We start from the raw sequence: 71,861 nt of genomic DNA, 5'->3' as shown, positions 1-71,861 counted from the left end.
CAAAAGCATCAATTCTTCAGCACTCAGCCTTTTTCACAGTCCAACTCTCACATCCATACATGACCACAGGGAAAACCATAGCCTTGACTAGAGGGACCTTAGTCGGCAAAGTAAGTCTCTGGTTTTGAATATACTATCTAGGTTGGTCATAACTTTTCTTCCAAGGAGTAAGCGTCTTTTAATTTCATGGCTACAGTCACCATCTGCAGTGATTTTGGAGCCCCCCAAAATAGTCTGATACTGTTTCTACTGTTTCCTGATCTATTTCCCATGAAGTGATGGGACCAGATGCCATGACCTTAGTTTTCTGAATGTTGAGCTGTAAGCCAACTTTTTCACTCTCCTCTTTCACTTTCATCAAGAGGCTTTTAACTCCTCTTCACTTTCTGCCATAAGGGTGGTGTCATCTGCATTATCTGAGGTTATTGAGATTTCTCCCAGCAATCTTGATTCCAGCTTGTGTTTCCTCCAGTTCAGCGTTTCTCATGATGTACTCTGCATATAAGTTAAATAAGCAGGGTGACAATATACAGCCTTGACGTACTCCTTTTCCTATTTGGAACCAGTCTGTTCCATGTTCAATTCTAATTGTTGCTTCCTGACCTGCATATGGGTTTCTCAAGAGGCAGGTCAGGTGGTCTGGTATTCCCATCTCTCTCAGAATTTCCCACAGTTTATTGTGATCCACACAGTCAAAGGCTTTGGCATAGTCAATAAAGGAGAAGTAGATGTTTTTCTGGAACTCTCTTGCTTTTTCCATGATCCAGCGGATGTTGGCAATTTGATCTCTGGTTCCTCTGCCTTTCTAAAACCAGCTTGAACATCAGGGAGTTCACCAGGGATGTCTGATTTTTTATGTGATAAAATACACATGACATAAAATTTACCATTCATTTATAAGTGTATAGTTATGTACATTTACACTGCTGTGCTACCGTCTTCAGAATTCAACTATAGGAATCTGGAATTCTTTACCCTTTAAACAGCCCTGCCCTATCCTGCCCCAGCCTCTGGCAACCACTCTTTTACTCTCTCTATAAATTTGACTGTTCAGGTTCCTCATGTAATTGGAATCGTTCCTTTTGTGACTGACTTATTACACTATTTCACTGAGCATAATATCCTGCTTTCATGTTGAAGCAGGTGTCAGAATTTCCCTGCCTCGCCTTTTTTGCCACATTATTCATTGTAATAATCTGTAAATTCTTTGGGGTTCTTTTTTGACCACACCCCACAGCATTCAGGATCTTAACCAACCAGGAATGGAACCTCCTACAGTGGAAGCACTGAGTCTTAACCACTGGACTGTCAGAGACATCCCAGAATTTCCTTGCTTTTTAAAATTAAATAATATTCCATTGTATGTATGATATATATATATGTATATATATATTCCCAAAATAAACCCGTGGGTTAGTTATACCTTTTGGCTACTGTGAATAATGCTTCTGTGAACAAAAGTGTACAAATATCTCTTTGAACTCTGCTTTCAATAGGATAGGGAATATTTTGAAATCGGGTAGAGAGATCTCCATTGTTTTAGGTCCTCAACTAGGGGTAATAACATAATGGAAGTACTGTTTTAGAAAGTGACCCTGAGTGTGGCAGCTCAATACAGTCTCCATTTATAGGAAGCATTTCAGAAGCTTTAATATATGCTAGGCATTGTACTACTGCTTTATGTAAATTATTGATATGTCATTAAATCCATAAAATAAACAGCCAGTTATTAACATCATTTTACAAGTGAGGAACCAAGGTTCTGGGATACAGATGGGCTGAGGGGAAGCTCACCAACCATACATACACACAAGTGATCAGAAAACAAACTTCTACAGGAGCTGGGCACCCATGGGCAATGACTATTCACTTCTTTGGACAAGAATGCTAAAAAACAATAGTTTACATGTGAGAGGGAGGTTTCACAGGAGAAGGAATATGCTAACAGCAAGAGCTTCCACTCTCAAATTACTGATGTGTAAAAAAGCTTAACACAGCAAACCTGCATCTTCCAAGCTTCCTAAAAGAACACTCGAGTTTTAGTCCAGGCCTACACATTGCTCTTAAAAATTATAAAATTCCAGGTAAGTAGATCTTTGTCTATAATAGAGAAAATAATGAGACACACCATTTCCTACTCAACACTTCATCTTTAACTTTTGCTTTCTCAAAAATCCTGTAAGGTCATTTGAAGCAATGAGCTCCATTTAGCAGATGAGTAAACAGAAGACCAGAAAGAGAAAATGATTTGCCCAACGCCTAATGGCTGATTGGTACCAAGGCTGCAACTGAAACCTGAACCTGTAGAATTCCCACTCTGTGCTTTGACCGCTCTTACAGCAGTCTGAGTGGCCAGTCTGTTCAATTAGTTTCACCTTCCTCAGGGACACGGCCAAACTCCCAAGAAGCTAGTGTCAGTTAAACAAGGAGTCAGAGAATGTAAGTGCATTATAAACAGCATTAACACATCAAAAATACTCTGTACTGAGTGTGCGCCAACCACTGAGCAAAGTAGGAGAAAAATTTTGTTTTTGCAAAGAGGAGATAGAAAGCAGAGTAGCAATAAATAAAATATGTACTGAGCCAGGTAGAATAAATATGGAAAAACTGAAGCAGGAAATTAATTAAGGAGTGCTGAGGATAAGGAAAAGAATTTCTGTTTAAATAGCACAAGGGGGAGGGGCACTGAGAAGTATACAGCAAATGTGTGAAGCATTTGAGAGAGCAAGCAATGTCCTTTCCCTGGGAGAAGGGCGTTCCAGGTAGAGGCCAGTGCAGCAATCCTTCTGAGACAGATGCCTACTATGTTCTAAGAACTGAAAGGCCAGAGTGGCAGAAGCAGTGTGTGCGAGGGGAAAGTAGGAAATGAGGTCAGAGGTAAGAGAATGCCAAATTGTGACATTCAGGGGCTTCAGTCCAAATCGTGGATTTCAAGGGCAATGTAAGAATTTTGGCTTTAAGTAAGATGGGGAGCCACTGTCAGGCTTTTAAGCAGAGGAGAAGCATGATTTGACTTCTATTTTTTTATTTATTTACTTGAAGTACAGTTGATTTACAATTGTGTTACTTTCTGCTGTGTAGCAAAGTAAATCAGTTATGCATATATATACATTCTCTTTCATATTTACCATTATGATTTATCACAGGATATTGAATTAGTTCCCTGTGCTATACAACAGGACCTTGTTTATTGATTTCTGTTTTTATAGACTCACTTTAGCTTCTATTTTGAGAATAGATTGTAGGGGAGCAAGAGGGGGACAACTTAGGAGACTAGTAAAATACTACAAGTGAGAGACGAGGTGACTTGGGAAAAGTACAAGTAGTGGAAGGGCGAGTTGTCTGTGTACACTCAGGCACATGGATTTGATGGCTCAGTTCTTGTAGGGAATGAGAGAGAGTCCAGAATGATTCCCAAGATTTTGGGCCTGAGCAGTTTGAAGTTGCTATTTATTGAAATAGGGAAACTTACTGAAGTTGGGAATGAGAAGAGACAAGAAATTCAACTTTGGAGATGCATATCAAATTAACACATGGAAATATCAAGGAGAAAGTTAGGCATATGAATCTGGAATTCCCGAAAAAGGTGCAGGCTTTGGGCATGTCGTGGGAGATGCCAGCATTTAGAGAACATTAGAGCCATGAGATCATCTAGATAAGTAGAAATCTAAAAAAATTATCTAAGAACTGAGCCCTGGGGCACTGTAGCATTTAGGGATCAAGATGGTCATGAAACTAGGAAAGGAAATAGAAAGCAGCAACTGAAATAAGAGGAAAAGCAACCAAGTCAGTTAAGTCACCCTTGGAGAGGGAATTGGTGCCAGGATCCTTCTGGATGCTCAAGTCTCTTATTTTAATAACAACCTAGTATTTATATATAACCTATGTACATATCCTCCCATATACTTTAAACCATCTCTGGATGACTTATATTACCTAATGCAATGTAAATGCTATGTAAATAGTTGCCAGAACATGGAAAAATCAGGTTTTGGTTTCTAGAACATTCTATAATTTTTTAAAAAAATATTTCTGATCCCTGGTTGGTTGAATCTGTGAATGCAAAACTTGAGAATACAAAAGGATCTCTGTACTCACAGCTGTAATTGACTGTTGGCTACAGCTCTGCAATGCTGAGGATGAAAGCCTGCTTGGAACTGGTTCAAAGACAGTTGTAGGGACAGAAGTGGGGATAGGGGGTCAATAGGTAATTTGGAGAAGGAGTTTAAGGTGGGGGGCAGAAAAACCAGGTGATAAAGTGATAGGTAGGCTCAAAAGAGTTGTTTCTAATTATTTACACCCACAAATATTTCAGTATTGTAAAAAGACAATTTTTTAATAAACATAACCTCAATGCCATTATCACACTTGAAAAATTAACGGTATAGTACATCCCTCAGTGTCCATGGGAGATTGGTTCCAGAACCTGCAGCACATAATAAAATCCATAGATGCTTAAGTCTCACAGTCGGCCCTCCAAATCCAGGGTTCCATATCCATGGATTTAACCAACTTCAGATCCATGCGTAAATGGACCCATGCAGTTCAACTGTAATAACTGGTATTATCACTACCCTGTTAATCTTCAAATTTCCCTAACTATCCCATAATTTTTCTTGCTACCATGTGTATTGACATATAATTCATATTACATAAATTCATCCACTTAAAGTACACAGTTCGATAGTCTTCAGTACATTTAAAAAGATATATAATCATCACCCACCCCCCGAAATCCCTATACTCATTGGCAGTCACTACCCAGTCGTAGGCAACCACCAATCTACTTTTTATCTATAGATTTGCCTATTCTGAACATTTTATGTAAATGGAATTGTGCAATATATGACTGGCTTCTTTTACTTAGCATGTTTTGAAAATTCATCTGTATTGTAACATGTCATATTACTTCATTCCTTTTTATTGTCAAAATTCCATTATGTATGTATGCCACATTTTGCTTATCCATTCATTAGCTGATAGACATTAGGTTGTTTCAAACCACTTTTTGGTTATTATACACAATGGCATTCTGAACATTCTATTACAAGATTTTATTTGGACATGATATAAATCGTAACAATGTTCTTAAGTCAGTATCCCAAGGCAACAGAAATAAAAGCAAAAATAAGCAAATGGAACTTTATCTAACTTAAAAGCTTTTGCACAGCAAAGGAAACTAGAAACAAAACGAAAAGGCAACCTACAGAATGAGAGAAACTATTTGCAAACCATGTGACCGACAAGGCCTTAGTTTCCAAAACATACAAATAGCTCATACAACTCAGTAACAAACAACCCAACCATAAAATGAGCAGAAGTCCTAAATAGACAATTCTCGAAAAAAAGGCATACAGATGGCCAACATGCACATGAAAAGATGCTCAGTATTGCTAACTGTTACAGAAATACAAATCAAAGCTACAATGAGGTACCACCTCACACTGGTCAGAATGACCACCATTAAACAGTCTACAAATAACAAATGCTGGAGAGGGTATGGAGAAAAATGAAACTTCCTACACTATTGGTGGGAATGTAAGTTGGTACACTATGAAAAACAGTATTGAGATCCCTCAAAAAACAAAAAAGTGCCACCATATGATCCAACAATCCCACTCCTGAGAATATACCTGAAGAAAACTATAATTCAAAGAGATACATGCACCCCTATGTCCGTAGAAGCACTGTCCACAATAGCCAAGACCTGGGAACAATCTAAACATCCATCAGTTCAGTTCAGTCACTCTGTTGTGTCCGACTCTTTGTGACCCCATGAACCGCAGCACGCCAGGCCTCCCTGTCCGTCACCAACTCCCAGAGTACACCCAAACTCACATCCATCAAGTCGATGATGCCATCCAACGATCTCACCCTCTGTTGTCCCCTTCTCCTCCTGCCTTCAATCTTTCCCAGCATCAAGATCTTTTCCAATGAGTCAGCTGTTCGCATCAGGTGGCCAAAGTATTGGAGTTTCATCTTCAGCATCAGTCCTTCCAATGAACACCCAGGACTGATCTTTCGGATGGACTGGTTGGATCTCCTTGCAGTCCAGGGAACTCTCAAGAGTCTTCTCCAACACCACAGTTCAAAAGCATCAATTCTTTGGTGCTCAGCTTCCTTTATAGTCCAACTCTCACATCCATACATGACCACTGGAAAAACCATAGCCTTGACTAGATGGACCTTAGTCGGCAAAGTAATGTCTCTGCTTTTCAATATGCTATCTAGTTTGGTCATAACTTTCCTTCCAAGGAGTAAGTGCCTTTTAATTTCATGGCTGCAATCACCATCTGCAGTGATTTTGGAGCCCAGAAAAATAAAGTCAGCCACTGTTTTCACTGTTTCCCCATCTATCTGCCATGAGGTGATGGGACCAGATGCCATGATCTTCGTTTTCTGAATGTTGAGCTTTAAGCCAACTTTTTCACTCTCCTCTTTCACTTTCATCAAGAGGCTTTTGAGTTCCTCTTCACTTTCTGCCATAAGGGTGGTGTCATCTGCATATCTGAGGTTATTGATATTTCTCCCGGCAATCTTGATTCCAGCTTGTGCTTCTTCCAGCCCAGTGTTTCTCATGATGTACTCTGCATATAAGTTAAATAAGCAGAGTGACAACATACAGCCTTGACGTACTCCTTTTCCTATTTGGAACCAGTCTGTTATTCCATGTCCAGTTCTAACTGTTGCTTCCTGACCTGCATACAGGTTTCTCAAGAGGCAGGTCAGGTGGTCTGGTATCCCCATCTCTCTCAGAATTTTTCACAGTTTATTGTGATCCACATAGTCAAAGGCTTTGGCATAGTCAATAAAGCAGAAATAGATGTTTTTCTGGAACTCTTGCTTTTTCAATGATCCAGCGGATGTTGGCAATTTGATCTCTGGTTCCTCTGCCATTTCTAAAGCCAGCTTGAACATCTGGAAGCTCACGATTCACGTATTGCTGAAGCCTGACTTGGAGAACTTTAAGCATTACTTTACTAGTGTGTGAGATGAGTGCAATTGTGCGGTATCCATAGACAGATAAATAGATAAAGATGTAGTGTGTGTGTGTATATATATATAATGGAATACCATTCAGCCATAAAAAATAATGAAATTATGCCATTTGTAGCAATGTGGATGCAACTAGAGATTATTATCCTAAGTGAAGTCAGAAAGAGAAATACCGTCCGATATCACTTACATGTATAATCCAAATTATGGCATGGGGTGTCACTGGTGGCTAAGTAGTGAAGAATCTGCTTGCCAATGCAGGAAACATCAGTTCAATCCTTGGTCTGGGGAGATGCTATATGCCTCGGAACAACTAAGCCTGAGCACAACTATTAAGTCTGTGCACCAAAGGCTGGGAACTGCAGCTATTGAGCCCACTCACTGCAACACTGACGCTGAATCTCTCTAGAGCCCATGATCCACAAGAGAAGCCACCACAGTGAGAAGCCCGTGCACCATAGCTAGAGAGTAGCCCCCAGTCACCATGACTACAGAAAATCCCACACAGCAATGAAGACTCAGCATGGCCAAAAAGTATATGTGGCACAAATGAACTTGTTTATAAACCTGAAACAGACGCATAGCTGTAGAGAAGAGACTTGTGGTTGCCAAGAGCTTGGGGGAGAGGGGTGGACTGGGAGTTTGAGGTTGGTAGATGCAAACTATTACATTTAGAGTAGATTAACAACAGGGTCCTAATATAAGAGAAGAATGTATACATGTGTATAACTGAGTCACTGCTATATAACACAGACTGGCACAGCATTGTAAATCAACTATACTTCAATAAAAAGAAAACAATTGGCCATAAATACACGGGTTTATTTCTGAACTGCAAATTCTATTCCATTGATATGTGTTCTTACATATGTGCTAGTACTATACCATTTTGATTACTGCAGTTTTGTATTAAGTTTTTAAAATCAAGCAATGTGAGTCCTTCAACTTTATTTTTCTTTTTGGATTGTTTTGGTATTTGGAGTTTCTTGAGTTTCCATATAAATTTTGCTATCAGCCTATCCATTTCTGCAAAAAAGGCAGTTGTAGTTTTGATAAGAATTGCTTTGGCTCTGTAGAGCAGTTTGGAGAGTTTTGCCACTTGATATTAAGTCTTCCGATTCATGAATGTGGAATATCTTTCCATTTATCTGAATTATCTTCATTACTTTTAACCATGTGTAGTTTTTATAGTATAACTTCTGCAATTCATTTGCATAATATCTATTCCTATATATTTTCTTTTTTGGTGCTATTATAAATGGAATTGTCTTCTTTTTATATATAATTTTATTTTTTATTTATTTGGCTGTTCTGGATCTTCACTGCTTTAGGTGCGGGGGTGGGGGCAGGTGTGGAACGTCTCTCTGGTTGCGGTGCAAGGGCTTCTCATTGTAGTGGCTTCCCTTTCCGTGGAGCACAGGCTCTAGGGCATGCGAACTTCAGTAGTTATGACACACGGGCTCTGTAGTTGTGGCTCCCAGGCTCTAGAGCACAGGTCAGTAGTTGTGGCGCATAGACTTAGTTGCTCCTCGGCATGTGGGATCTTCCCGGCCCAGGAATTGTACTCATGTCTCCCCTGGGGCTGCTTTCTTGTACGCATGGTGGGACCATGGCAGTGACATTTCCCAAATGGGATGCAGACAGCAGAGGTAAGCACTGGTTCACCCCCCAGCAGCCATGACTGCAGCAGTGGCGGCAACGCCAAGGAGGGAGGCTGAGTCTAGGGTTGTGGCTCAGCTCTGGGCCACTGCCGATGTAGCCGCCTCCCTAGAATTGTTTTCTTAATTTCATTTTCAGAATGTTCATTGTGAGTGAACATAGAAATATAATTAATTTGTGCATATTAATCATGTATCCTGCAACCTTGCTGGACTCACTTATTAGATTCTTAGGGGCATCTTTGGCATTTTCTATATACAAAGTCATGTCATCTGATTATTGATTTCTTTTTTTTTGGTCATGCTACACAGCCTCCAGGATCTCAGTTCCCTGACTAGCGGTTGAACCTGGGCCACAGCAGTGAAAGCCCAGAATTCTAACCACTAGGCAACTAGGGAACTCTTAGTTCAGTTCAGTTGCCTCAGTCATGTCCAGCTCTTTGCAACCCCATGAATCGCAGCACGCCAGGCCTCCCTGTCCATCACCAGCTCCCAGAGTTCACTCAGACTCGCGTCCATCGAGTCTGTGATGCCATCCAGCCATCTCATCCTCTGTCGTCCCCTTCTCCTCCTGCCCCCAATCCCCCCCAGCATCAAAGTCTTTTCCAATGAGTCAGCTCTTCGCATGATGTGGCCAAAGTACTGGGGTTTCAGCTTTAGCATCATTCCTTCCAAAGAAATCCCAGGGTTGATCTCCTTCAGAATGGACTGGTTGGATCTCCTTGCAGTCCAAGGGACTCTCAAGAGTCTTCTCCAATACCACAGTTCAAAAGCATCAGTTCTTCGCACTCAGCCTTCTTCACAGTCCAACTCTCACATCCATACATGACTACTGGAAAAACCATAGCCTTGACTAGACAGAACTTAGTTGGCAAAGTAATGTCTCTGCTTTTGAATATGCTTCTAGGTTGGTCATAACTTTCCTTCCAAGGAGTAAGCGTCTTTTAATTTCATGGCTGCAGTCACCATCTGCAGTGATTTTGGAGCCCCCCAAAATAAAGTCTGACACTTTTCCACTGTTTCTCCATCTATTTTGATATTCTTTTTCATTCTTCCTTTGCAATCTGGATCCCTTTTATTTCATTTTCTTGTCTAATTTTCCCAACTAGGACCTCTGGTACAAAGTTGAATAGAAGTGTTGAGAATGGATGTCCTTGTCTTGTTCATGATCTTAGGGAGAGAACATTCAGTCTTTTACTATTACATGATGTTAGCTGTGGGTGTTTCATGTATGGCCATTATCAGATTGAGGATAGTCTCTTCTTAGTTTGTCTAGAATGTATTGATATTGTGTATTACATTGATTTCAAAATGTCAGACCAAGCTTGGATAAATCCCACTTGGTCATGTATATAAACCTTTTAATATGTTGCTTAATTTTTTATTTGCTAGTATGTTGTTGAAGACTTTTGCATCTATATTCACAAGATATATTGATCTCTAATTTTCTCAAAATGTCTTTGTTTTGTACCAGAATAATAATGGCCATACAGAATGAGTTGAGTTGAGTTGAAAAGTATTCCCTCCTCTCTTTTTTTGGAAGAGTTTTAAAAATATTGCTATTTATTGTCTTAAATGTTTCAATTGTGTGCTGTACTGTGCTTAGTCGTTCAGTCATGTCCGACTCTTACGACTGCATAGACTGTAACCCGCCAGGCTCCTTTGTCCATGGGATTCTCCAGGCAAGAATACTGGAGTGGGTTGCCAGTTCCTTCTCTAGATGTTTCAGTTATTCAATCATTAAAAGGAATAAAATAATGCCTGCAGCAACATGGACAGACCTGGAGATTATTATGCTAAGTGAAGTCAGTCAGGCAGAAAAAGATCAATATCATATGATACCGCTTATATGTAGGATCTAACAAAAGAATGGGCTTCCCTGGTGGCTCAGAGGTTAAAGCATCTGCCTGCAATGCGGGAGACTCGGGTTCAATCCCTGGGTTGGGAAGATCCTCTGGAGAAGGAAATGGTAACCCACTCCAGTATTGTTGCCTGGAGAATCCCATGGACGGAGAAGCCTAGTAGGCTACAGTCCACGGGGTCGCAAAGAGTCGGACACGACTGAGCGACTTCACCTTCAACAAAAGAATGATACAAAAAAAATGAAATCAATTTAAATAACAACAACAACAACAAAAAGTTTTGGACTTCCCTTGTGGCTCAGTGGTTAAGAATCTGCCTGTAAACGCAGGGAACACAGGTTCGATCCCTCATCCAGGAAGATCCACATGTCATCGGTCAACTAAGCTCATGCACCACAACTACTGAAGCCCACAGGTCCTAGAGCCTGTGCTCTGCAACAAGAGAAGCCACCGCAGTGAGAAGCCCGTGCACCGCAGTGAAGAGTAGCCTGGCTCACCGCGATTACAGAAAGCTTGCATGAAGCAAGGAAGACCCAGCACAGCCAAAAACAAAAAATAAATAAATAACAGTTTCATAAAATTCACTAGTGAAACTGTCTGGACTTACCTTTTCTACATTGGCAGGTGGATTCTTTACCACTGAACCACTCTAGCTTTGCTTTGTGGGTAGTTTTGTTTTGTTAGTTTATTACTAATTCAATCTCTTGTTATAAGTCTATTCGGATTTTCTATTTCCTCTTAAGTCAGTTTCAATAGTTTGTACCCTTCTAGGAATGTATCCATTTCATCTAAGTTATAAAATGTGTTGGCATTCAGTTGTTCATAAAGTTCTCTTATGATCATTTTTATTCTGTAAGGTTGGTATTAATGTATCTGTTTTCTTTTTTTTTTTAAAGCAGTTTGTTCAAATCAGGATCTAAACAATGCCAATATATGTCATTTGACTTACTTGTCTCGTAGATATTTTTTAATGTGTATATTTCTACCCTAAATCTCATTTTTCTTGGTACTTATTTATTGAAGAAGCCAAGTTATTTGTCCTGTAAGTTTCCCACATTCTAGATTTTTCTGATTATATTCCTGAGAGCCTCTAACATATTCTTCTACCTCCTAGACACTTGATAGTTATGTATGCTCTATTCTGACTCAGATTTGAATTTTCTGGCAAAACTACTTCACATATCCATCAGGAGTCACATCACTGCCTATAGTCTCTTTTTGTGAAGTTGACAGTCATCGCTGAGTACTGCCTAGATTCTTTATCACAATCGGAATTAGTCCAGTTGAAGGTAGACTAAGGAAGGCAAAGTAACTGGGAGACCACTGATCCATAGTACGTGAGATTTTTTTTGAAGTTCTCTTTTGGTGATCATGACATCCTACATTATTTTTAGAGCCTTCAAGTCAGGAGATGAGATCTTCTCACAATTCTGCCATGGACTGGCTGAGCATCCTTAGCAAACCATCTTCCCTTTTGGGCCTCAGTTTTCCTATGCATATAATGGGGACATAAACTATGGAGGACTGCTTTTAGTGAACTTAACTTCTACCAAAAATCATTTGGCTGGGTTAAAAAGGATATACTTACAATATATTATCCTTCCCCTCACAGGTTCATTTCAAAGGCAGTTTATTGATCATTAAATCCTGTCCTGTATGTAACAAAGTCAGTTAAAAAAGCATTGTGAGAGCAGGGAGATCGTGCCAAAAGCCTTGGTTTCCGGATTCTAGTTCTGGTTGTGCTTTCTCTCCACTGGTCATACTCTCTCTCCAGATCCTGCTGCTGCTGCTGCTGCTGCTAAGTCGCTTCAGTCGTGTCCGACTCTGTGCGACCCCATAGACGGCAGCCCACCAGGCTCCCCCATCCCTGGGATTCTCCAGGCAAGAACACTGGAGTGGGTTGCCATTTCCTTCTCCAGTGCATGAAAGTAAAAAGTGAAAGTGAAGTCGGTCAGTCGTGTCCTATGCATAGAATAAAAGATTGTACTAGTGATCTCTATAGCTCTACAACAGGGACTTCCCTAGTGGTTCAGTGGCTAAGACTCCAAGCTCCCAATTCCGGGGGCCCGGGTTCAATGCCTGACCGAGGAACTAGATCCCACATGCTGCAACTAAGAGTTGACATGCTACAACTAAAGATCCTGCATGCTGTCACTAAGACCTGATGCAGCCAAATAATTTTTTTTTTAAGCCCTACAAGGAGCTTTATAATTTTAAGTATTTTCTTGATTTTTTCACAGTTTTAAGGATGACATTTTAATTAACATCTTCAACTCTACCTTTTTTTTCCTCCTTTTTAAAAATTGAAGTATAAGTTGATTGACAATATCATTTTAGTTTCAGATGTACAGCATAGTGATTCACTTATACATGTAATGTATATATTGTCAAATTCTTTTCCCTATAGGTTATTACAGAATATAGAGTATAGTTCTTTGTGCTATACAGTAGGTCCTTGTTATTTGTTTTATATATGTGTGTCACTTCACTCATGTCCGACTCTTTGCAACATTATGGACTGTATGTAGTCCACTGGGGTCCTCTGTCCATGGGATTCTCCAGGCAAGAATACTGCAGTGGGTTGCCATTTCCTCCTCCAGGGGATTTTCCGAACCCTCTCATGCCTCCTACATTGGCAAGCAGGTTCTTTATCACTACTGCCATCTGGGAAGCCCTGTTTTATAGTGTGCATATGTTGATCCCAACCTCTTAATTTATCCAGCTCCCACTCCCCTTTCCCTTTGGGTAACCATGAGTTTGTTTTCTACCTCTCTGAGTCTCTTTCTGTTTTGTATGTTAGTTCATTTGTATCAGTTTTTTAGATTCCACATATAAGCAATGTCATATATTTGCCTTTGTATGGCTCAATTCATTCAGTGTGACAAGCTCTACATCCATTCATGTTGCTGCAAATGGTATTATTTCATTCTTTTTTATCAGCTCTACCTGTTTTTACCTGCTTTCTGTTTATGTTTTACTTAACAACTGGTTGATGGGTACCTAGGCACCAGCTCACATAGGCAGTTCAGCTTGGTCATAGAAAATGTTCTGGAAGCAAACACATCAAAATATCACTAACTGATTATGTCTGGGTGGTAAAATTATTTGTCATTTTTAAAAAATAAATGTCGGTATTCTTCATTTTATTTTATTAACATATATTTTGGTAATTTTTTATGTTATTCTGAAGGATTTGATAGCATATGTCTGATTGCATGACCTAACAAACAGAAATCACTAAATGCTGAGTGGAAAGATTTCTTTGTCTTCCTATGACTCAGTTAGGCAGTATATTCCAGTCTAGGTTAACCTAAATACTTTAGTAATAGGTAGTTACTTCTAACTAGATAGCTTTTCTTAATCTTCTTCAGTAATCTCAGTGAAAAAGAAAACACTGTGTGCCACCAGAAATTAAAATTCAGCAAGAACAGCAGCAATATATACTTTGCACATTGGTGTCATAGCCCCTTGAAATCTGGATTTGTAAATTGGGGGAACAGTATTCTCTTTGCTACAGAAGTGCTGTGTGTTACAGAAATGTGTAGGCAAAGGTGGGGTGTGTCTTTTGCATGTGATGAAAACAGGAGATTGGAAACTAGTTTGCTTAATCATGTTGGTAACCACTCCCTGGAGAGCAATTACGCTTATTACTTGACTTTCTGGTAAGCGTCACCTATCTGAGCAGACAATACAGGCCTGCCTCTCCTGGGTTTCCTCAACTGTCAAAGTGCTCTGCTGCCGAGTGCCCCTCTCAAAACGCCATGGTAGCAGTTACTGGAGCCCTGGTAGGGGGGGGGTGCCCTCATAGCTGGCCACACGGACAAGCCGCTCAGTCCCAAGCACCAGAGTCACTTCACTCTTAATGGAGAGGACAGTTCTGGTTTCCAATGTTGTCACAACTAGTGCAATTGATGTTACAAAAACCCACTTCTCAGTAACAAAGGCTGTATAAAATTCAGTGTTCTTACCCTGAGAAGCTTGACAAATCCAGGTGGTTCGATGGGTAACTCTGATACAAAACAAATGATCAAATAATCCTTTGAAGCTTCCCTGTCATCCAGTGTGTCAAAATCTGGATGTGCTCAGGCTTTTTGAAGGTCATTCCTCACACCTTCATAGGGTCAAATGGCATATTCCAAAACATAACCAGACATAGAATTCTAGTTTTAGGATTTCTTTCTGAACTTCCATTTGTGAGGTCTCTCGAGCAACACTGGATCATGAGAGCCTACAGATGGACTCATGCCACGGCCCGATCTACCCACCCAAATGCAAAGAGCTGTTTAGAGCATCCTCTGTCAAGTGCAGGGGCGATCTGCTTGCCTTTATGCAGGCGCGCATCTTCAGTTGCTTCAGCCATATCTGATTCTTTGCCACTTGATGGACTGTAGCCTGCTAGGCTCCTCTGTCCATGGGATTCTTTAGGCAAGAGTACTGTGGTGGGTTGTTGTGCCCTCCTCCAGGGGATCTTCCTGACCCAAGAATTGAACCCATGTCTCTTGCATCTCCTGCATTGCAGGCAGATTCTTTATTGATGAGCCACTTTATCAAAGTCCACTTGCATTTATACATCATCCAATAGCCTCTCTTTAGATAGAACCTGATGTGCCCCTGGGTAAACTGGAAAGACACAGTTTTTACACTCAAGGAAGTCAGTTTGGTATGGAAAACATCACTAGTCTATACAGTTACTGTAATGATGGAACAGAAACCAGGGTTCTTCGTGGGTGTGGGTGGGTCAACAAAAGCTGAGGAGGGGTAAAAGAGAATGTTCCTGAGCCTAAACCAAATAAACAAAACGCTAGAAACTTACCATTATGACATCAGATTCTCAGAACTAGAATGATGATTTAGACAGGTTCCTATTTTGGATAGGGTTTATTTATTCTCACACTTTTAAGCAACTCTAAATATTTTCATTTTAACAAGTCATTTGGATTTTTACATAATATTTTAAAATTGGACACATTTTGCTAGATGGACCATCTCACACACACACATACACACACACACACACACACACATAAACACACTTCACAGTCAGATAGCAAAGTGAGAAAAGAACACATTAGATAGATCAGAATGTATAAATGAAACTGCTCTACCATATTCACTTTGGTAAAAATAACAGACCCTTATCTTATTTTGTTCACATATATTAAGAATAAAATAATTCCAACTATCTGTTGTAAATTTCAGGTGGCATTCATGGGGAACTTTGACTTGAATGACACAACTGTGTTCCTTCTATTCTTGTTTTTGCCACCTTAATTATACCAAGTAGTACTTGAAAGAGAGGTAGAGTGTGTCACTCTGCCAACTTACAGTTTAAAAAGTTAAACAATGCCTTAAGAAATCAGCAACTTTTAAAATTATTTGTAAGGTTTCTATTGGTATTTCCTACCTAGTCTTACTCATTTAGAGTTCCCTATTCTTGGATAAAATTCTCTTGCCTTCAGGGGCCTGTAGTAACTCAAGTCCTTTCTCTTTTCAAATAATCTATTTATATTCATGCCATATTTTTGTTTTCCTTATTACTTCATCTAATTCTTTTTTTTTGTTTTTTGGCCATGCCCCACAGCTTGCAGGATCTTAATTCCCTGACCAAGGACTGAACCCAGCCCCTAGCTGTGAAAGTGCTGTGTCCTAACCACTGGATCACAGGGGATTTCCCTTGCTTCATCTAATTTTTAAATAAATGATAGCATACACAATACTAGTCTGTTCACTGTCACTAACTGTTACTAATCTGCAAATGTGTTTTTATTTTCAAATTCTCTGAATTTGCCTTTGTTTGGCATGGTGTAGCTACCTACCATCTCTAGCATCTCCTTCTCTCATGCACTTGGCTACCCTGCCTTTCTCTACATGTACCACGCTGCACTGTCATTTTGAGTCATCCGGGATTAGGCATCCTCCCTGCTCTTAACTATGTGACAAGTAAACTCCACTTGCCCATCTCATTTCTTGTGAATTCAAACACCACGTGAATTCAACTGATCTCAGTTGCTTTCAACCTGTAATTCCTGATGGCAGCAGTTTGCTGCCAACTCTTGAAACTAACAGGTCTGGCTAGAATCTGACAGTTCCATGAACATAATATTTTACATTTATAATAGTCAAAGACAAGATGATACCTTTCTTAACAATGGTTCTTCTTGGTCCATTGATAACACAATATCTCAGTTTAAACATAAAGTGTGTGTACAATACCTCAGAATATAAATTAGATTCCTTTTAGTGCCAAACAGGAAAAAAGCAGAAAATTTTTACTGCAAAGACACTACCAACCATGTCAGGGGTTTTACCAGAAAATTGCTGGTGTATAAGTTACAGAAACAATGCTACTCCAAACCTAGGTGAACAGCCAAGATGTTTGTCTTGTGGCAGGTAGAGTAACTTTTTTCCTCTTTGTACTTTCAGCTTGAATATATAAAAAATACAGCATTCCCTAAATGTTGTCCAGAGATTGGCGAGCACCAGTATTTATCCAACTGGCCTGGTGGAAATGACAGAAGAGGGAAATTTCAGAGCCAAGGCATTTTTTGACAGTGCCTCAGATTCTGCCTTAGACTCACGGAAAGTTGGTACTCAAGAAGGTACCTTAGGAATAATTTAATCCACCACCCCTCTTTGTGAGAAAACGGAAAAGCAGTGAAGCAGTGAAGAGATTCACCTTAGGTCTTGCACAGATGGGTAGACAGAGGTTCAGAACTGGGACTGGATGATCCTGACTCTGTTTCAGTCGTGTTAAAGCTGGCCAACATGTACATTTGACAAGCCACACTCTGAACTGATGTTCATAAAAGTATTCTATATCCAGCACATTAATACCCATTTCTCTGAAAATTAGGCAAACAAGTTGGAGAATTTTGAATGGAAGATAGTAGCTGTAAAAGTGGGGAGAAATTCCTGTACAGACTTGCTCACTGGAAGCAAGTCCTTGGCTTCCCCAAGACAAAGGACAGTATTAGTCACGAGGTTAAAGTTAAAAACTGATTGTGCCTGGCTGAGAACAGACAACCTTTTGGGAAAGCTGTAGGCTGAAATGAATATTCACTGGAAGGACTGATGCTAAAGCTGAAGCTCCAGTATTTTGGTCATCTGATGCGAATAGACGACTCATTGGAAAAGTCCCTGATGATGGGAAAGATTGAGGGCAAAAAGAAAAGAGGGTGTCAGAGGATGAGATGGCTGGACAGCATCACCGATGCAATGAACATGAACTTGGGGGCAAATATCGGGAGATGGTGAGAGACAGGGAAGCCTGCCATGCTTCAGTCCATGGGGACTCAAGGAGTTGGACACAACTGGGTGACTGAACAACAACAGGCTGAAATGAGAATGGAATAAAGGAGTTGGTGGAAAATTTAATTTGGGGCTGTCTCACAACACTGAGAGTTACTATGTTTTGGTTTGCTGGCTTTGAGTGAAGTATTTCAGGCAGACAAAAAAGAAGAGAAACTATGATGAATTCTGTGTAGCCCACCTGACCCCATTTCATTCTACGGAATTTGGTGCCTATATTTCCAAACCTGTTCTTGTGTTTATGCATACATTTATAAATGTATCTGTAAGTGATAGTATTTTAAAAATTTGTTCATATTTTAAGTTTTATATGAATGCTATCATATTGTATATATCTTTCTGCAACTTACTCTAATTTTTTTTTTCCACTCAGTACTGTATTTTTAAGATTTTTTTTTTTCCTGTGGATAAAGAGCATAGCTTCAGGTCATCTGTTTCCCTGTTTTTAAAAGGTCAACATTAGCATTCCTTTTTTAAAAAATGTATTTATTTATTGGGGCTTCCTTGTGTCATGCTGGATCTTTCCTTGCGGTACATAGATTCTCTGATTATGGTTCATAGGCTCAGTAGTTGTGGCACACAGGCTAAGTTGTTTTGCAAAATGTGGGATCTTAGTTCCCCAACCAGGGATTGAACCTCCATCCCCTGCATTGCAAGGAAGATTCTTAACCATTGGACCACCAGGAAAGTCCCCAGCATTCCTTTATTGTTTTAATTATTATTTTTGACCATGCTGCGGGGCATGTGGGATCTTAGTGCTCCCACTAGGGATGAACCTGGGCCCTCAGCAGTGAAATCACAGAGTTCCTAACTACTGGACCATCAGGCAATTCCCCTAGGTCATCTATTTAACTACTTTGTGGTGTTCCATGTTTTCGTATTTATCTAATCTCCTATTAACAGACAACAAGTTACTTTGGGGGCTTCCCTGGTAGCTCAGCTGGTAAAGAATCCTCCTGCAATGCAGGAGACCCCGTTTCAATTCCTGGGTCAGGAAGATTCCCTGGAGAAGGGATAGGTTCAGTTCAGTTGCTCAGTCTAGTCTGACTCTTTGCAACCCCATGGACTGCAGCACACTAGGCTTCCCTGTCCATCACCAACTTCTGGAGCTTGCTCAGACTCATGTCCATCAAGTTGGTGATGCCATCCAAACATTTCACCCTCTGTCATCTCCTTCTCCTCCTGCCTTCAGCATCAGGGTCTTTTCTAATGAATCAGTTCTTCGCATTAGGTGGCCAAAGTATTGGAGCTTCAGCTTCAGCATCAGTACGTCCAGTGAATATGCAAGACTGATTTCCTTTAGGATGGACTGGTTGGATCTCCTTGCAACCCAAGGGACTCTCCAGAGTCTTCTCCAACACCACAGTTCAAAAGCATCAATTCTTTGGCACTCAGCTTTCTTTATAGTCCAACATTCACATCCATACATGACTCCTGGAAAAACCATAGCTTTGACTAGATAGGCCTTTGTGGGCAAAGTAATGTCTCTGCTTATTTAATACGTTGTCTAGGTTGGCCATAGGAGTTCTTCCAAGGACTAAGTGTCATTTAATTTCGTGGCTGCAGTCACCATCTACAGTGATTTTGGAGCCCAAGAAAATAAAGTCTGACACTGTTTCCACTGTTTCCCCATCTATTTGCCATGAAGTGATGGGACAAGATGCCATGATGTTAGTTTTTTTGGATGTTGAGTTTTAAGCCAGCTTTTTCACTTTCCTCTTTCACTTTCATCAAGAGGCTCTTTAGTTCCTCTTCACTTTCTGCCATAAGGGTGGTGTCATCTGCATATCTGAGGCTATTGATATTTCTCCCAGCAATCTTGATTCCAGCTTGTGCTTCATCCAGCACAGTATTTCACATGATGTACTCTGCATATAAGTTAAATAAACAGGGTGACAATATACAGCCTTGATGTACTCCTTTCCCAATTTGGAACCAGTCCACTGTTCCAAAACTGGTTCTAACTGTTGCTTATTGACCTACCCACTCCAGTATTCTTGGGCATCCCTGGTAGCTCAGATGGTAAAGAATCTGACTGCAATGTGGGAGACCTGAGTTGGATCCCTGGGTTGGGGAGATTCCCTGGAGGAGGGCATGGCAACCCATTCCAGGATTCTTGCAGTAGAATCCCCATGGACAGAGGAGCCTGGTGGGCTATAGTCCACGGGGTCACAAAGTGTCAGACATGACTGAACAACTAAGCACAGCATAGCACAGTGAGTTTTGAGGGGTTTAGTTTTGTCTGTGGTTGTTGTTTAACCTCACTACTATAAACATTTTTATAAAACTCCCTTCTGATCCCTGAGTGCAAGTTTCTTAGTGATGTTTACAAAGTATTAGGGTGTGTACATCCTCAACTTGACAAGAAAAGCTCAAAGATAACCAGCAGACTATCAGCATGTCCAGCACTAGCACTGTAAATTTTCACTAATCACTTTTTTTTTAAACTGATCTGAAGAATGTAAATGGTATTTCTTCATGGTGTTAATTTGCATTTCCCTGGTTCCTCATACAGTTGAATATCTCTCTATGTGGCCACTGGCGATCTGGATCTCCTTTTCTGCCTGGACTACTTTTTCAGATGTGCTACTTGTCTTTTTATTATTGATGTTTAGAAATTTTTTGTAGATATCAGTCCTTCATTAGTCATATACAGCCAGTATCTTCTCCCAGTCTGGAACTTGACTGATTTTTTTCACTATTGTAACAGTGTTTTTCCTGATCAGACTAATTAATCTTTTCTTTTTGTAAATGCTTGTTTCTTTTTAAATTTATTTTGTTTTGTGGGGTTTTTTTTGGCCACACCATGTGGCAGGTGGGATCTTAGCTTCCCGACATCTTATCTCCCTGACCAAAGATCGAACCCATGCCCTCTGTAGTGGAGCACAGAGTCTTAAACACTGGGCCACGGGGGAAATTTTGTTTTGTTTTGTTTTTTAAAAAAAAAAAAACCTTTCCTTGATTTAATTTAGTGTCATAAAGATATTCTCCAGTATTTCCCTCTAGCTTTTGTAAGCTTTGTTGCTGTTGCTTTTTTTTTTTTTAAACAAACTTTGTACCTAGAATTTACTTTTGTGGGCAGTGAGAACCAAAACTAATTTTTTTTCCAAATAGACAACCAATTGCTCTATAACCTTTTCTTGAAAGTGCCATCCTTTTCCCGAAGGAGGGTAATGCTATTTTTGCCATATATTCTAGATTCTCTACTGGTTCTATGAAGTTATTCTTCCTTCCCTGTGCCTTGGTGCACTACAATTATTATTTCTTATAGTAAGTTACAAGATCTGGAAAGTCAGCCTCTACCTGTCAACTTAACTGAGTGGGAGCTAAATGCATTTGAGCTATCACTCTTGAATCCTACCCAAATGGATGCACAGCGAAGGGAAGAAAACCCAGAAAGAGGGTATGGGGGATGCCATTAGGAGCTGAGTTGGAGGGAGGTTGGAACCGTTAAACTGGAAATCAGTATCCCACATCAGGAATGTGCTCTGTGGAGACTTGCAGCTTCTTCAAGGAACTTACACGTGTCCCACAGAGATCCATGCCTTGGACACTTGCCTTCGCAAGGCTCCTGTCATCACTCAGTGCCACTAAGTGAAACAGCGTCCATCAGGAGAGGATTCCAACTTATCCCAGTGAAGCAAAAAGACATTTACTTTGAAAATGAAGAAAACAATTCCACTTTTTCTTTTTTCTGCCAGCCTCAGGAGTTGCGGGATCTCAGTTCCCTGACATATTTAACTTATATGCAGAGTACATCATGAGAAATGCTGGGCTGGATGAAGCACAAGCTGGAATCAAGATTGCCAGGAGAAGTATCAATAATCTCAGATATGCAAATGACACCACCCTTACAGCAGAAAGCGAAGAACTAAAGAGCCTCTTGATGAAAGTGAAAAAAGAGAGTGAAAAAGTTGGCTTAAAGCTCAACATTCAGAAAACTAAGGTCATGGCATCTGGTCCCATCACTTCGTGGCAAATAGATGGGGAAACAGTGGAAACAGTGACAGATTTAATTTTTTTGGGCTCCAAAATCACTGCAGATGGTGATTGCAGCCATGAAATTAAAAGACGCTTACTCCTTGGAAGAAAAGCTGTGACCAACCTAGACAGCATATTAAAAAGCAGAGACATTACTTTGCAACAAAGGTCCATCTAGTCGAGGCTATGGTTTTTCCAGTCGTCATGTATGGATGTGATAGTTGGACTATAAAGAAAGCTGAGTGCTGAAGAATTGATGCTTTTGAACTGTGGTGTTGGAGAAGATTCTTGAGAATCCCTTGGACTGTAAGGAGATCCAACCAGTCAGTCATAAAGGAATCAGTCCTGAATATTCATAGGAAGGACTTATGCTGAAGCTGAAACCCCAATACTTTGGCCACCTGATGCAAAGAACTGACTCATTTGAAAAGACCCTGATACTTGGAAAGATTGAAAGCAGGAGAAGGGGATGACAGAGGATGAGATGGTTGGATGGCATCACCGACTCAATGGACATGAGTTTAAGTTAACTCCAGGAGTTGACGATGGACAGGGGGCCTGGCTTGCTGCAGTCCATGGGGTTACAAAGAGTCAGACACAACTGAGCGACAGAACTGAACTGAACTGAACTGAGTTCCCTGACTAGGGATCAAACCCACACCACCTGCAGGGAAACTCCAGTTCCCAACCACTGGACCACTAGGGAAGTCCCAACAATTCACTTCTAATAGCACCAAGGTGAAGAATGAAATACTTTGGAATAGATTTAACAAAAGTAGAAAATCTGTACAATAAACATTGTTTAAAGAAATTAAGGAAGACTTAGGTAGATGGAAAGACATCATGTATTCATGGACCAAAAGTCTTCCTATTGTTAAAACACTCTCCAAACTGATGAATGGCATTGAATGAATGGCAATGAATCCACAGATTCAACGCCTCATGAGTGAAGGCCACAGCCAAGGCTTGCCTTGCCCAGCAGGACAGCTCCCAGATGGCAGACTGGGTCAGAGAAACCAGTAAGAGCTGGAAGGTATCGGGCAGGCAACCAGGGACAGGAAATGGGCACACACAAGAGGGTGAATTGGGAGGTCACTGCGGGGGGAGCATCAGAGGGCCAGTAGGAGGAGACACGTTCTCACTGCCCCCTCCTCTGGAATATGTGGGTTTTAAAACTTGGTATTAATTTCCTTTCCAAAAGCCCTATTAAAAATAGGCCAAGGAATGGATGTTTTGCAGTTTGGTATATCCATACCATGAAATATTATTCAGCCTTAAAAGGGGAGGGAAATCCTTAACACCAGCTACAAAATGGATGAACCTTGAGGACGTTATGCTCTGTGAAATCAACCAGTCCTAGATGCTTCCACTTATATGAGGCACCTAGAATAGTCAACATTCATAGAGACGAAAAGTAGAAGGGTGGGAGCCAGGGGCTGGGAGGAGGGAGCGGAGGTTGGTGTTTAGTGGGGTCAGAGTTTCAGCTGGGGAAGACGGGGACGTTCTGGAGACAGATGGTGGCAGTGTAACAGTGTGAATGTGTAATACTTAATGTTACTGTACATTGAAAAATGGTTAAAATGGCAACTTTTATGTTACGTATCATTTCCCACAGAAGGAAAATATAGACTAATAAAAAAATGGACAAGAAAACTGCTCTGTCATTCAGTCTGAGTGACTAAGAGAGTAACGATGCTATTGACTGATAGAGGAAGTGGTGGGGGGGCGCGGGAAGCAGGTTTGTGGGGAAGAGGGAGCCAGCCCTGAGCATCCCTCTGTGGGTGTGTGTGTGAGCAGGACTCTGCACCCACGGTCACCCATCCTAACCAGGTGGGTGTTCTTCTGTTAGTTTCTTCACAGGGACATAATAGGCATGGGACCAGGAGGTGACCCCAGGCCTGCCCCTCCCCCTGTGCCATGCTGGGGTTAGGGTAGCGGTGAGCCACCTCGGAGGGTACAACCAGCAGGCAGGGGGTGGTATGGAGCTTGGAGGGTAGAAGTCAGAGGTGCCTGGGGAAACCATGGGCAGGGCTAGGCTCCCAGGAGGGGTGGGGAAGAGGAAGAGGAAGAGGAAGTGGACAGGGGCAGCTCTGGAGGAAGACCTAGTTACGACACTCCCTCTTCAAGGGAACTGCTGGCACAGCATCCCCCACGTGCCCAGGGCGAGACCTGGGCCTCGCTTAGCACCCCCCAACAGCTGCCTCTGGGGCCTCCACCAGCCACAGGAGAGGAACCAGCTCAGGGTGACCTTATTCTAAATCAGGCTGGCTCCAGGGACCCCTGTCAACACTCGGGCCTGCACTTGGCAGTGAGCAGCTAGCCTGGAGGAGAGGCACACTTTGCACTGCCCTGCCTCAGCAGAAGCAAAGACGCCAGCAGGCTGAGCCAGCCAAGGATGTCAGACAGTGGGCAAGGCCTCCTGGCAGACTGGGTTTGTCAGGATGGGCTGGGGAGGGGGCGCTGTGCAATTCCCAAGTCATGTTAAAAACTATATGGGTTTCAAGGAGACAACCACGTCTCAGCTCTAAATAATAGAAGCATCCAGAAGGAAGGAACCAGAGGCTTCTGCCAATTGATCTGGAGACTGGGAAAAAGTCCCACAGTTATTAATAAACGCTGTGTTCTGGGAACTGATTTCATGCACCAGACAAAGGGATTAAAAAGTTGCTGTTGAAGGCAAAGTGGTTTCAGCCAAAGCTCCACTTTCTGTTCTCCCAATAAATGAGCATTTTTCTCCCTGGGAGCGCTGAGAGCTGATTGGCCTCTTGATAAATCTGGTGAGCGGGGAGCTGTGCCATTGACTGGCACCGGTATACTTCTGTGACCTCTTAATCTTCCTAGAGTCTCCCTGGGGGCGACACCACCTCAGTGGGCTCTGAGGGTGGGGGTCAAATAGGTGCTTGGGTGGCTTCTGGGAACCAGAGCTGAGGATGTAGCCTCTCAGGGCCCGGGACCCTGGAGTCCTGGCAGATAAACACCGTGTTAATTCATCTTGCAAAATTATGCAGTGAACTTCACCTTGTCCAAGGGATGTTGCAGGAATGTTGGCTTCAGAGCTGTTTCCTTGGGCATGTCTAGGCCCAGGTTTGATCCCAGCAAGAGCTTACAAATAAACAGATAAGAGACCCAAGGAAACACTCCTAGAAACAATGGTCAGCTCCCTTCATTCAATTATTAACCTGTGAGCAACTTTTTTTTTTTTTTGCTGCAACACGCAGCTTGCAGGGTAGGATCTCAGTTGCCCAACCAGGGATTAACTGAGGGCCCCGGCAGTGAGAGTGCCAAGTCCTAACCACTGGATCACCAGGGAACTTCCCTAACCCGTGAGCAACTCTCAGACAAGACACAGTGCCCATCAGTTCAGCCACTTTGAAAATGAATATCGAATGAATCGAGTGTTGTCGGAATTATTTCTAAAGATAACTAACCACTACTTACAACTGCCTTCCTGTGAGGATTTACTTCATCATCTCAGCTGAGGACACAAGAACTAGGCTTTTGCCTTGCCCTCCCCTTCTACCACTGGGTCCCCAGTCCCCAGAGCGAGGTCAGCAGCAGGTGTCCACAGGACAGTCATTTCCTTCTGGCCCTGCCACTCACTCCCCTTCCAAGGCTGGTCAGGTTCACGTTCCCTCTGTGAACTCAGTTTGCCTGGTACACTCAAAGGTTCTTCCTTTTTATGATTCTTTTCCTGCAGCCCCTGTGCCTGCTGATGAGAAAGTAGCCACAGGTTTTCTAATTCTCTCAAAGCCTCCCACCTATACTTCTGCAAAAAGCCACCTAGGGGAGTCTTTATCCCTTCCGACTCATTTTCCTTCCTGCCAGAAGAGTGATTTTATAAAACACAATCTGAAATGGGTAAAAAAAAAAAAGACAAAAACTGATGTCAGAGGAAGACAAATATCATATGATATCACTTATGTGTGAAAAAAAAATGATACAGGAAATTTCCTGGCAGTCTAATGATTAGGACTCAGCGCTTTCAACTACTGAGGGCCCGGATTCAATCCCTGGTCAGGGAACAAAGGTCCTGCAAACCACATGGTGCAGCCAACAAACAAATAAAATATGATACAGATGAACTTACTTACAAAATAGAAACATACAGACATAGAGAATAAATTTACAGTTACCCAAGGGAGGGTGGGGAGGGATAAATTTGGAATTAGGGATTAACATATACACATTGTTCAGTCACTTAGTCCTGTCTGACTCTTTGCAGATGTAACATATACACAGTAATGTAACATATATACATCACTGCACATAAAATTGGAGAAGGAAATGGTAACCCACTCCAGTATTCTTGCCTGGAGAATCCCATGGACAGAGGAGCCTGGTGGGCTGCCATCTATGGGGTAACACAGAGTCGGACACGACTGAAACGATTTAGCAGCAGCAGCACATAAAATAGATAAAGCCCTGCTATATAGCACAGGGAACTATATTCAACATCTTGTAATAACCCATAATGGAAAAGAACCTGGAAAAGAATATATGTATACATACACATAGCTGAATCACTTTGCTGTGCACTTGAAGCTAACACATCTAGCACATGAGGACCTTGTCGCTTATCCGTTCTGTATGCAGTCACCTGCATCTGCTGATCACAAACTCCCATCCCATCCCCTCGGCCTTGGTGATCAAGTCTGTCGTCCATGTCTGTCTCCATGTGTTCTGACTTGGGTCCATGGGAGCTACCTCCCCAGCTTCAGCTTTTGGATAAGGCCACAAGAACACATCCTGAGCTCTGACCCACCTGCCTAGTTTCTCTGAGAAAACAAAGGGCGGAAATCAAAACTACAATAAGATCTCTCTAAATAGCAACTAGAAGGGCTAACCTTAATGAGATTCTACCAGGATTTCCCTGGTGGTCCAGTGATTAGGACTCCATGTTCTCACTGCCAAAGTCCTAGGTTCAATCCCTGGGCAGGTGCATAGAATAAAAGTAAAACTTAAAAAAAAAGACTCTACCAAGTGTTGGCAAGGATGTGGAGCAACTGAGGACCTCATACAGCACTGTTAGAAACAGAAACTTGCTCTGGAAATAGTTTGGTGGGTTTCTACAAACTTGTAATGCATTTATCTCATAATCAGAGATTCCACTCCTGGGTATTTACCCAAGAGAAACAAAAATCTATTTTCAAAGGCTTGTACACAGATGTTTAGAGCAGTTTCACTAATGACAGCAGAAGACTGGACATAGTCCACAGGTCCCTCAGCTGGTGAAGGGATAAACCGCTTCATTCAGGATATCACCCAGAGAGAAGACAAAGTACTGCTCCACAGATGATCATGAGAGCGTGCTGTCCTGTGAAAGAAACAGACTCCGATTCCATTCACACACACAGGCAAACTCCAGGGTCAGAAATGAGAACAGTGGTTGCTGGGAGGCGGGGTACCGGGAGGGGGTTGGCAGCAAAGGGGCATGAGGGACTTTCGGGTGAAGGAAGTGTTTTGTATCTTGAACACTGCTGCTCTCACTAGTGTGTGAATTTGTGCAAACTCCTTCAACTGTACACTTAACATTTAAAAAATAAAATAAATAGAATTTCACGATATGTAAAATATCTCAGTAAAGCTGATTTTTTTAAATGGTGAAGAGACAGTAAGTGCTTTTAGAATACCAAGAAAGGAAAACTCAATTTACAGTTTTCATCCCTACTTAAATTTGAAATTTTCACAAGGATGGAACTAGACATTATCATACTTGCTGAAGTAAGCCAGAAAAAGAAAGACAAATATCATATGATATTACTTATAGGTGGAATCTAAAATATGACAAAAATGAACTTATCTATAAAACAGAAATAACTCATGGACACAGAAAACAAATTTACGGTTACTAAAGGGGAAAAGAGAGGAGGGATAGATTAGGAGTTTGGGATGAATATAGACAAATTAATACATCACTTCATGGGAAATAGATGGGGAAACAATGGAAACAGTGTCAGACTTTATTTTTTTGGGCTCCAAAATCTCTGCAGATGGTGATTGCAGCCATGAAATTAAAAGACGCTTACTCCTTGGGAGGAAAGTTATGACCAACCTAGATAGCATATTGAAAAGCAGAGATATTACTTTGCCTACAAAGGTCCATCTAGTCAAGGCTATAGTTTTTCCAGTGGTCATGTATGGAAGAGCTATTTCAAATCCTGAAAGATGCTGCTGGGAAAGTACTGCACACAATATGCCAGCAAATTTGGAAAACTCAGCAGTGGCCACAGGACTGGAAAAGGTCAGTTTTCATTCCAATCCCAAAGAAAGGCAATGCCAAAGAATGCTCAAACTCCCACACAATTGCACTCATCTCACACGCTAGTAAAGTAATGCTCAAAATTCTCCAAGCCAGGCTTCAGCAATATGTGAACCGTGAAATTCCAGATGTTCAAGCTGGTTTTAGAAAAAGCAGAGGAACCAGAGATCAAATTGCCAACATCCGCTGGATCATGGAAAAAGCAAGAGAGTTCCAGAAAAACATCTATTTCTCCTTTATTGACTATGCCAAAGCCTTTGACTATGTGGATAACAATAAGCTGTGGAAAATTCTGAAAGAAATGGGAATACCAGACCACCTGACCTGCCTCTTGAGAAACCTATATGCAGGTCAGGAAGCAACAGTTAGAACTGGACATGGAACAACAGACTGGTTCCAAATAGGAAAAGGAGTACGTCAAGGCTGTATGTTGTCACTCTGCTTATTTAACTTATATGCAGAGTACATCATGAGAAACACTGGGCTGGAAGAAGCACAAGCTGGAATCAAGATTGCTGGGAGAAATATCAATAACCTCAGATATGCAGATACCACCACCCTTATGGCAGAAAGTGAAGAGGAACTAAAAAGCCTCTTGATGAAAGTGAAAAGAGGAGAGTGAAAAAGTTGGCTTAAAACTCAACATTCAGAAAACAAAGATTATGGCATCTTGTCCCATCACTTCATGGGAAATAGATGGGGAAACAGTGGAAACAGTGGCTGACTTTATTTTTGGGGGCTCCAAAATCACTGCAGATGGTGACTGCAGCCATGAAATTAAAAGGCACTTACTCCTTGGAAGGAAAGTTATGACCAACCTAGATAGCATATTGAAAAGCAGAGACATTACTTTGTCAACAAAGGTCCGTCTAGTCAAGGCTATGGTTTTTCCAGTGGTCATGTATGGATGTGAGAGTTGGACTGTGAAGACTGACTGCCAAAGAATTGATGCTTTTGAACTGTGGTGTTGGAGAAGACTCTTGAGAGTCCCTTGGACTGCAAGGAGATCCAACCAGGCCATTCTGAAGGAGATCAGCCCTGGGATTTCTTTGGAAGGAGTGATGCTAAAGCTGAAACTCCAGTACTTTGGCCACCTCATGTGAAGAGTTGACTCATTGGAAAAGACTCTGATGCTGGGAGGGATTGGGGGCAGGAGAAGAAGGGGACGAGAGAGGATGAGATGGCTGGATGGCATCACGGACTTAATGGACGTGAGTCTGAGTGAACTCCGGGAGTTGGTGATGGACAGGGAGGCCTGGCGTGCTGCGATTCATGGGGTCGCAAAGAGTCGGACATGACTGAACTGAACTGAAATGAATATATATGAAATAGATAACCAACAAGGATCTACGGTATAGCATAGGTAATTCTATTCAATATATTATAATAACCTATAATGGAAAAGATTCTGAAAAAGAATATACACATGTATATATAACTGAGTCACTCTGCTGTGCACCTGCACCTAACACAATATAAAAAACCAACTATATTTCAATAAAAGTTTTTTTAAAAATAAATGAATAAATTAACTTTTGCTATTCCTTTATTTATAGATTGGAGGTGGCAAAAAGTATACAGAACATAGGATTTTGGGTCCAGTGGATCCAGGTGTTGTGCTCTCTTCTGCCAACAAACTCTGAGGTCTGAGCCACTTGCTTAGCCTGAGTTTGAGTTGGGTTGTCTGTGTGGCATTTTTGCATTAAAAAAAAAAGTCTATCTTCACAGGTATATGTTTTAGGGATCTATATACAAGGTGAGTGGGGCTTGGTGGGTAAAGAATCTGCCTGTCAGTGCAGGAGATATAAGAGTCACAGGTTTGATCCCTGGGTCCGGAAGATCTCCTCGCGTAGAAAACAGCAACCCGACTCCACTATTCTTGCCTGGAAAATTCCATGGACAGGGGAGCCTGGCGGGCTATAGTCCATGAGGTCACAAAGAGTCGGACACCACTGAGACACTGAGCATACACACATATATGAGAAGAGTGTGTTCAAAGCATCTCCCAGCACCTGGTATGTATTCCAAATAATGTCAACCTTCCCAGCAATAAGTACCATCAGTAACGTGACATTAAAGTCTGTTTTGTTTCTGAGGGACATGTGAGAAGCTACCAAGCTTCCATCTATCACTGGAGAGCAAAGCAAATTTTTTATTTTTCTGAAAACAGTTTTTGGAAGGAAAAACGAATAACTTTGCCACTGGGCCCATGTTGCCTGCTTAAAAGACCTGTCTGCTGGATATGTGAGGTGCTTACAACATCAGTTTCTAGACACATGGAGCCTCTGGGATGATCATTGAGCAGCTACCTCCACGCTCTGCACAAGTGACTTTCAGGGCCTCCCACCCCCCAGGCTGTTAAAACGAAAGGTCAGCATCCTGCTGGTGAGCGAGTGAGGAATTCTTCACTGACACATACCTGCTGGGTGATTTGTTGGCTTCTTTTTCCATCCAGCAGGCAGCTGTGGGTAATGTTTAACCAGAAAAAGAGGGGCTAAATTATTCAAGACATGTTTACAATGCAAACAGGGGGAGGGGAGACTCCCTCATTGGCCACACTAGGGGTGGCAAGAGTCTGTGTGGGCTTCCTTGCATTTTACTAGCAAAACAGGTGTCAGGGACCCCCACCCCACTCCTTGCAGGCTCCTAGAGCCCCTTGCCCTCAGCTTGCTGAGACTTTTAGAAGCAATGTTTAAAGGCAGCAACACCTGCTTGCAGGAGGACCACAGGAGGAGCGGAGGGAGGGGAGGAATGTTTTTAACCCCTGTGACCCCCAAGCCTGGCGCCTCAGCCCAGCAGGACCTGGAACGGCTGGGGACCCCTGTCTCTTTTCCAGCATGATTCTCAGGCTCCCCACTGAGAGTATATTTTTCCAATGTTGTTTGTTCTGATAAAATTTGACTCTTCAAAGCCTGTAGTTATTTCAAACCTGCCAGTTCTTAAAAATCTGGGACTTCCCTGGCAGTCCACTTGAGGCAGGAGGCAGATGGGCCCCATCCCAGGGTAAAGCAATTGGAGATTCATTCTCTACTGACCAAAACTCCAAGATGAGAATAGCAGGGCAATTAAGGGAGGAGGCTGGACCCTGCACAGACCACATATTTCTCAGTCCCAGAGACAGGGGACCTCCTTTTCCACACATGCATAGGAAAGGCTCCTTAGAGGCCAAAGAGGAGTCATGTCAAGGGATGTTCTACCCATAGGCCTTTGCAGTAGAATCCGTCTTGGCTAAGAGATCCATGTGAACACAAGGGAGGATCCTGAGATACACCAAATACGGACTGTAAACCAGACAAGTCATAATGATTGGCCAAAGGAAACCTGGAAGAAATGAGGATGTGACTGACTCAGCAACTCAGGGCCTCTCCCTTTGAGTCTGCCCATGTGTCTATCCACACATACTGTACTCTTTTTCTTCCTAATAAATACTGGCTTCACTATTTTTCATCTTTGTGGAAATTCTTTGCTGCAAAGCTGAAATTCCAGGGCCTTGTCACCGACCACGGTCCAGTAGCTGAGATCTGGTGCTTTCACCGCCACGACCCAGCCTCAATCTCCGGTTGGGAACCCAAGCCGGCTCCAAGCCAGTGCAGGCCAAGGCCACCTGAGATCACAGGGGTTAAGACTCTGTGCTTCCAGTGCAGTGGGTGTGGGTTCTATCCCTGGTCAGGGAACTAAGATCCCACGTGCCATATGGTGTGGCAAAAAAAAAAGATGTTTCGTCAGCACATCTTTGCTTATCTGTCACAAAAGCTTAATTTAAACTGCTTTAAGGGGGCAGAAAAAGGAAATTACTGGCCCATCTACCTGGAAAGTTCAGGGGATGTTGCGCTTGGCTGGAGCAAGGGATTCCAATGAGTGTGTCAGAAACCCATTCCGCTTTCTTTGGAATTGATTTTGTTCTCATGCTGGAGCTCCCTGCAGTGTTACAATGCCCACTGGCAACCCAAGGCTTGTGTGCTGGGAGTCCAGAAGCCTATTCCCAACTGTTCTAGCAGCAGTCCTAGGGAAGCCACTCAAAGCCTGTAACACACCTGTCCATGTGGCCTGGGCAGGGTCACTCCATTCAAACCACAGGGATTGGTCATGGAGAGAGGTGGTCAATTCAAGACAACTGTGGGGGAGGCAGAAACCACACAGACTGCCCTCACATTCTTTTTCTGTTGAGCAAATACCCAGCATGCTGGCTGTCAGTGTGCTGAATCTTAGGTCTTCCCGGAGCCAGAGTGGCATCAGATAGTCGTCTCCTTTGCTTTCCTCCTTCCCTTTAAGCTGATTAGGCATTTCTCCCACTTAACTGTCTTAAGTCACTCACATATGGCCTACTCACTCGCTGGGCACTTGTTCTGTGCTGTTGATGGCTGGCTGTGAAAGAGGGATTGGCTAGAGGAGGATAAAGACCCAGTCCCAGGGAGATAGGCCCTAGTCACCACAGTGGGGGTGTCCCTCGGCTCCTCACAGCTCACGCTCACCCCCAACCAGCAATCTGGGTGCCATACCAACCTGTGGTGGGGAGCCCTCAGCACTGGGGGCAGGGATGTAGTCCTGGGGGGTGGTGTTTACTCCGCATCCTCAGGCCAGCCAGGTCTCAGATCTTTCCCATCACCAGGCAGACTGAGGGCGAGGAGAACTTCCCTTCCGGGGAGTATGCATCTGTGGTGGAATGCCAGTGAAGATCTCTAGAAGTGAGGGCCAAAGAGACCTCAGAGACTGGCCACCTTGGTGCCTAACTTCTTGCCCTGATCCAAACACCTAGGCTCAGAGAGGCGAAGGGGCAGGGCTGAGGCAGCTGGTGAGCTCCCACAGGGCCAGGGAGGCCCAGGTCCCTGACTTCCTCCCCAGGTGTCCTGCTCCATCAGCACCCAGGCCCAGGCTTTACCCAAGTGTCTCAATTTCATTACCTGGGAGGAAAAAAAAATTAATCCAGTGTGAGAAGAACTAAAAGGCAATCAGAGTGCCATTTCCAAGAAAGGAAGATGGGTTGCCGAGAAAAATTTCCATTGGGCCATTAAAAGAAATAAGAACATAACAAGTAGCTAATATCAATTGAAAAAAAAAATAGTGTGATGGGAGGTAAGAGAAGGAGATGATCAGAGAGCGTGGTGCACACAGACAGGGTACCTACAGCTGTGTGCGTGTCTGGCAAGGGGTCTGCATGCAGCTAGTACCACAGTTGACTGAAGTGGAGACACCTGTGTATTGTCAGACACCCCATTATCTCATGTAGCATTAAGAAATAAAGCACTCTGCCCATTAAATTCTGACACATTAGTGATCATGTCTGTAGTCAAATTCAGGGCATTAGCTGGATCTCTCTGAGGGAGAGTACGAATCATGGGGACCAAACACACAGATCAAGGATGCCTGATCGAGGCAGGCTAAAGACTCACAGAGGAGGAATTTATGTTACATAAGTTTGGATGCCATTTATCCCAGAAGTTGGACAGAGGCTCCCTAATCATCAACAACAAAACTATGGTCTTCTCAAATTCATAATTATAGTTAGTAATTCAATACTTTTTTGATAATTGATAATTGGATAGAAATTAGTACATATAAAAGCTTGAGCAATACTATCAACTAACTTAACCTAGTTGGAGATTATGGAACAATTCTCTTGACAGCAGAATGGATGTTTTTGTCAAATGCATACAGACTATCTACCCATATATATATTATATTATGAGTCATAAACAGGCCTAAAAAAATTTAAGATGATTAAAATCATACAAAGTATGTTATCTTTAGACAATGGAATTAATTTAAAAATTAACCAAAAAATGTGGAAAATTCTCAAATATTTGGAAACTTAATAGCATACTCTCAAACAATCCAGGTCAAAGAATAAAGCAGAAAGGAAGTTAAAAAAACAGTTTGAATTGAATGAAAATGAAAAACTTATAAACTTAATAATATTAACAACATATAAGTAACATATAATAAAACAACATACAAACTCCAATGCTATTAAAGCACTGCTTATATGAAACAAAACAAAACAAATTATGGTCTTCTGTGAGCCTGGGTCCTAATTGCCTTGTTCCCTCCTATGGGATCCTCTGTCTTAGCTTTGTCCCTAAATGTCTCAAATATGTAATTCTTGATTAGAGGAATGATGCTTTTCAGACCAAGCAGCAGCACCAAAGTATTTGGAGGAAAATAAAAAGAACATCCTTATGTAGGTGTCAAATTTTTCTAAACTGGAACCGAAGATGGATGAGAAGACAAATCGTAACTTCCAGAAGTTTCAGGATGTCTCTGGAAAGAAACATGTAATGAGGATAGAGACACTGAAACTAGGCTAAAGTGGGTTTGTACCCTAACTCCAATCTAAAAGCTTGAGTCTCTAAGCAGAATTATGTCCGAAGGCGTAATGGTGTTAGAGATTGGCTGGAAGAGGATTCCTTGCTTCCTGCCCTTGTTCTACAAGAAGCGGGGAGAGGGCGGGGACTGTGTTGAAAGTAGGATTTGACTCTTCATTATTTAATTGTTTAATTCAAAACAGAGTAACTTGCATAAACCAAGTGTTAGTCACTCAGCTGTGTCCGACTCTGTGATCCATGGACTGCAGCCCAGCAGGTTTCTCTGTCCATGGGATTCTCCAGGCAAGAATACTGGAGTGGGTTGCCATTTCCTCCTCCAGGGGAATCTTCTCAACCCAGAGCTCAAACTCAAGTCTCCTGTGTTTCCTGCACTACAGGCGTATTCTTTACTGCTTGAGTCATCTGGGAAGACTGCATAAACCAAACGGCCAGTCATAAAACTTCAGGGCTGGAAATGAACTTAGGTGTCCCTTTGCAAGTCACTGCCACCTTAATGGCACCCTACTCCAGTACTCTCGCCTGGAAAATCCCATGGACAGAGGAGCCTGGTGGGCTGCAGTCGAGGGGTCGCGAAGAGTCTGATGCGACTGAGTAACTTCACTTTCACTTTTCACTTTCACGCATTGGAGAAGGAAATGGCAACCCACTCCAGTGTTCTTGCCTGGAGAATCCCAGGGACAGGGGAGCCTGGTGGGCTGCCGTCTATGGGGTCGCACAGAGTCGGACACGACTGAAGGGACTTAGCAGCAGCAGCCACATTAGTGAATCCAGCTGTCCATCCTAGGCTTCATCTTCCTTGACCTGTCCAGTGGCACGGTCTTCACTTGACTTCTGGGCCCTCTGTGTCCTGGTTGTCCTCCCATCTTACTTCGATTCTCCTGCTTTGACTGGCTCCCGCCCCTCACCCAGACCTCCATGTACTAGAGTGCCCCAGCTCTCTCACCAGCTCCTCTAGGACTCACTAGGTCTTAGGACTGTAACCTGAATCTTTGTCTTCAGCTCAGAGGTCTCCACTGAATATCAGACTGTATGTCCAATTGTACCTGTCATCTCTGTAAGTGGCTTTTGGCAGGAAAGAGGTTTCTGCAGGAGGCCCCTTTGTCTTGTTATTAACCTTAAACCAGGCGCCCCCATGATCTACTCAGTTCTGGCCCTAGCACACCTTTCAGATCTTTTAATCACACAATACCTTGTTTAACATATTGGTTCTTCCCATAGATCAAAGAAGAGAAATGAAGAACAAGTAATTAACAGATGACCAGATCTCTTCCCCAGCTTCCCCTTCAGTAATCTCAGGAATAAACTGTGTAAACAGATAGCATCAGGAGCAGTCCTAGCAGCAGCCTGTACACAGTAAAGGGTGGCAGCCACTCTGACCCCTCATCTCAGTGATTCACTGAGATTACTTCCCTCTTTTCCTTTAAAAACTTTCATGGCCAGACTTCCCTAGTGGCTCAGTGGTAAAGAATCTGCCTGCCAGTGCAGGGGAGACAGGCTGGATCCTCCAGGAAGATCCCATGTGCCTGGGAGCAACTAAACCCATGCACCACAATTATTGAGCCTGTGCTCTAGAGCCTGGGAGCTGCAACTCCTGAAGCCCCGTGTGCTCTAGAGCCTGTGCTCTGCAGCAAGAGAAGCCACCGGAATGAGAAACCCTGGAACTACACCTAGAGAGCAGCCCCTGCTCACTGCAGTGAGAAAAAATCTTGCATAGCAACAAAGACCCAGCACAGCCAAAAATGAATAAATAAAATCATTTAAAAAAAAATGAAACTTTCATGGCAGAGCAAAATCTTCAGAGGTGGTATATGGGGTACACTGAGCCCACCATCTCTAGATTGCCTGCATTCTGATTAAAGGCCTTTCCTTTCTACCTACATTTGTCTCTCTCTTAAACATTTATTTATTCTTTTTATGGCTGCACAGCTTCAGGATCTTAGTTTCCCGACCAGAGATTGAACCCATGCCCTCAGCAGCGAAAGGACAGAGTCCTAGCCACTGATCCCCAGGGGATTCCCTCAGTCATTGGTTTTTGAGCAGCAGCAGCCAGACTTGAGTTCAGGAACATCTCCAGGCAGTCTGATGGGCACCTCTGACTTCCACCTGGCATGGAGCTGCTGGTCCCCGACCTTCCTTGAAGCACCTTCTCACAGATTTCCTCATCTCAGTCAGTGCAGCTCTTTTCTTCCAGATACTGTGGCCAAAACAGTTGGCGTCGAACTTGACTCCTTTTTTCCCTCTCACACCATGTCAGCATCAGCAAATCTCTCTGTCCACCTTCACACCATCTCCGAAAGTCGAGCACCCCTTGCCTCCTTCATTGTATCACCCTGGTGGGCTGATACAAATATCAGCCCACTATGGATGCCCGCTGAATGAAGGCCTGGGCATCAACTTCCTCTTGGGTGGTTTTTCAGTCTGTTTTCAGTATAGCAGGGATCCTTTGAAAATGTAAACCCACCAGGGATTCCCTGGAAGTCCAGTGGTTAGGAGTCAGTACTTCTACTGCCTTGGCCAGGGTTCAATCCCTGGTTTGGGAGCTAAGATCCTGCAAGCTGTGCCACACAGCCACCCCCAACCCCAAATGTAAATTCACCAGTGCTCTGAGGACCTGCCCCATCTGGTATCACTTTCTTCCCCCCTCATTCCTCCCACTGCCCTCTTTTGTCAACTCTGTGCCAGCTACACTGGTCTCTTTAAAATTTAATTATTTAGGGCTACACTGGGTCTTCATGCTTTGTGCAGGCTTTCTCTAGTTGTGACAGTGGGGGCTATCTCATTGAGTTAATGAAACAAATAGGATGTACCAGCATTGTTTCAATCACTGGGGTATAACCATTACTAGGACAAAGCTCCTACCCTTAGGAATACTGGTACTTGGGATGGGCTGCTGAAGCTGAAGCTCTAGTACTTTGGTCACCTGATGCCAAGAGTCGACTCATTGGAAAAGATCCTGATGCTGGGAAAAATTGAGGGCAGGAGAAGGGGGTGACAGAGGATGAGGTGGTTGGATGACATCACCAACTCTATGGACATGAGTTTGAGCAAGCTCCTGGAGATGGTGAAGGACAGGGAAGCCTGGAGTGCTACAGTCCCTGGGGTTGCAAAGAAATGACTTAGCAACTAAACAACAACAGACAACGAAGAGGAAACAAACAAGGCTTCTTTTTTCCAGAAACTGGGCAGCTTCCTGGGGAGGCAGCACCCCAAGAGGACGAGGGGGGAGCACCTCTCCAGCTGAGGGATATGGCTGGTGGGGTGGAGCCCAGCGAGCAACTGAACAGGATGGGACAGACTGATTTTCACTCAGAACAATTCGAACTTTTGTACCTTTTGCATGTAGTACCTATTCAGGCAATAACTTAAATTGAAAAAAATAAAAGGAAAAAGTCACCAGAAAACCTTAAATAATGAGCTAGCTGAGTAACATGCCTTTATATGGCTGATTCTACATTAACATTAAATCAGATAACTAGCTATGTATAAATATGCAAGGTAGGAAACACTTCTACAATTTGCATTTACTAAACAACTTGCTTGCATTTTTTATTGTACCAGACATGCACTGGCAGTCTTTTTGTAAAGCTAATTAGAAAAAAGCCACAATATTTATCATCTGGCTAAGTGTTAAAGCAGAAATAGAAGAAAAACTGACACCTTCCTTCAGAAGAAAAAAATCATCAGTGATGATCCTGTATCGCTGCCAAAAACCATCTGACTAGTTTCTCTCTTGGATGGACAATTCAGATTGCTCCCTTGGTTTCTTGTGCAAAAGCTGTGCTTCTTCCCCTGAGCCAAGGCCACAGCTCTTCCCTCTGGTGCTCAAGTCCTAGGAGAGCCTGTGAGTGGAGCCACAAGAGGCCAGCAGCGCCACTCAGGGCACATTTGCTGTGGAAACTATGTTTGGCAAGTATCGAATGTCTGAGCTTCTTTTCCTGGGCAGCGTAGGGTTGACAGCGCTTATTCATAAGGGGAAATTCTAAACTTGGCCACTTATGAGCACAAAAATGTAACTTCCATAACACAGAACACATTTCCTTCTGTCAGCACACACACAGAAGCAGAGCAGGCCACCCAGATACTTGGTGAGCAATTTGTTTCTAAAACTGATTGCTTCCTGAGTCAGGAGAAATTTGTAGATAAGCATGTGAAATATTCTCTGGATCAATGGAGCACTAACTGAAACCCTGACTTCCCAATTATGTTTTGTTTCTGTTTTTGTTCCTAAGAGGAAAATGGCCAGAAATATAACACTTAGATAGAACTTGAAAATAATTTCAACATGTTGAGATTTACTAATTGAAATAGAAAAAATGTCCCAGGGAATTTCCTGGTGGTCCAGTGGTTAAGACTCTGAGCTTTCACTGCCAAGGGCCTGTAAAACAGGGTTCGATTCCTGTTTGAAAAATTAAGACCCTGAAAGCTGCATGGTGCGAAAAAAAGAAAAAAAAAAGCCCCAATCTGTTTATTTTGTATTTTTAATTTGGGCCTCATGAATAAAAAACCTAAATAAGCACAGAGTGTGGACAATAGGAAGTACTCTGAATAGAATGGGCTAAAGATTGTGTTTACAGTGATGACAAAGTAAAGCTAAATTATCTTATATGAACTTTTCTTTTTAAATGCAGCCACCAAATTCTAATACACACTGGGGAACACCAAATCATAAAACCATTTTCCCATATTTATTGTCCAGTGACCCTAAGCTATGCTTATTCATAACTATATGCAATTTCATAAGCTAGAAACTATCATGGTTCATTTCATCAGTATGTTGTATTACTGGTTATCTGACATCCTTTTGCAAGAATGTTTTTAACAATAACCAATTACCCAAAGAATGTTACTAAGCACCCAGTTGCTTAAGAGTCATTTCATAGTGGCAGTTTCTATCTTTAGTTGTCTAGAAATTGGTGGGGGGAGGGGTGTCTCAGGGAGGTCATTTCTTTTCACTTGAAATGTAGTTGATTTACAATGTTGTGTTAATTCCATCCATACAACAGTGACTCAATTATACATATATATTTTTAACATTAATTTCCATTAAGGTTTATCAGGATATTGAATACAGTTCCCAGTACTATTCAGTAGGACCTTGTTGTTAACCCATTCTATAGTTTTTAGAATATTGTTTTTCTCAGGGAAGTCTTGTTTAAAAAATAATTAGGGTATAAACCCCTTTAATAATTTTGCATTTTGCTAGCTCCTTAAATGAATGGAAAGGATTATAGATCTAAAGTGCCTGGGATCTACTGCCATCTAGTGTTAGGTTGCTGACAGCTACTTCAAAACTGAGCTCCAAAGAATGGAACTTTTCGCCTCCTCCCACGCCTGCCCCAGTGCCCCACTTCTGCCTCCAGAGTCACCAGCTCATGTCAGCACAAGGCTTTTGCGTCTTTCCTTTTTTCCACTGTCACTAACAATCTAGCTTTCATGCTGATCTTGTTGGAAGGACGTCTAAAGAAGTCAATTGAATTGGCTCACCATATGCTATTTCTGGGCAAGTTCTTTAAGCTCTCTGGGCTTCAGTCTCCTTATCATTCAGACAGGAACAGAAGTGTCTAACTTCATAGGTTGTCCTGATTAAGTGAGCTAATACACATGCAAGGATTTAATAAATGTTCACTATCATCACACATCTATCATGCATGAGTCCTTAATGGAAATACAAGTATTGAAAATAGTCTGGGGAATTCCCTGGAGGTCCAGTTAAGTTAGGACTCAGCACTTTCACTGCAGTAGCTGAGTCCAACCACTGGTCGGGGAAATAAGATGCCACAGAGCTGAAAAAAGGAAACAGCTTGTATTACTTTTCATTTTATTATCAGAAGGCAGAAATTGGGTTCCATAAGACAATTCAGGCTGCTTGTTTTTCAGAGGTCCATTCTGGATTAAAAAGTCCTTTGCAAATATTTGCACCCAGGCTATAGCTTCTCCTTTTAAAAAAACTGAAGTTATAAAGTTAGTTTCAGGTGTATAGCAAAGTGATTCAGTTTATATGTGTATTTATTTTCAGATTATTTTCCATTATGGGTTATTACAAGATATTGAGTACAGCTTCCTGTGCTATACAACAGGTTCTTATTATTTGTTTCATATACAGTAGTGTGTATGTTAATCCCAAACTCCTAAATTATTTATCCTCACCCTTAACCATGTTTTTTTTAGCTGCATGGGTAGCTTGCAGGATCCCTACCAGGGAACTTCCTGAAACTCACTTCTCAATTTTTTTCTATTTAAAAATGTAAAACAAAACTCTGCAGCGGGTTGGATTGGGCAGCAGGATAATTGGTCGCTTTGAGGGCCACAGGCTGACCCATGATGTAGTTAGGTTTGGGCCTTGTGATTTTTTCTGCCTATCAGTTCAGTTCAGTCGCTCAGTCGTGTCTGACTCTTTGCGACCCCATGAAGCGCAGCACGCCAGGCCTTCCTGTCCATCACCAACTCCCGGAGTTCACTCAGACTCACATCCATTGAGCCAGTTATGCCATCCAGCCATCTCATCCTCTGTCGTCCCCTTCTCCTCCTGCCTCCAATCCCTCCCAGCATCAGAGTCTTTTCCAATGAGTCAACTCTTTGCAAGAGGTGGCCAAAGTACTGGTTTCAGCCTCAGCATCAGTCCTTCCAATAACACCCAGGACTGGTCTTCTTTAGGATGGACTGGTTGGATCTCCTTACAGTCCAAGAGACTCGCAAGAGTCCTCTCCAGCACCACAGTTCAAAAGCATCAAATTACTTGTATATACTCATCACACTTGTGGGCTGAGAGCAGCCACGGGCATCACTGCACAGGGGACAGAAGCCCTGCTGTGCCGACCTGTGTCAGTCTTTGAACAGCTTTTGCCGTATTGCAGTGAGACAGACTCATGATCCATCAGCCATGGTTATAACTTCCAGATTCTTGATTTTCTCCCTACAAAATCTGAGGATCAACCCCACACTACTTTGACAAATGCTCCTAATATAGTCCCCAGGAAAATGTTAACTTCAACTCTCTTTGCCGTGATATATGCTAAAAGTCACTCTCCCCATTCAGCTCCAGGGTACATCAAAAAACTCCTCACACATCAAGTGATGATGATCAGTACCATGCTGGAAGAGGAGTGTCTGGGCAGTAGGTCAGGAAACGGAAATAAAAAAAATCTGTCAGGCTGCATTGATAAGCTTACCTGGTGCTTTCCCAGAAACGGAAACCAGATGGATTTCTAGATCCACAAATTCAGACATGGTTCAAAGAGGTAGGCAGTTCTGTTACTCATTCGATTTAATTAAACACAATGAACATAGTCTGTATAGGGACTAATCTAGAGCTAAGATGTTCTTTGTATGTTTTTGGGTGCGCGGTGGCTTTGTTGGTACCTGTGGGCTTTCTCTCGTTGCAATGAGCAGGGGCTGGTCTCAGGTCGCGGGGCACAGGCTTCTCACAGCAGTGGCTTCTCTTGTTGCGGAAAATGGGCTCTAGGTGCGCAGGTTTAGTTGCTCTGTGGCATGAAGAATCTTGGGGACCAGGGATGATCCTGTGTCCCTTGCACTGACTGGCAAATTCTTAACCACTGGACCACCAGGAAAGTCCCTATGCTCTCTGTGTATTAAAACTGGTTCACCTAGGTCAGTGTTATCATCATAATATTTAACAAATATTATATGAAAAGATGTTTGGTGGTGATGAATCCTTTTAATGAAACTGAATTAGCTGATCCCTTGTGGCTCAGCTGGTAATGAATCCACCTGCAATGCAGGAGACCTGGGTTCGATCCCTGGGTTGGGAAGATCTCCTAGAGAAGGGAAAGGCCACCTGCTCCAGTATTCTGTCCTGGAGAATTCCATGGACTGTACTGTATTACTCGTTGGGGTCGCAAAGAGTCGGATACGACTCAAGAGACTTTTACTTCACTTCAAAAGGCAAAACCCAACAATTTTTTATTTCAGGATATCCAAGTTCCCCTTGCATACAAAAAAAAAAACAGAAAAAGTTTATCTGGTGGTCACTACATGAACCTTGAAACCAAATTCCTGATGATACTGATACAAGATGGTAGTTATTAATTAATCCATGCCAGCCCACCACAAACTAATTTAACATTGGTAAAAATGATTGTATATACATAAATGAGTCTCTATTAGTACTGACACCTCCTCATTCCCCATAGAATCTGACTTCTAGTTTCAGCCATTTGATGGGTTAAATGTGCTTGGTCTAACAGAGAACTATTTTGATGGTCAAGCAAGATTTTCTTTATTTGATGGTAACAACAAAGGTTACAGTTTAGTGCTTAAATCAGCAGTTAATAGTGATCTTCTCTCCAGGCAGAGTAACTAAAAGCAGCTGTGAAAACCGCTAAGAAAACTAGAGACAGGACAAGAGGCAATGGAAGCCTGGCTGCTGTAAACTGGTGTGCACCTCTGCATCTCAGCAAGGGCAGGGAAGCCAGAATCACTGAGTGCTTTCCTCAGTGACTTGAATTGACAGTTTTTTCCCAACTATCTTGTTACTCGTTGCATTCCACTATATCTAGTTAAATATACAGAATTAGTCTTCATAATAAAATCATCTTTTCAGAAGAACTATACACAATACATTAAAAAAAAAAATCACTGATTGTGTTTTCTTCGTCTTTTTTTCTTTGAACTTGCAGGTGGTTGAGTCTGCTGTGTTTCTTCTTTTACACCAGATACAGGCTGTTTGAAAACTATTTCATTATCTTTATCATCATCATTCATTTTAGCCACTTCAGATTTTCGTTTCTCCAAAAATGTTGGTGTACAAACTGGTGTGGGACCCTGGGTTCAAGTGAAAGATTATAATATATAAATGTGGGAAGATATTAGGAATGACCCTCTCCCACCACTCTCTATTTTTATAAGTTATGCGTATTATTTTAGGCCTGTTTCCATCATTTGATGATATAGCTGCACATGATCAAGCGCTTAGGTGCTTATCACACTTCGTCACAAGATTGAGCAAGCAAAGTGACAGTAGCAGCAACTGCTTTCCCTCCTTTAAACTGTAATACCAGATTCCCAGAATACTGAAGACAATCTTACCTGGCTATCCACAGCCTTCTCAGGAGTCTTAGGAGTGACTGAAGCGGCTTCCTTCTTCTTACGTAAAGCCTTCAATAAATTTTAAGAGACTACATCAATCTGCGTGTTGACTAGACATAGTAGTCCTGGATGGACTTCCCCATTTATCTTTCTCTAATATCAAGTGAGTAATATGATAAGCGAAAGTTTTACCTGGTGCTTTCTGGAATTTCGAGGACCAGTGTTTGAAGCATTTTCCTCATTTTTATGTAATACCTTAACCTAAACAAGCATAAAGAAGTAATAGAAAAAGAAGCTGTAAAACTAGCAGTCTCACTTATGTATATTTTAAAACTTACCATTAGATCATTATACATATACTTATTAGTTAATTCTGACATAGACTTTTAGAACTATTTCCAACTTAAAAGGACCATGAAACAAAATTTTAACTAAAATGGCATAAAAGGGATGGTCATTTTACAGTCTTGTATTTACTGGTAACATACAATAAACCAAACATTTAATCCTGGCAATGACACCTTTATTAGTAATCTACAAGCATTATGGTTTTCGGTCAAGTGAAGTTTCATTGATTCAATCATCTAAAACTGCTAAATCAGGTACGTGTTGCATATTGGTTTAATCCCTTTCAGGATTTCCTCCCCTGTGTAGTGTAACAGGAAATACTAGGACAGCTTGACAAACCTACAAAGACAAGCCTACAATGACTGCAGTTTTAAAAATTCAGTCAAAATCTCGTAGGGGGAGATACTGGGTTAGACATTTTATACAAAGGAATACTCACCAATGAAGGGAAATCATAATCAATCCCCTTTTTAGCCAATCTCTTTCTGAGTAATTTTTCCTTCTTTTTAAACCGCTCCTCCATCCGTAGCTTTTGAACCAGTGACCGATTCTGGTTGTACCGTTTCACTGCTGGATATGATGGCCTTTTAAATGGCATGTGCCACTCTCTAAAAAGTTCTTCATGTACCTTTTCAGGTGGTATAAAATGACCTACAATTAAAAAAAAAAAGAAAAAAGTTTTCAACCAAGTAGGAGGGAAAGGCTTTTAATGAGAACTTCAGACTCTCCCCTGTGTCACCTTGTGTCACTTGTAGCATAATCAAATTGATGTGTCCCCCACTTACATGGAGCAGCCTGAAAGAATAAAGCAGGTACCCAAGGGAAAGTCAGACAGCCCACAATTATCTACCACTCACTCACTGTGTGCAAGAACGATTCTAGGACTAGAGATACACGAGTGAACAAGACGAGTGCACAGAGGAGAGTGTGGAAATTAAGTCTTAGGGTTCCCGAAGCTAAAAGGACTGCCACTTTTAGACTGTGACTCACGGCAGCAGAAGCTCTTACCTTCCGGCTCATATCCTCCAGGCACCTGCCCAGGACTAAGGCAGCTCACTGCTTATCTGTATCTCTCTGCTTAGGGATGCACACTGGGCCCCTTATGCAGGGAAGCCAAAATCCCTGGGATCTACCCTCCACCAGTGATATATGGTACACAAATATCCCAGTTTCTGTGCTTGTCAGCTGGGATAATTCTGTTTCCCAAGGTGGCCAGCAGGAAGGAGCCCAAATGCCTAAATAACCTGCTTGCTAACATACCCTTTACTGACTTCCTTCCTCCCTGTCAAATCTCCACTCCTTACAAGTATTTCCCCAGGATCACCTCCAAGACAAACTACTCCCCTGAAAAAAAAAAAGGTGGGGATGTGGCTAACACCTCATATCAGAGTTCGGAACCGTTTGTGCCATCCTTCCGAAGTCAGGTGGAGCACAGCAGGGGTCTCATACATGCGGTCACCCAATCACCTACTTCGTCCTGGCAAGAGCCACATTTTGCATGTGCGAATAACACCCAGGATCTCAGGGGGCTCCTGGGACCCTCTCTCACAGCAATAGGAACTAAGATGAAGAGGTGTGACCTGGGTGCTGGCTCCGGATGGGCTGCTCTGGGGAGGCGGGTAGGTGGGAGCTCCACTTCCTGCAGGATGAACGTCTGCTACTGTCGCCCTTGCCCTTCCGATGGTTTCTCTGCAGAGGAGCTGCAGCCAAGGCCATGAAGACTGGCTGACACGTGACTCCTCACCCTGAACATCATCCTGTCTAGGACCACCAGTGGTTTCCGCTGTCCTCAGCATGTATTCTAAACTGTGCTTTACATGGCTTCTGGTAACCTGACCACTCGTCTATTTCTCCTTCCTCATCTCTCGCTATGCTCCTTGCAGGCAATTACGTTTGTCACTGGTTTGGCATTTGCTGTCCCCCTACCAAATTCTCAGTTCCACCCCTTCACCTGGCGGTTATTTAACCTTCAGGTTCCAACTTTAATGACTCTTCCTCAGGGAAGCCTCGCATACCCCACCAAGAAGCCCTTCCTATTTACTCCTCAAGGAAACTGTTCCAACTCCATCTCAGCAGAAAACAGCTCTCACTCTGGAAATCTTAAAATTCCAGTTCAAATCTATCTTGAAAATGTACTTAAATTGTTGCACCACTGCTTAGGAGACTCATCCCAGGGATGAGGTGGGACTTCCAAACAGCTAAGCAACCTCCCACCACAGCCACTGTCAGCAGGAGCATCCCTGAAATCCCACAGGCTAAGAATTGGGTACTTACACTTCAAGAGTCTTTCACCAAAAAGGTAGTTGTTCATTGTTTCAGCAGCTATTTTGGCAACATCTTCAGATTCAAACTCCACAAAGCCATAGCCTTTGCTATTTCCAGTCTGCAATGACAAATCCACCACAAAAAGCAGAACAATTACATTCTAATGTGCCATCAAACTCCTAAAATGTCATTAAATAATGTACATTAGCTGTGTCTGACTCCTGCGACACCATGGACTGTAGCCTGCCAGGCTCCTCTGTTCACGGGATTTTCCAGGCAAGAATGCTAGAGTGGGTTGCCCTTTCCTTCTTCAGGGGATCTTCCCAATCCAGGGATTGAACCTGGGTGTCCTGCACTGCAGGCAGATACCGACTGAGCTACCGGGGAATTCCCAGTAGGAACAGCATTAAGGAATAACATTAAGACACCTTTAATTTTCAACTTCAAATCACATACTGTGCAGACTGTTACAGGGAAAGAAAAGATCCAAAATAGTCTAAATTTGCCACTGGTTTTGAAGATTTCCTGGATTTTGATTACATATGATAAATGATTATAGTTGGAATTTATTCAGTAGCAACAGCCAACATAAAGGAATCTGGTAGGTCCCATAGTCCTTTACTCATTGATCTCGTATTATCATATTATCCGTCTACTTGGGAGATGGAATAAATGAGTCACAAAAAATACAGGTAATGTAATTCCCATTTATATGAAAAAAATGAAAAGAAATTAAGTCAGTGTCTCTAAGCCCATCAATAGAACATCGCATTCATTGTCATGTACGACTGATCATCTCCACAGCTGAGGGCACAGGACCAGGGGCCACTCTCTCAGACACACATGTCGGGTTCTGGCCTCCACACCATAACAAAATGAGCTTGCTAACAAGAGTTCTAAAATCCAAATGCTCAGGTTTGGATCTTAGCTCTGACACTCAGATAAGGAATGTTTAAGCCTCAGTTTTTCCTTCTAGAAAATGAGGACAAAATAAACACTCTCATAGAGTTGCCATGAAAACACAAAATAACCTGCCAAGTGCTCCACACTTTTGTCAAGTATTTAATACATGCTATTTTAGGGTGGCAGGGTATGCCTACCCCACATCTGCTCCTTTGGCAAATAATTATTCTGAGCTGAAGGTACGAGAAATAGAACAAGAAACTCTGCCCTCCCCTTATTTACCTAAAAACAGGACACAAATTTAGAAAGGTGTCCTTTCCCTTCTATCAGAAAGATGTTAGAGGAATCCACACAACAAAATTTACTAAGCGGATTTTATCACCAACATCCAAACCTGGGCATTTGGACTTTAGAATTCTTGTTAGCCTCCTGTATATTTGCCTCCCCACAACTGGCAACCATATAAACTCAAAGCACTGTTCCCTCATCTTGTCACTCCTCAAAGTTCTTTCTAACAACCCTTTGAGCATTCCCATGAGTAAGCATACATTTCAGTCTTTTTAATCTCTCAGTTTTTCAGTCCAATTTATAGGGTCTCAGCCTAGGGCAGTAGAAAAAGAACTTTTCCTCCTCTACAGTTCCAATTCTTAGTGACAACAACTAGGAAAACTTTACAATCTTGCATTAAACAAATTATTTTCGGATATGGCTCAAAACTAGTCATGTGATCCTGGAAATAAACTATTCACAGGCTGTGTGGCTTAACAAGAGTTGGGAGCCAGGAGGCTGACTCCTAGCTGTGCTAGTAACTAACAATCAGGACACAGCCACCACCTAGTCTCAGATTATCTGCAACAGGATGATTCTGGTAAAACTTTAAATGTCTGACAATCCTCCTACCATCCCAACTCTCACTCAGGAGGCAAACGATGGTGGGGTGTAAGACACTATAATAAATCTTTTAAAGTCTGATATGAAGATACATGTCAAGTGTCCCCAAAACCAAACACTCAAAAGCCAAAACCTTGACCTAGTAATCCAAGAAAGTTAGAAATACCAAGCAGATAGTCAGAACTGGGGTGGGTAGCTTTATAATATGCAACAAAGCTGGAAATGTTACATTTCAGTGTACTGCATCAAGGGGCAGACTTTCTAAGACAATGGGCCTCAACTCTTTAAAAGAGCCAATGTCAAGAAAAACCAAACAAGCAAAACAGGGATAGAGAGACTCTTCTACATATGGTGAAGAGCTAAACAATCAAGTACAACGCATAAACCCTAACTGGATCCCAGAATGGCAGGGACTATTGGGGATATTTGAAGAGGGGTAGTAAATGAAATTATACTGTAATTATGTAGCACAATGTCCTTATTCTTAGATTTATGATGATGTATTTATATTAAAGTATTACAACTGTCACTTTCTTCAAAAGGTTAAAAAACCCAAAAAGGTATGTACGTTTTTATAGATATGACAAGAGATGAAGCTGATGCGTCAGGATATTAACAATGAGTGAATTCAGGGGAGGATGTTCATTACACTTTCCTTTCTACTTCCCTGTCAACATTTTCAGAACACAAAGTTGGTGAACACAACTGCACTTCATTATGGAAAAACACTTACAAAATAACAACCCACAAAAGGCAGAAAAAAGTCTTTGAGGCGGATTCCTGTTGATGTATGGCAGAACCAATACAGTATTGTGAAGTAATTAACCTCTAATTAAAATAAATTTATATTTAAGAAAATAATAATAAAAAAATAAAACAGAAAGTTGACTTTAGTAAAAAAGAAAGATATAATAAACCAAAAAAAAAAAAAAAGTTTTTCAAAAAGACAATAAAGGCAAAAATATGAATAAGCGTTTCACAGAACACCAAAGGCTGATAAACAAATAATGATACTCAATCTCACTACTGCACTCATCTCACAGGCCAGTAAAGTAATGCTTAAAATTCTCCAAGCCAGGCTTCAGCAATACATGAACCGTGAACTTCCTGATGTTCAAGCTGGTTTTAGAAAAGGCAGAGGAACCAGAGATCAAATTGCCAACATCCGCTGGATCATGGAAAAAGCAAGAGAGTTCCAGAAAAACATCTATTTCTGCTTTATTGACTATGCCAAAGCCTTTTGACTGTGTGGATCACAATAAACTGTGGAAAATTCTGAGAGAGATGGGGCTACCAGACCACCTGACCTGCCTCTTGAGAAACCTATACGGAGGTCAGGAAGCAACAGTTAGAACCGGACATGGAGCAACAGACTGGTTCCCAATAGGAAAAGGAGTACATCAAGGCTGTATACCCTGTCACCCTGCTTATTTAACTTATACGCAGAGTACATCATGAGAAACGCTGGACTGGAAGAAGCACAAGCTGGAATCAAGATTGCCGGGAGAAATATCAATAACCTCAGATATGCAGATGACACCACCCTTATGGCAGAAAGTGAAGAAGAACTAAAGAGCCTCTTGATGAAAGTGAAAGAGGAGAGTGAAAAAGTTGGCTTAAAGCTCAACATTCAGAAAACAAAGACCATGGCATCTGGTCCCATCACTTCGTGGGAAATAGATGGGGAAACAGTGCAAACAGTGGCTGACTTAATTCTTCTGGGCTCCAAACTCACTGCAGATGGTGACTGCAGCCATGAAATTAAAAGGCACTTACTCCTTGGAAGGAAAGTTATGACCAACCTAGATAGCATATTGAAAAGCAGAGACATTACTTTGTCAACAAAGGTCCGTCTAGTCAAGGCTATGGTTTTTCCGGTGGTCATGTATGGATGTGAGAGTCGGACTGTGAAGAAAGCTGAGCATCGAAGAGTTGATGTTTCTGCACTATGGTGTTGGAGAAGACTCTTGAGAGTCCCTTGGACTGCAAGGAGATCCAACCAGTTCATCCGAAAGGAAATCAGTCCTGAATATTCATTGGAAGGACTGATACTGAAGCTGAAACTCCAATACTTTGGCCACCTGATGCGAAGAGCTGACTCACTGGAAAAGGCCCTGATGCTGGGAAAGATTAAGGGCAGGAGGAGAAGGGGATGACAGAGGATGAGATGGTTGGATGGCATCACCGACTCAATGGATATGGGTTTGGGTGGACTCCAGGAGTTGGTGATGGACGGGGAGGCCTGGCGTGCTGTGATTCATGGGGTCACAAAAAGTTGGACGCGACTGAACTGACTGAATCTCATTAAAAATGAGGCAGATCATTCTATACGCATCCAGAGGATATGCTATAAAGTGCTATTTTTCAAACTCAGAGTTTGAAAAGTTTAAAAGTTGCCCTTTTAAAGGGCAGCAGAATCAATTTATTATGTCAGAAATGTATTTTTAAATAAACTGAATGGGAAAGTTAAGTATCATCTTCCTAGACTTTTATTTCAGTTAATGTTTATGTACAGGTCCATGTGTGCTGGCTTGTGCTGTAAAACTTACTTCTTATTATGGATTCAAGGTCTGAAAAATATATTCAAGAGAAAGTCACCTATACCTGCACAAAGAATGTTCCCAGCAGTTTCACTGACAAAACTGGAAAAAGAGAATGGATAAACAAACTGCAGCATATTCAGGCAGTGACAACAGAGCAGGTACAAAAAACAGTTAACTCTGTTCTGTTGTAACGTAAGTGGTAGAATGTGAACAAACTGTATCAAGAAAAAAAGAGATTCCAATAACAAGAATTCTGTCGTTACAACCAATAGAAGTATGTGTATGTAGGAAAAAAATAAAGTTGGCCACACCCTATTACTGAAATAAACCATACAAATCTTTATTAGGAGATAGATATGATACAGTGACATTTTTACAGTACTTTGTGTATCAGGCATTGTTCTAAGAATCTTATACTCATTACCTCATTTAAGCTTTGATTCAATACTCCTGAGAAGCTGGTGCAATTCTGCTCATATTTTACAAATCAGAAAACAAGCATGCAGGTTATAGAATTTGCCCAAAGTCACACAACCAATAAGGTGTAGAGTCCAGCCTCACACTTAAGTTCATGAACCCTGGCTTAGTAGTTACAGGATAAAAAGAACTCACTAGGATTGCCAATTTAATTTGAGGACTTGAGGCAATTACCTTAAAAAAAAAAAAGTAAAATACACATTCACAGGAATACTAATTTTGTTCTCCGTCTGCTTCAGGTTCTAGACCTTATCCAATCCTTTCCTGGAATGAAGTGTGTGATAAGCAATAACATGCAAACATGCTCCAAAACCTGTCAAGGATGATATGCTTTTGGAAAATAAAACAATCTAATTCAATACAAAAACCTTACCTTTTTACTCCTGGACAGTCTGAATCTTCTAACAGTGCCAAATTGGGAAAAATATGCTCGGATCTGGGTTTCATAAAGGGACGGTGGTAAGTGGCCCACATAGATTACTCCAGGAGTAGGTTTTCGTTTCTCCTGTTGCTGAAAACATAAAGACCAGGGAAACATATATATATATATATGTCTTTTTTTTAAATTAAAAAAAATCACACTGCAACAAAACCTGTGAAACTCTGCTCTTAGATTAAGACAAGAGATCAAGAACCTACCCTGTATTTCCACTTATCACAACAGAAACGAATTAGCTGTTTAGATATAGTGAAGAGACTTATGGTTGCCAAGAGGGGAGCGGGGTGGGAGTTTGCTGTTAGCAGATGCAAACTATTATATAGAAAATGGATAAACAATAAGTTCCTACTGTATAGCACAGGGAACTATATTCAACACCCCAGGAGAGATTAACACAACACTGTAAATCAACTATACTTCAATTAAAAAAAAAAAAAGGGTGTCCCCACGAGACAATTGCCAAGCAGTAGCCTGTCTTCTCAGCTTCCCTCTCCGAGCACGAATACTCAGTAACTACACGCTGAATTAACAGATTAAAATCTTCTGGCTTAAGAACTCTAACAAATATACCCTTCAATATTGTTTGCAGATCACCGTTTACTCGCACCCAATAAAGAAACAATTTTAAGACGTCAGTAAACCTTCACGAAGCCTACTAACCTTTTATTATCTCTGCCCTCGAACCCCCTGCCTTCGGTAATACAGACTTTTAAGCTTTCCCATGTACATTTTATGATAAAATCTTGGGCAAATATTATTGAACTTGATATCAGGGCCCCCAAACAGCAAATAGAACTTGGGTAATACTGTCTTTTACGAATTCCAAAACCACTAACCAGGCAAACAAACCTTCCCAGTTTGGGGGCCCAGCCGAAGTAGGACTGGAGCTGATCCGCGGGACGAGGGCCGACCCAACAGCTGGCTCTCCTCTCTTCGAGTATCCCCGCGATACCCACTCCTTACCTTACCTCCATAAGGACCCTAAGGCCCGCGCGGCCCAAAGCCGTCACTTCTCGGTCCTCCCGAGGAAACCTCGGCCCGCAAGCTCTTAAGGTCAGGGTCCGAGCTGGGTGACGCCGGACGAAGCACAGGCTTGGTGAGGCCGAGGCGCGCGGGTGGGACCCCCAGACCCGGTCCGCTACCTCCCCTCGCGGTCGGGTTCGCGCCGGCCGCTCACCTTGGTCGCACGCCGACGAACCTGAGCCACCTCCTTTTTAAATTTGGCATCCTCCTGCGGGTTTAGGGACAGGAGCGGCTTTGCCGGGCCATCGAACGCCGCCATTGCGCCAACTCGTGAGAAGACGAGACCCACGCGGTACACCAGGAAACGCCAGACCCTCTGCTTCCCCAAACCGGAAGGGAGGGCGGGGCCTGTGGCACGGCTCCGAGGCGGAGCCTGAGTGGACGGCGCGGGGGCGGAGCCTGGGCGACAGCCTAGCGCGGGGGCGGGGCATAGGGCGTGGCGCAGCGCGGTGAAAGGGTTCAAGGGGCTTCTCGACTGGCAGGTGTCGTTTGGCACGTTCAGAGTTACCTCCATTTGGAGGTGCTCATTCGCCTGGCTGCTCAATATTTAGATATCCTGCCTGACAGTGATTCTACCTGCCAACGAGGTCAGCTCTGTGTCCAGGAGCTGCCCTTGGGAGGGCTTTTCTAAGGTGATCTGATGCTTTAGCAAGGGCGTCGTCTTCTGTTGCCTACAGGAGATGGCTTTCACTCCTTGCATTGTTGCAGGGCGGGCCTCTTGGCTGTTCTCAAAATTAGATGTATGAGTCAGATACTGGTCTAGGATACAGAGCAGGTTCTACGGTTCCCTGAGGGTCCCTTCCGTGTGTGTGTGTGAACAGCCCCCTCTATTCCTGACTTATCTCTCAGTTCCTACGGGGAGGGAAAAGGAGGAGCAGAGACGGGAAGACGGCAAACTGACAGTTTTCTTCTGGGAGATCCCCTCTCAGATTTCCCCAACCCGCTCCAGGAATTCCTAGCCTCTAAAGGATCAAGTGGTGATCCAAGTCTTATTAAAATTGAGTGAGCATGTGGATTGCCAATTCTGGTTCCTAGGTGGGGGCAGGGCCTCAGGTTCTGTGTTTCTAACAAGCTCCCAGGTGAGGCTGATACTCTGTGGATTACACTTTGATTATCAGGAGTAGAGACATGGGAAACTGATCACTGAACTGGGTTGAATTGCTGTCCCCTCAAAAGATATGTTTAAGTCTTCACCTCAACACCTGTGATGCAGACAGGATCTTTGCTGATGTAATCACGTTCAGATGAGGTTGTTATGGAATAAGGTGGGCCCTAATCCAATGATTAATGTCTTTATAATAAGGAAATTTGGACATACACACACGGAGAATGCCACTTGATGACGGAGGCAGAGATTGGAGAGATGTCATAAACTGAGGAACACCAGGAATTGCTGGAAGAGGTAAGGGACTCTTCTTCCCTAGAATCTTCGAGAATGGCCCTGCCAAAATCTGGGACTTGGATTTTTAGCCTCCAGAACTGTGGGAGAAAACATTTCTATTGTTTCCAGCCACCCAGTTTGTGGTCATTTGTAATGGCAGCCTTAGGAAACGGATACAGTTACCACTTTGGTGCAGCCTGAAATGATGTTCTGAGGAAAACACTTTGATTAATCTTGGGGCTGACTTGACACCTTACAGCGAGGTAGTGGAGGAACTCTTGGATGTTCACAGAAAGCTACCAGGACACCCTCCCCTTGGCCTTTACCTGACCATAGAAGTCTGCCCTTAACTGGAAACAGAGTCTCAGCCCTTGAATCCTCACTGCATCCCAGACCTGTTTCATTTTCCCCTTTTTGAGCTTGAGTCAGTCACAGCGCCTTCAGTGATGTATGCTCTGGCCCTGCCAGGGACCATCTCGTCCTCCTCTGCCTTTGCTGTCTAGAGCCCGGGGATCATTGGAGTTGTGCTCTTCTGGTCAGAGAATCCAGAAACCCATTAGACCTTTGGCCATGTGCCTGGGGGAAAATCCTCCTCCTCTCAGGTGGTACCTCAGTGTTCTCAGCCGTAAATAAGATTTTGGGTGAGATGATTGGTAAGTTTCCTGGGTGGAGGTGGGGGAGTCTGTACTGTTTAGTGGCAGCAGCAACAGTACTAATGATCAGAATGGCAGCTGGCCTTCCACATGCCCAGGTAATAGACTTGAGCTGCCTATATTTGTTTCTTCCTTCCTTCTCTCCTTCTTAATTTCTTTCCCTGTTTTCCTCCCTCTCTTCCTTCCTCCTGATTTGCATGTAGAATGGGGAGGCTACTTGAGTGAGATGGTTCTCACTGAGTTGGACTGTCCCATACACACTGCCTTGGCACCTGTCCCCAGCACTCATTGCCAGCGCCACCCCACCCCAGTCACTTAACAACAAGTCACTTAACAACGTGTAAAAAATGTCTCCCAGCCACTTCCCCAGACCAAGTGGACTGTTGAGTGAGCTCACTGCAGTTCTTCCCCATCTTTCTCCCTCTCTGTCTTCCCATGCCACACCTCACTTGGGATAGAATAGGGGCACGTCTTTCCCATGGTGCCACCATCATCACCTATGGGCTGGTGGCCCAGCACAGCAAGAGCTGGTTGCTAAGATTGATGGCAGGGGGTGGGGGTGGGGGTGGATGGCAGAGTGGGACCATCTGCAGGGCAAGGCAGGATGTGCTGAGTATCTGGGGAGCTGGGCCATGGGAGGAGAGGGCTCTGTGGGGTGGGGCTGAGGGCTGGAGGAGAGGAGACCAGGTGGGTACCGACAAGGTTCAAGGTGTCTGCCCAGCTCTGCCCACCTTCCTCTTCCCCTGTTCTCCTCCCCTTACATCTCTCTGCCTGATCCCTGTGAGGTCATCCAACATGTCACCCTCAGGATGAGAGCCCAGCTATGTGAGCCCAGCTGCTGCCACTAAAGAGGGCAGACTCCCCCACCTCACCCTTGGCCCTGCCAGACTGCCCCTTGCTCAGTTACAGGGCTTCTCATGTGGGACTGAAAGGCACAGTTTTAGGGGAAGAAGTGGGGAGCGATTCTCATCTGTGTCACCAGCTTCAACTGTGCAGCCTCAATGCATGTCACCTGACAAACTAAACATTCAGTCTGCAGACCACTTAGGGCCCCATGACCTGAGGCTGGAAGGGGAATTTTCTTCCTCTGTCCTGTGGATGTCTGTCACCTGGGGCACACCCTGCCCTATGCTGTGTTTAACGTCATACACAGGCCCCAGATCGGGTGGGTCTCTGGGAGACAGGGGTGGGAAGCATGGAGAGTGGGTGCTGCCCAGAGGGTCCAGATTTCCTGGGAAAACCACTGGGCTGACTCACCAATGCCCTCTTTCATCCCAACATCCTTTCCAGTCCTGTCCTGAAGGGCCTGTAGTCCACATCCTGGTGCCCCCTTCCTAGCCGTTATTAATCATGTTTGTATTTTCTCTATTTTTATTTTGACACCTTAACAAGCTTGCTGGCAGTTTGGGATTAGCAGATGCAAACTATTATATATAGAATGGATAGACAACAAAGTCCTACCTGTTTAGAACAGGGAACTATATTCAATATCCTGTGATAAACCATAACAGCAAAAAAATATGAAAAAGAATATCTATATAACTGGGTCACTTTGCTGTGTCCCAGAAACTAATACAAGATGGTAAATCAACTATATTTGATTACAAAATAAATTTTAAAAAATCCAAAAAGCCAGCGGGCTGCAGAGGGACTGCTTCTCCCAGGGCTAGCAAAGGCTCAGCCTGGAGCATCTCCTTACCTGAATCTCATGTACAAAGCCAATATTGGTTCCCTGCCCTAAGTCATGCCAGGGCCAGGTATGAGGTGACTTGAGACCACTCCTATAGTCAGAAGCCCACCGGAAGCATTCAAAGTACTCACAGACACAGACTCTGGCTTGGCTTTCCTTGCTCCTGTTTCTGCCTCCTGAGTAAACCTGGTGCTTCCTCATGTGGCCTTGCATGGCATGGTGTGCCCTGTCCTCTCAGGAAATGTAAGTAATAAATTCTTCTTTCAGTGGCACTGGCCTTTCCAGTTGTCACTATGTCACCTCTGTAAATTAAAACCTCATGGGGGCTTCCCTGGTGGCTCAGTGGTAAAGAATCTGCCTGCTGATGCAGGAGACATGGGTTCCATCCCTGGTCTGGGCAGATCTCACATGCCACAGAGTAACGAAGTCCAGGTGCCACAACTATTGAGCCTGTGCTCTAGAGCCCAGGAACAGCAACTGTTGAGCCCTCTGGCAGCAGCTGCTGAAGCCTGCATGCACTAGAGCCTGGGCACCACAAGGGAAGCCACTATACTGAGAAGCCCACACACTGCAACAAAAAGTAGCCCCTGCTCTTTGCAACTAAAAAAAGGCCCTTGTAGCACAGCCAAAAATAAATCGGAAAAAACCCCAAACCCTCATGGGTACACAGCTCCAGGCTCATCTCGTTTTTCTCTCTTTTCACTGACTCCCTAACCCTTTCTCCTGTTCTCAGACTGCAGGCCACAGCTCCCAACCACGCTTCTTTCTGGCCTCTCTTGCCTTTCAAAGAACCTTGCAGACGTGCACCACCCATCACACTGTCCTCAGTACTATTAAAAGAGGTATAATTTCACCCTTAAATTAGCCCCGAATGTCCACAGTGTTAATATTCACATTGGGGAGAGTGCAGGCAAACTGGCTGCTTCAGGCCCTGGTGGGCAGGGGAATGGAAATTAGTTCAATGTCTTTGAAAAGTGATTTGACAAAATGTCAAGAATTTTAAAAATAGGACTTAACAAAAGAATGATCTTACTAAATTCTGACTTTTTCTTTTTTATCGAAGTATAGTTGACTTAAAGTATATAACTTAGTAATTTGGTAATTTTATAGATATCGTTCATATAAATTATAAAACATTGGCTTTTTCACTGTGCTGTACATTACGTCTGTTAACTTATCTATTTTATAACTTGTAGTTTGTACCTCTTAAAATCCTCTTATTTGCCCCTCCCCCACCTCTCAACTATCTTATCATTTATAAGATAAAAATAGTATCAAATTTGCATAAGTATAATGAAGATAAAATATGATCCTTCATGTAAAGTTTTAGAATAACATGTGGGACAAAGCAAACAATAAGTTATCATTTACTTGATATAAGTAATCATTTTAATTCATTTGGAGTGCACCCTACACACACATATCTGTAGGGTTGTTGTTGTTTAGTTGCTAAGTCATGTTGTGTGACTCTTTGCAACCGCATGGACTGTAGCCAGCCAGGCTCATCTGTTCATGGGATTCTCCAGGCAAGAATATTGGAGTGGGTTGCCATTTCCTGCTCCAATCTGTAGGGTACATGTATGGAATTTGGTCAGACAAAAAGGCTTGCTTCAAGGAAGGAGAATGGAGGAAGGTGTTAGTTGAAATGAAGAAAAACTTCACACTTGAAATGCTTAAAAATTCATATAATCTTAGAAAATGCAATACAATCCTACAGGGATGTTAAACTTAAAAAAAAGTACATAGAGAAAATTTTTACTCTTAATCTATCCTGTTATTTCAGTCCTGCATAACTTTTATTTTTCCCGAGTATTTTTTGCAGAGATGAATGTTTTTCCAAAGGTGGGAATCTGCATACCCTTCAGGACTGAAGCATCTTCCTGCCAACTGCCGTGGGACAAAACACCTTGTACAGTCAGCCCTCTGAATCTGTGGTTCTACCTGGCCAGATTTAACCAACTTAGAAAATACTGAATTCCGGAGTTTTGAAAAGTAAAACTTTAAATTTCTGTGTACTGGGAACTATTTACATATTATTTATAAACAACTATTTACATAACACATTTTATTAGATATTAGAAGTAACCTTAGTAACCTCAGATACAACAGATGACACCACCCTTATGGCAGAAAGTGAAGAGGAACTGAAGAGCCTCTTGATGAAAGTGAAAGAGGAGAGTGAAAAAGCTGGCTTAAACTCAACATTCAAAAAACGAAGATCATGGCATCTGGTCCCACACATCATGGCAAATAGGGGAAACAATGGAAACAGTGACAGACTTTATTTTCTTGGGCTCCGAAAATCACTGCAGATGGTGACTGCAGCCATGAAATTAAAAGATGCTTGCTCCTTGGAAGAAAATCTATGACCAACCTATACAGCATATTAAAAAGCAGAGACATTATTTTGCCAACAAAGGTCCGTCTAGTTAAAGCTATGTTTTTTCCAGTAGTCATGAATGGATGTGAGAGTTGGAGCATAAAGAAAGCTGAGCGCTGAAGAACTGAAGTTTTTGAACTGTGTTGTTGGAGAAGTTGAGAGTCCCTTGGATTGCAAGGAGATCAAATCAGTCAATCCTAAAGGAAATGAGTCCTGAATGTTCATTGGTGAAACTCATGCTGAAGCTGAAACTCCAATACTTTGGCCACCTGATGCGAAGAACTGACTCACTGGGAAAACACCCTGATTGAAGGCAGGAGGAGAAGGGGATGAGAGAGGATTATGGTCGGATGGCACTACCGACTGGCTGGACATGGCGTTTGAACAACCTCCGGCAGTTGGTGATGTACAAGGAAGCCTGATGTGCTGCAGTCCACGGGGTGGCAGAGTAGGACACGACTGAGCGATTGAACTTAACACGATTTCATATAAGAGACCTCAGGTTTTGGTATCGTGCACAGCTCCTGGAATCAAATACCTAGCATGACACTGACGGGGGAAACGACTAGCTAACAGCAGGATGGTTCCACACCTCTTAGCCCAAGTCCCCACCTCTCTCAGGCCCACATGCTCCGAGGACCCCTCCCGGGTGGTTTCCAGCGATGCCTGTCGAAGAGCCCCGCCCATCATGCTTTGCCTTCCGGCCAGCGTCTCAGGCATCGCGGCGGACAGCCTAGCTTCCTGGGCGCCGCGAGCCTGGGAGGACCCCAGCGACAGGGTCAGCGTAGGGCCCTGTGGACGCAGCGGCAGCGGCGGTAGCGGCGGGACGTTGCAACTGAAGGCGCCGGTTGTCTCCCGAACGCACTCTGCCGGCCACCCTCGCAGCCCTGGCTGACGGTCGTGCGGCCGGCGCCATGTCTGTGAGCGAGATCTTCGTGGAGCTGCAGGGCTTTTTGGCTGCCGAGCAGGACATCCGAGAGGCGAGCCCCCGTCTCCCCATATCCCTTCCCCTCTCCTTGCCTAGCTGGGCCGCGACGCCCGGCCCTCCTCCGTCGCTCTGATTCGAGCGGTGGGGAAGCCTCCGGGGGTGGGTTCCTACCCTTCACGTTTCGGCTTAGGATACCTCCTTGACCCCAACCCCGATTCTGCTGCCAGGTCCTGGTTCCCTGTGTTCTGGGCTCGGCTCTTCGGCATCACCTACCTCATTTGGGTGTCAGTTTTTCTCATTTTTAGTTCATTTTTATGTCGAACCCTCAGCGCGTGGGACTCAGACAACACGTGTTTCTTGTGTGGGTTATTGGTGTCTTAAAAGCACGTGTGGCCATTTCTCTTTAAAACTCTCCTATGGCTTCTCATTTTACGTAGGATAAAAATCCAGACTCAACTGTGGCCCACGGGTCTTTCCAGTCTCTTTTTACTCCTGTTGTATGTTATGGTCACGCTATCTCCCTTTTATTCCTCCAGTTCCCCAAATAGCGTCCTGCCTCGGGACTTTTGCAAGCAGTGCTTGCTTTTCCTGGTATGCGTTTCTTTTCCACTCTTTTTTTTCTGGTCATCTTCTTGACCTTACAATCAAAAGGATCTTTTTCCTGTTATGTTTACTTATAGCAGCGCATTAATTTGGGGGTCGTTACTTTTTAAACGCCTCCCGCTTGACACAACTGCAGGAAAGAAGGGACCGTTTGCCCTAGTAATACAAGTGCTCAGTGAATGTTTGCGAAATGAATGAAAGATACGCAGTCCTGTGTTGTGTTTCGTTTTTCTCTTTTTGGTTTATGTCTGGATACCTCATCTCCTTCAGTGTTCCAATGGGATATTTGGGGCGAGTGGTTGGCTATTACCGTTTGAAATCTGTATGAGGAATCTCAGGTTTTTTAATGACTTCCTGAACGTCTCATAGAGAAGGTAGAAAAGTCAGAATTCAGTTCTGAATAAATCTTGTGCACCATTTATGTCATTGTAAAGGTTGATAGTGTTTGAAATGTAAGTGAAGGTGTCATAGATCAAATATACTATCTAGTATATTTGATTTGAGGCTATGATAATATAATACGTTGAATTTATTTGATATTTTGATCTATTTCTTTCTAGGAAATCCGAAAAGTTGTACAGAGTTTAGAACAAACAGCTCGAGAGATTTTAACTCTACTGCAAGGGGTCCATCAGGGTGCTGGGTTTCAGGACAGTAAGTTCTTTGTTTTTATTTGGAAGGTTTTATCCACTCTGTCAGTCTTTCATCTAAAGAGTTAATTTACATTCAGAAGACATATCAAATCTGTAAGGTTTAACTGTGAAAATTGTTCCTCATGTTTCTGTGGTGAGTAAAAAATTGGAGAAATAAGTGAGTTGATCATTTTATAGGTTTGCAGAATTCTCTGTATTTTTGTTGATTTTCTGCTTTCACATAGGTTGAATTAGGAATGTTTTCTCTAGTGGTATAGTTCTACTAATGATAATTGTGGTAGTTCCATAGTTCTCTTGTGTATATAGCAACTTTTATTTGGCTTTTTCTTAACACCAATCTTCCAGTCATTGAATGTGATGTAATACGTACTTTCAGATAGTAAAATGGCCACTGTAAAATGTTGTCACAGTGTTTACAGTCAGTCTCTTGAATGGAGATACAGAGTATAAGAAGGTTAGAAATGGAATCTCTATTGTAAAAGATAACACAGTTAAAAGAAGTGAAATGTGTTTTCAGATTAAGAATTATATCATAACGTAGCTAAAAGGTGTCAGGGGCAAGTCATTTTTGTGAGAGATAGGGAGTTGGTCAGCCTGATTGAGATTAATTATAAAGCTGTTAAATTTTTTTTTTTAATTTTTGATCACATCATGTGACATGTAGAATCTTAGTTCCCCAAACAGGGATTGAACCCTTGCACCCTGCAGTGGAAGCATGGAGTCTTAACCACTGAACTTGCAAAGAAATCCTAAAGCTGCTTTTTGACCAAATATAAGTGCTAAGTGAAGTCACTCAGTCGTGTCCAACTTTTTTCGACCCCATGGACTGTAGCCTACCAAGCTCCTCCGTCTGTGGGATTTTCCAGGCAAGAATACTGGAGTGGGTTGCCATTTCCTTCTCCAGGAGATCTTCCCAACCCAGGGATTGAACCTGGGTCTCCCGTATTGTAGGCAGACGCTTTACCATCTGAGCCATCAGGGAAGTCCTTGACCAAATATGAGAGCCTTCAAAATCCAGTTTTAGGCATCCTTTGGGGACTGACTAGGAAAGGTGCTTAAAGATTAGTTAACTTATAACAGTTTGCCAATGTGTTTCCTGACATACACCCTTTTAGCAATTTTTTGTTGTTTATTTTTCAGTAGGGAAACTAGATATGAAATTTTGAGAGCCAGGTTGATAGCAGAGATGCATGCTCTACATTTGCTCATGAGATTTAAAAAAATTGATTTATTTCCAGGTAGACTGCATAGATTGTTAAGCAAGAACTGTATTTGAAATTTGGTAAGTCTTTCATTATTTCATTTGACTATCTTTTTGTGATCAGTTCCAAAGAGGTGTTTGAAAGCTCGAGAACATTTTGGTACAGTAAAAACACATCTAACGTCTTTGAAGACCAAGTTTCCTGCTGAACAGTATTACAGGTTTGTAAGACAAGTAGCATCTTGTTTAACGTTAAGTAAAAGAAGGCAAAAGAAAAATTTGTATGGACTAAATGATTGCTTAGATTTAGTTGACAATCCTTCTACTTAGAAGAAACAACAGAGAGAAAAAGGAACTGTTAATGGTGGTAGTATTTTAATGGTGACAAAATTGCTGACTTTTTTTTCTCCCTTTTACTTTCATAATTTTCTTAAGGAACATGTGTAATTTTTGCAGTGAGAAAGTAATTAAAAAGAAAATATGTATTATGTGAAGGTCAAATGGAGAAATTTTTTTAGTTTATTGAAGTTACTTGTAAAGTTGGATGGACCGTATCTGTGCTACTAAGATTATGGAATTAAGTGTCAGTGTATGTGTATAAACTGAGTATTGAATTTTGCTGCCAAGTAGCATATGCAGGTAATATTTTATGCCATATTTTATTAAATCTACAGCACTATTAATTTTAAGAAACAATGTTATGTTTTGTGTCATTAGGGAAAAGATTGTTATTAATCATAATTATGAAACACGTAGATTGTTTAATACTTCCTGATTTCACAGGTGTTAAACTGGGAAAAACTGAGTGTTGATGAAATATGGTAAATAGGAACCTAAACTTTCTATTTAGACTTGCTTTCTCACTAGAGACAATGTTCTTTTAAGATACGTTAGGGCAAGAAATACTTAAGATAGTTATGTGGGGAGTGGGTAGTGTAACCTCACAAGATTGTTGAAAGGGGCTGGCAAATTACTGTGACCTTTTATATTTTATATAAATATATTTATATTTTGAAGAGTTAACTAAGAAAAGAAAAAAAAAAAAATAAGAGTGTGACAGAGACTGAATGTGACCCAGAAAGCCTCAGTCTTAGAAAAGGTTTGCTGACCCCTGCTGTAAGGTTAATAACGGACGCTTAGAGATAGGACAGGAGAACTGACAGGGTCTTTAGAGAGCATGGAGTTTGGAGTTCACATACAGGCTGCCCTCTGGCTGATTTGGCCCTCGAAATGTTTGGTTTGACCTAGGTTGTGGTGAAAGATGTTTTTGAATTTGTTGCCACATTTGAAAATCAGGAGGCATAGCATAAACATCTAGGGGTTATAAAATTTCTTTTTTCTTTTTCAGTCTCCTAGCTCAGTTTAACTACTGTATCCCAATGTTTTAAGGTCACCTGTATAGTGACGGTAGTTCTTTCTCATGTGTGTGAAGCTGGAGTTTCTTGATAGCCTGCATTCAGTTCAGAGTGCAGGACTGAGATGCTGAGGCTGATGGACATTGCAGTTCTCATCAATTTGCATTTGCCAGCATTTATTTTTCTCAGAGCAGCATCATTGTTCACCGATTAAACTTCTAAAGCACAGTTGCTCTTGTCTGTAACATTTGGTTGTAAATTTTTGCGTTCATCAGAATTGGACCATGCTTCTTATATGTTAAAATTATAATAAATAATTGTTATAAATTTGGACTGGCAAAATTTACACTAAATCCATCTATATATAATACTTAAATGTCATATTGTTCTTAACACATTTTATATTTTGGAGTTTCACATAAGGTTTTATTTGAAAAAGGGTCCCGTGCTGCACGTTTGGCCGTGACTGTCCTGTGCCCGTCTAACACCTGGTCCCTTGCACTCACTGCAGGTTTCACGAGCACTGGAGGTTTGTGCTGCAGCGCTTGGTCTTCTTGGCAGCGTTTGTTGTGTACTTGGAGTCCGAAACCCTAGTGACCCGAGAGGCGGTTACGGAGATCCTTGGCAGTGAGTGCCCTCAGTCGTGTCCATCCACACGATCAGTTTAATTTTTGGTGGGAGGGGCTTTCTGTGTATGGTAACAAATGAGAACTAAGTGGAAAACTGGTTTCTTGGAGAGATGAAAACTAAAAATATGTAGGGGCTTGCTCTGTTTACTTGGGCGTTTCTTTTAGTTTTTAAAAATTTTAAGTCTACAGAAAAGTTGAAAGTGAATACCTGTGTACTCCCACTTAGATCCTCTGCTTGTTCACATTTTGCTCTGTCTGTGTCATCTCCTTACTGTGTGTTGGGGGCGTGTTTGAACTGCTTGGAAGTTAGGTGTAGATCCCATGACTTCTCCTTAAATGTTTCAACACATACCTTCTAAAAGCTATTCTCACGCATAACAGGATACTATTCTTGGTGGTATTACTTTAAGAAAAATGAAATGAAAGATTAAATTTTGCTTGAGAGCTCAAAAATTACACAGTGAAGTCTGTTGCCAAGGATATATCCACATTCAAAAGATAGTTTTGAAAGACTCCTTTCTTTACTTTGAGAGAAATTGTACTTGTGTATATGTGTGTGTATTTAAAACAGATTTTAGGTGTAAGTTATGTTTCCATCGTGACCTCGTCTTTACTGTGTCACATGTTTCAGTTGAGCCTGATCGGGAGAAGGGATTTCACTTGGATGTGGAAGATTATCTCTCGGGAGTTCTCATTCTCGCTAGTGAACTGGTAAGAAACTTAGTGATTTGCCATTTGCTCTTTTTGATCTTTCCATATCATTGTCAGTTTTTTTAAATGGGTACAAAAATTCAGATGTCCCATTCTTTTCTAAGCCATCTGTCGGTCACAGGGTAGTCATTGACTGGGTACTGTGTGTGTTAATGTTTTGCTGGGATGGCAGTTCAGACAATGAGGTGGCTTTGCACACTTGTTATTATGCGATTTAAAAAGATGAGAACACTTCCTTTCAGAGCAGTGGCACAGTATATATTCCTGGTAACTGTTGCTTTATATAGTTGTTTTGGGGAACAATTAACTATAGCACTTTTACCAGTTGTTATTGTCTTTCTCCCCTTAATTTCTCTCTGAGAAATTGTCCTATAAAAATCAAAAGCAGAAGAAAGCTGTTATAAAAGAGTTCACTCTAACCCTATTTATATTTATGAGAAGTCGGGAGACCACAGAAACTCCACCAAAAGGGGAATGATTTCTTAGTTTTGAGTAAGTAAATACCGAGCAGTTGTCAAAACTGTAGTTATGAGGGATAGTGTGGAGAAGTCATGTGGCGCACTGGCCTCGTGGCTGTGACTTGGAGGAAGAGCCCTGCTGTGACGTTCCGCTTCTCTCCCACAGTCGAGGTTGTCTGTCAACAGCGTGACTGCCGGAGACTACTCCCGGCCCCTGCACATCTCCACCTTCATCAACGAGCTGGATTCTGGCTTCCGCCTCCTCAACCTCAAAAACGATTCCCTGAGGAAGCGCTACGATGGCCTGAAGTACGACGTGAAGAAAGTGGAGGAGGTAGTCTACGACCTCTCCATCCGGGGTTTCAACAAGGAGACGGCAGCAGCCTGCGTGGAGAAGTAGGGGGCTTCCCCCCACAAGCCCTGCTGACTCCAGTGGTGCCCACCAGGCCCAGCCCAGCGCCTCCCATGGTAGTTAGGATGTCCCGTCACTAAACACCGCGCTTCATTTTCTTAACCAGTTGTGTGGTGTATCAGAGTTGAAACACTTTTTAGGGAGTGACAGAATAGCCTTTACAAAGACAGGTTTTTCTTTGTTGTTTTCAGTGAATTTGCTCTGTAACTCAGTATACTTCAATTTTGTCAGAAAACGTACATGTTGATCTCTTGGTAAAGTTCTTTTCTTGCTTACCCTGATGGTGTCCATGTGCTGATTGGGAACTTCATTGTCTTGTTTGTGATTCTTCCAGGAGTGATCCTTGGTGTTTTCTATTTCCATATTAGCCATCCATATTCAGGTGTGGCCTGGATACAGTATAAAAACAGATAATTAAATGGATGGTTGCCAAGTGAAGGACAACTTATTTTATATTTTGCTTCCTTATTTTAAGCCTTGTGAGTAAATCAGGTGTTGAATTTTTTTGCAAGGCAAGTATAGCCCCAGGGTTCTATCTCACTGCCATCAAAATGTCAGATATTAAACTGCAAAGACAAATTCAGCAGGTTATTTTGGGAGAATTTTGTAATAAGGATTGAGTAGCATCATCTGGCTTTGTTTACCAGTTGGGGAGTAGGGGTAGGGTTCTAAAACACCTATTTTCTGATGTTGCCTTAACATTCTGCTCTTGCAGAATGTAACATCTCCACATGCATCTTAAACATTTCATATGATATATTTCTGAGTGTGAAACCTCTTACCTAATAGCCAGGTAGACCTGTAGGTGTGGGAGTGTGAAGCCACTCAGTCAGTTAATTCTCAACACCCTGACTGGTGATACTCTGAGAGAAGAATGCTGTGCTTTGTCTGAAAGAAAGAGAAAACCTTGAATTGAAAGGCAAAAAATAGCTGACTTGGTCATATTTTTAAGAATAAACAATCCTCTCAGGTGGTTAATTATTCCAGTTTTGGGCAAGTCACATATGTCTTACTGGCACAGGGCCTGTCCCCTGCAACCCCCACCCTCCCCCATCCCCCATTTTCAGGTAGTACTTGCCATGTAACTTACTGTTGAGTTGACATTATTAAAATGGTGACTTCAACCACAGTATCTTGGAGCTCACTGAAAGGAAGGTGCCAGTGTGTCCAGAATAATAGGAACTACTTAGAAGTGTCACCTTCTCACGCCTAATTCACGAGTTTAGGCTTCCTGTTTGTAAGCAGGATTTTCGGCATGGGCATTGGAGCTGTTGGCAGGCCGAGTTAAGGACTGACCAGATTTTCCATCATGAGGAAAGAAGTAGAAATAAGGCATAAATTGCTGTGCATTGTTGGATTTTAGAATAATTTTCTTGACAGCTCTTTCTGCAAAGAATTTGTGGAAAGAAGAAAGTTGTTGGAGTTGTAAAGTACCTAGGATGCCCATCTAAAATGTGCAGTAATAGCACTGCCTGGATTGAGCATAAAAGGTTCTGAATTATGTGATCAGACATATGCAGTAAGTTTGATACTAGGTTTCTTTACTTCTTTAAGTACTGATTCTGCTTGAGAAGAGTAAAGTTCTTGGGAGAAGTTTTGGATTTCAGTTTTCACAAATAGATTTTAAGTGGAGGAGCACATTCTGGTTTTATACACCATTTGGGGATATCAAGTGTTATGTGTGATTATTGTGTTGTGTCTGTTGCTGGCTTGTTGTAAAGCAATAAAAACAGTTTCTTTTCTTTTTTGGTCTTTTTGTCACTTAGTGTGTTGCTGTGAGAACTCTTCTATGTGGGCAGTAAGTTCTTAGTGTTTTTTTCTTTTTAAATTTTTTTGCCATGCTGTTTGGCATATAGGAGCCCCGTTCCCTGACCAGGGATAGAACCCACACCCCCTGAGTTGGAAATGTGTAGTGTTAGTCACAGGACTACTACAGAAGTCCCGAGTTCTGAATATTTTTGCAGCTGAAGAAGACTGTGGCAATGAGCACACACTACCCTGTGATAGTTAGTTAGAAGTCAACAGCACTGAGCTGTGTACTGCAAAGTATAGGTAATGGTGGTGTGCGCTCCCCTGGTTGGGAAATAACAGGTATTTTAACTGAAGATGTTGAGAAGCCTTGGCTCTGGTTTCAGGACACCAGGATTGCTTTTTCTAACTTTAGAAAATCAGGTTAGAGAAAATAGAGATTGGTGGATGCTTTCTTTACAGATTTATTTATTTATAAGGAGAAGAAAAGAGCTCCATAAATACTTGACAGAATTTGCCCTGCCTTAAACAATGAGTGATGCTTAGGAGAAGGCAATGGCACCCCACTCCAGTACTCTTGCCTGGAAAATCCCATGGACAGAGGAACCTGGTAGGCTGCAGTCCACGGGGTTGTGAAGAGTCGGACACAACTGAGCGACTTCACTTTCACTTTTCGGTTTCATGCATTGGAGAAGGAAATGGCAACCCACTCCAGTGTTCTTGCCTGGAGAATCCCAAGGACAGCAGAACCTGGTGGGCTGCCGTCTATGGGGTTGCACAGAGTCAGACACGACTGAAGCGACTTAGCAGCAGCAGCAGCAGGGGAATATAATAAAGAACAAAAACTCCTTTGGCTGTATTTTGAGACCTTCACTTGGCCAAAGAGATGATTTGGATATGGCTCTTTTTGCATTGTTTCATGATTGTGTACTCAGAAGTTACAACTTTCTTCAACTTTCTTCTTTCATGTTCTAGACTACACTGTTTGTCCCAGGTAGAGTATCACTGTCATGCCTCACACCAAGTAAGATTTTTTTCCTGAGCCTGAAATAATTTATTTTCTTAGTATTCATTGTAATAAGCATTAAGAGGGCATATGGAGCTGAGGACAGAGCCCTGGTTACCAGCAAGGGGAGGGGACATGGAGGCAGAGGAAGTGGAGCCCATGAGAAGATGAAATGGTCAGAGAGATCGACAGAACAGGGAGAGTGGCTCATCACAGAATCTAGGGGAGTAAAGTATCTTAGGTTTTTTTTAGGTGAGAGATTGAAAATGTACACATTTCACAGCCTGAGCGCCTTGTGACTTTGTTGGGCTTGTGACTTTCCTAAGCTCCACTCATCCTCCAGCTCTCCTGATTTATTTTTGGCACAACATGCTTGGGTTCCCCAAAGCGCTCTCCCCATTTCCCTCACACCCAGAGTCCTGAACATCTCAACTGGCTGCTCTGCAGGCACCACGAATCCATGAGCGTTGTGACTTGGGTGAGGCTGGGTGAGAGCACTATAGAGCACGTGCATCACAGGTTAGCAGGGGGACCCACTCCATGCTGTCCTCACATAGCTCACTGACAGAGCAGCTGCCAGCTGGACCTTCTGCTAGTTCCTCCGGGAGAGTCTTGTCCAGACATGTGCTCTGGTTTGGAAGCGACATGTCATTTTCTCTCATTCACTGGTTAGAACTGGATGTGCGGCCCTACTCATGCCAAGGGAGCCAGGAAATGGAATCCCACCTTTGTAGGATAAGAGGGTGGAGAGGCAGACAAACTGATGAAAACTGTGAGTGCTGTTCAGCTCCTCTTGTTAGATGATTAATAGTATTTCTGGTCACACATGCATTTCATTGGGCTTGGAAGGGAGAAGAGATGACACAGGCCACTTGCTGCCTGGTGGGTGATAGACGAGGGTGGGTCATCTGTAGTCATACCCTGTTGAAGGTGTTTCCTGTGTGAAGATTCCTTTGGTGTGTGTGTGTTTGTGATTGGGTTTTTGTGTTTTAAATCAAGATTCAGTGAGCTGTAACATGTTCCAAGCACCATGCTAAAAGTTTTATTCCGATCATCTCACTTCATCCTCGGAACAACCTTATGAGGATGCTACCACATTTTCCCCCATTTGCATGCGTGTGTGCTAAGTCGCTTCAGTTGTGTCTGACTGTGTGACCCTAAGGACTGTAGCCCATCAGGCCCCCCTGTCCATGGGATTCTCTAGGCAAGAATACTGGAGTGGGTTGCCATGTCCTCCTCCAAGGGATCTTCCACACCCAGGGATTGAACCTGTATCTTTTGCATCTCCTGCACTGCCAGACAAGTTCTTTACCACTAGCACTCCCTGGAAAACCCTTTTCCTACTTTAGACCTGGAGATTGGGCTCACAGCGGGCAGTTCCCTGAGTTCACACCTAGAGGAGCTGGGATTCAAATGCAGTTATTCTGCCAGTCCATGCACATGCACCCTTTCTTCCTTGATGCTCTTGATGATTACCATCACCCTATAGCCTGACAAGGCAAAGTCATAGCCACAAATCGTTGTGAACACAGTGTGTGTATAGCTTTGGGTTATATCTAATTTGTATTAAGATTTCATATAATATGTGGGAGACTTGGTCTTGCCCTCAAGATTAGGGTCTCTTTCAGGGGAAAGGGTGGTTAGAAAATACATTAACAAGATTAATATTCAACTGAGTGTCTAATTAAAAAATTTTGACAGCTTTATTAAAATACATTTCATGTGTAAAATGGACTCATAAGTGAATTATTCAATGATTTGATTTACCAGGCAGTGCAAAATGATCATAAATCACTTTTAGAACATTTTTATCTCCCCAAGATATCCCTGTTCCCATTCTCAGCCCCAGGTAGCTGCTGGTCTAATTTCTTTCTTTATAAATTTGCCTGTTCTGGATATCTTATAAGTGGGATGGTAGAGTATATGGTCTTTTCACTTCATGTTAGTAGTTTGTTCCTTTTTATTCCTGAATAGTGTGGATATTCTGGGGCTTCTTAGGTGGCTCAGTGATAAAGTGTGCCTGCCCATGCAGGAGACACTTGTTCGATCTCTGATCCGGGAAGATCCCACAGGCCTCAGATCAACTGAGCCTGTGTGCCTCAACTATGGAGCCTGAGCTCTAGAGCCTGGGAGCCAAAACTACTGAGCCCGCATGTGCACCTATTGAAGCCCATGTGTCCTAGATCCTGTGCTCAGCAACAGGAGAAGCCACCAAAGTAAGCCTGTGTGCTGCAACTAGAGAGGAACCCTGCCCGCCACGCCTAGAGAAAAGCCCTTGCAGCAACAAAGACCCAGCACAGTAAAAAATAAATTTAAAAATTTGTCAAAAAGTAAACTTACTGCTGATTGGAGCTATGGGCAGATAGATGCTGTGGCCTGGATGCTTTATGTCTCAAATTCATATGCAGAATCCTAACCCCCAGTTGAATGATGCAGTAAGTCCTCTACATACAAATGGTATCTGTTCTGAGAGCACGTTTGTAAGTCCAGCAAAGTTAGTCCGGGTACCCAGCCAACACAGTCAGCTATGTAGTACTGAACTGTAATAGGTTTATAATCATTTTTCACACAAATGCATAAAAAATAAAAAATTTTTAATCTTACAGTACAGTATCTTGAAAAGTACAACAGCTGGCATACAGGGGCTGGCATTGAGTGAACAGGCCAGAAGAGTTACTGACTGGAGGAGGGAGAGTTGGGAGATGGTAGAGCTGACGGATCGTCAGCAGTAGGAGACGGAGGACAGGCTGCAATTTCACTCATGCCTGATGTTGTTGGCACAGATTCTGGGCCTGAAATAAAGATACTGCACCCTATACTATATCTATACAGTATGATACAGTAAAGTACACAAAAACACATCCACGAGATAGCATGTGACAATGCACACCAGACCCCTGAACTAACTTCCATGATTGGATGTGTGAATGCAGTTTGAAATCTTTGAAAGTTCACAATTTGAAGGTTTGTATGTAGGGAACTTAACTGTATTTGACAGTGGGGCCTGTGGAAGGTGATTAGGTCATGAGGGTGGAGCCCTCATGAGTGCTATTAGTGCCATTGTGAAAGGGACCCCAAGAGCCCTTTCACTCTCTGTTATGTAAGCCAGAAGACAACTGGCTATGAACCAGGAATCAGACCCTCACCAGACACTGAATCTGCTGGCACCTTGACCTTGGACTTCCCAGCCTCCAGAACTGCCCGCTGTCAGTTTCTGTTTAAGCCACTCAGCCTATGGTATTTTTGTTACCACATCCTGAATGGACTAAGGCAAGGGAAGAGGAGGTAAAAGGAGTCAAAGGTTCCTGAGCTTCTAGAAGAACAAATATGGGAATCTTGGAGGCAGCTTCTGGGGGAAGATGTGAAGTTCAGTTTTGCAAGTGTTGAGTTGATTATGACGTGGACTGGTTGCACAGGGGGGCTGTACTTTTTGGCTTAGAATTTAGGGCCCTGTAGATACAGTAGACGTTTGAATCCTCCTCTCTCTGGAGAAGCTATTGGAAGGGGGCTTCCCTGGTGGCTTAGGTGGTAAAGAATCTGCCTGCGATGCAGGAGACCTGGCAGTCCCTGAGTCAAGAAGGTCCCCTGGAAAAGGGAATGGATACCCACTCCAGTATTCTTGCCTGGAGAATCCCATGGACAGAGAAGCCTGGCAGGCTGCAGTCCATGGGCGCAAAGAGTTGGACACGACTGAGGAACTAACGCATTCACGCTTTTCACTTGGAAACGGG

At 42.7% G+C, this 71,861-nt stretch overlaps 2 protein-coding genes across 4 annotated transcripts; one reads left to right on the top strand and one right to left on the bottom strand.

Annotated features, from left to right (window-relative positions):
* Positions 1 to 42,281: 42,281 nt before the first annotated feature.
* On the bottom strand, positions 42,282 to 52,668 carry NIFK (nucleolar protein interacting with the FHA domain of MKI67). Its single transcript, XM_040228930.1, has 7 exons — positions 52,476 to 52,668; positions 51,233 to 51,370; positions 46,055 to 46,163; positions 44,220 to 44,431; positions 43,625 to 43,693; positions 43,433 to 43,501; positions 42,282 to 43,168 (listed from the first exon to the last, which is right to left on the bottom strand). Exons 1-7 carry the CDS (start codon positions 52,578 to 52,580, stop codon positions 42,980 to 42,982), a joined length of 891 nt encoding a protein of 296 aa, XP_040084864.1. The 5' UTR covers positions 52,581 to 52,668; the 3' UTR covers positions 42,282 to 42,979.
* A 6,017-nt stretch (positions 52,669 to 58,685) lies between these two features.
* Positions 58,686 to 67,120, top strand: TSN (translin). Of its 3 annotated transcripts, none has more exons than XM_040228928.1 (6): positions 58,686 to 58,837; positions 60,517 to 60,610; positions 61,935 to 62,031; positions 63,677 to 63,792; positions 64,426 to 64,505; positions 65,130 to 67,120. In XM_040228928.1, exons 1-6 carry the CDS (start codon positions 58,799 to 58,801, stop codon positions 65,361 to 65,363), a joined length of 660 nt encoding a protein of 219 aa, XP_040084862.1. In that variant the 5' UTR covers positions 58,686 to 58,798; the 3' UTR covers positions 65,364 to 67,120. The 3 variants fall into 3 exon arrangements, with proteins under 3 accessions (XP_040084862.1, XP_040084861.1, XP_040084863.1); XM_040228927.1 differs by lacking the exon at positions 58,686 to 58,837 and adding an exon at positions 59,206 to 59,405; XM_040228929.1 differs by lacking the exons at positions 58,686 to 58,837; positions 64,426 to 64,505 and adding an exon at positions 59,215 to 59,405.
* Positions 67,121 to 71,861: the final 4,741 nt, after the last annotated feature.

This window comes from Oryx dammah, unplaced genomic scaffold, assembly GCF_014754425.2.
Source record: "Oryx dammah isolate SB20612 unplaced genomic scaffold, SCBI_Odam_1.1 HiC_scaffold_27, whole genome shotgun sequence".
In the NCBI taxonomy this organism is placed as follows: Eukaryota; Metazoa; Chordata; class Mammalia; order Artiodactyla; family Bovidae; genus Oryx; species Oryx dammah.
Note: the sequence above shows the minus strand (reverse complement) of the source record. Positions and strands in the feature narration are given on the sequence as shown.

Coding starts and splice junctions, on each gene's coding strand:
- TSN (XM_040228929.1), top strand. CDS start 59,340: ATGTCTGTGAGCGAGATCTTCGTGGAGCTGCAGGGCTTTTTGGCTGCC. Junction 62,032..63,676: donor CCTGCTGAACAGTATTACAG/GTTTGTAAGACA, acceptor CACTCACTGCAG/GTTTCACGAGCACTGGAGGT. Junction 63,793..65,129: donor GGTTACGGAGATCCTTGGCA/GTGAGTGCCCTC, acceptor TCTCTCCCACAG/TCGAGGTTGTCTGTCAACAG.
- NIFK (XM_040228930.1), bottom strand. CDS start 52,580: ATGGCGGCGTTCGATGGCCCGGCAAAGCCGCTCCTGTCCCTAAACCCG. Junction 51,371..52,475: donor TTCGTCGGCGTGCGACCAAG/GTGAGCGGCCGG, acceptor TTATGTTTTCAG/CAACAGGAGAAACGAAAACC. Junction 46,164..51,232: donor GACTGTCCAGGAGTAAAAAG/GTAAGGTTTTTG, acceptor TTGTCATTGCAG/ACTGGAAATAGCAAAGGCTA.